The sequence below is a fragment of the Anabrus simplex genome, chromosome 2 (genome assembly GCF_040414725.1).
Source record: "Anabrus simplex isolate iqAnaSimp1 chromosome 2, ASM4041472v1, whole genome shotgun sequence".
Taxonomy (NCBI): domain Eukaryota; kingdom Metazoa; phylum Arthropoda; class Insecta; order Orthoptera; family Tettigoniidae; genus Anabrus; species Anabrus simplex.
The window spans coordinates 34,402,693-34,474,781 of record NC_090266.1 but is presented as its reverse complement, the minus strand read 5'-3'; positions in this window follow the sequence as shown (position 1 = coordinate 34,474,781).

The following is a 72,089-nucleotide window of genomic DNA, read 5'->3' as shown; positions in this document are numbered from 1 at the left end:
TGGAAGTTCTGAAATTCAGTTTAAGATTTTAAAAAAAATTGATTACCATTAGGCTACTGCTTCAGCAAAGAAATTTCTTTGTCTATAGACACCAATGACTGTCAAGCTTCTGCCATCACCCTCCACTTCTGTTCTTCTAATTCTTTCCGCAATAAAGCGGCCTTAATACCCTCGTCGCAAACACAAATTGTCCTCTGCCTACCACAGCTACCACAACGAACTCTATCACATATGACTCCACTGCTTCTTCTTCTTATCCTTCTTCCATTAAAGAAAGTTCACCAGAGGCAAGATGTCTACAGGATTATCTTTCAAGAGAGCAAGTAACCAAAGCTGAGATTATATGGTGCATGCATACTGTCATGCAACATCATGACAGTGAAGCTAGTGTACGTTTGTTCCCAGTAATGTTTCCAGACTCTGAAATCGCTTTGAAAGTTCAACTGCACAGAACGAAAGTTACATATAAAATCACTCATGGTTTGGCTCCCTATTTACATAAACAAGTCCTTGAGATGTGTAGTAAGTGCATACATTTTACCGTTGGTTTTGACAAGTCACTGGCTGGGGCCGATGACCTTCGATGTTAGGCCCCTTAAAACAACAAGCATCATCATCATTGACAAGTCACTGAATAAAGTTTCTCAGATGGGCCAAATGCATCTTGTAGTTCATTGTTTCAATCCTGATACTATTGAGGTATGCACTTCTTATTTTGATTCTGTGTTAGTCACTCTACCTTCTAGGATTTGTTAAATGGTTTTTTGCAAGCGCTGCAAGGACTCAATCTAAAAAACTCCAACAAATTTCAATGGATGGTCCAAATGTTAATAAAAAGTTCCTTCAGGATATCGATAATTTATTAAATGATGATCCAGATGCTCCTATTTTGGAGAACATTGGACCTTTTGGCTTGCATACTGTGCACAATTCATATAAAATGCCAGTAAAAGAAACCCAGTGGAATATTGCAGAGTTTCTTCGTGCTCTTCACTTCTTGTTTTGCAATGTTCCTGCAAGATATTATTCAGGTTCAAACAGATTTCCTTTCAAATATTGTGCTTTAAGATGGGTTGAAAATTCGAAAGACATTGAACGTGCTATAGATATCCTACCTAATGTTGACAAATATGTGGAAGGAAAAAACAGAGACAAGAAAATCCCAAACTGTAAAAGCTTCAAAATAGTATCAACTTAACTATCACTAAGATAGTGTATGCACTTCCTAACAATATCTGACACTAAAACAAGAATAAGTACATTATTATTAAGAATAAAAGAAATAAATTATTCTCGGCTAATGACTGGCATAGGAAAGATGTTATGGCTGATCGAGACCATGGTGCCAATTTTTGCAAGTCACATTCTTGCTACTTGCCTTTTAGGAACTATACTGAGGTATGGTACACAGACGAACTATATACTAACCAACACACGGATGAAAATAAAATTACATCTACAATGAAGACTATTAAACCTATACCGCACACGCCGAGGCAGGTAGCTTAACCACGTGGCTGCCACATGGTAATGTATTGTACACAATACAGTTGGCAGCCAGGTTTCGAGATTGCACTCAATCTATATAAATAGATATGAACGGCAGCTTGGGATTGGTTGGATCAAGACCAAATACATACAATCATAGGTATTCCACAAACCCATAAACTCCAAACCAACAAACAACTTTCATCTTACAATGTGTCCAACTCGTTGGCTAAACGGTCAGCTTACTGGCCTTCGGTTCAGAGGGTCCTGGGTTCGATTCCTGGCCGGGTTTGGATTTTAACCTTAATTGGTTAATTCCAATGACACGGGGGCTGGGTGTATGTGTTATCTTCATCCTCATTTCATCCTCATCATGACGCGCAGGTCGCCTACGGGTATCAAATAGAAAGACCTGCACTTGGCGAGCCGAACCTGTCCTGGGATATCCCAGCACTAAAAGCCATACGACATTTCATCTTACAATGTGATGTCACTTTATTTTAAATCTTGTTCTGTATTCACAAAATTACACATGATATTACAAGCTACTAGTCGTGCCCTCAAGCTTCCGAACACCTCGTATGAAAGATAGGTTAGAAACTCAACATGGCGCGGCACAAACGATGTCACGATGCATTACACATCTACATGAGGTTTACCTACATCAGCCCATTTAATATTTGTAATAATAATAATAATAATAAAATAATAATAATAATAATAATAATAATAATAATAATAATAATAATAATAATAATAATAATAATAATAATAACAACAACAATGAGCACTCAAATGAGTATTACGTATAAGTGAATTTCACACTTTCCAGCATTCAGTCAGTGTTTTCTTTTTCTGTTTTTACATTTTACGAGGAAGTGACTATCGCATACATCATTACATAGTAAACAAACACAGTCATCGGTTAGGTTGTGGAATTTTGTCTATATGTATATTTCGCTGTGGAAGCTATGTTTTTAACCGATTAGAAAACTGAGAACGCAATGTAGGCCTCGCCATTCCCCAACAACACAGAATATTCAATAGTAAGCAGATCAAAACATTGAAAATTCGATCAATCAATCGATCGATCATAGTCGCTACTGCTTGCTATAGGCTATCCATATAGCTATTGATGCTACTGGTTACTTCACATTCGAGATCACACTTGGTTTTTTAATGTTTATTCAGTTTTCTTTACAATTTATTCCTGGCATAAAAGACATGCCCAAGATTAATGTTATAAAAACTGAAAAATGTGCTTCTATTAATGGATAAATATGGTATGTCCATTTTAACTGGCAAAAGAACAAATTTCCAAATTTTTTTTTATAAATTCCCTGACATTTCCCAGTTTTCCCATTATTTATCGAATTCCCTGACATTTCCCGATTTCCCCGGTTTTCCATAAGGGTGGACACCCTGCAAGAGTTCATAATGAGGATTGATCTGTATACAATGTATGTATGTATGTATGTATGTATGTATGTATACATTACTGTCACAGATCACATAGTGAGATTCCAGCCATCCAAATACCTTAGAAAAGATCTCTAATATCAATGAAGTTGGTATATAGATAGCACTAACATACCAGACCTTTACTTGAACAAGTAATTTTAGAGGCAAACATTCAAAACCATTCATTACTAACTTAACTTTCAGGATGAATAATTTGCTTTTGACCATTGTGAAGTCACAACCTCTCTATCCCATCCCTCCCCTAGTTCCACCAATTATGTACATTCTGTACTGCTCACCATAAACCACATTATCATTACACTAGAGTTGAGAACCATACCGTAAAGAAGCCGATCATTGCAAATTTGGGCTTCAGAAATTATTTAAAACTTAGAGGAGAATTCTACCATGTCCAAAGAAGGAATTTAGATGTGGAAATTATGACTTTTGCAATGCATAAGTAATTATTAAAAGAAAATATTTGCCAACATTATGACTATTTTGCGATAGAAGTCATGTTTATGATGTCAGTTCACAGACAGTAGGTCAGCCATGATTAAACTATGACATCATAAGCCAACATCTGACATTAAAATTTGCATGAAGACACAAACAAAGCACCCAATGTATTACAGCAGAAAATAATCACATCACATGATGATATAAATTTACTATACAATGAACAATTAAAATACTGGAAATTAAATTCAAAACTACAAAACACAGGAGATTACTTGATACAGTTTCTGAGTCTGATCCATAGGGAGCAATTTACCAATAGCAATGCATGTTTGGAATGAGAAAAGAATGTGTGAACAATATGAAATTAAGCAGAAGTGAGGCAAGATCCTTCCTTTATGCTTGCCAGGGTCCCACTGACCTACGCCAAGAAGTGTTACTACTTAAACAGAAAAACGGAGACTACATTACAAGTTCACACAGTAGCAGGAGTAAGAAGTGGTATGTTCAAACAGTTCTCACAGATTAATACAGCAGGTTATTTGCACGTTCTGCCAAAGTCGTCTATTAAGGCATCACACTTGAATTTCTAATTACTCGCTAGATTAATTTCATCAAACTTTGATACGCTATTAAAAAACATTTCAAACAACACATATTCACATTTGAAAATGTACAAACCATTAATTAATTAATTAACTACACAATACCACACAATGCCTCCTCTGCGAACCATGTGACCTTGCCGCGGTGGGGACGCTTGCGTGTCCCAATGATGCAGATAGCCGAGCCGCAGGTGCAACCATATCCGATGGGTATCTCTTGAGAGACCAGACTAACAAATGGTTCATCGAAAGGGGGGTAGCAGCCTTTCGGTAGTTGCAAGGGCGGCAGTCTAGATGATTGACTGATACGGCCTTGTAATAGTACTCAACATGGCTTAGCTGTGTTGATACTGCTACACGGCTGAAAGCAACGGGAAACTACAGCCGTAACTACCTCTGGAGGACATGCAGCTCTCTCTGTATGAATGATGAAATGATGATGGCTTCCTCCCGGGTAAAATATTCCGGAGGTAAACTAGTCCCCCATTCGGATCTCTGGGTGGGGACTACACGAGAGGGGGCAATCATCAGGAAGATGGAATCTGACATTCTGCGAGTCGGAGCGTGGAATGTTAGAAGTTTGAATTGTTGTGGTAGGTTAGAGAATCTGAAAAGGGAGATGGATAGGCTAAAGTTAGATGTAGTTCGTATAAGTGAAATACGTTGGCAGGAAGAACAGGATTTTTGGTCAGGCGACTACCGAATTATCGACGCGAAATCAAACAGGGGAAATGCAGGAGTTGGTTTCCTAATGAATAAGAAAAAAAGGCAACAGGTAAGCTACTACGACCAGCATAGTGAAAGAATTATTGTCGTCAAGATAGGCACCAAACCAATGCCCACCACAATAGTGCAGGTCTATATGCCTTCTAGTTCAGCGGATGATGGGGAAATCGAAAGAATATTGAAGAGATAGAAGATTTAATACAATATGTACAAGGTGACGAGAATCTAATTGTGATGGGAGACTGGAATGCAGTGGTAGGCCAAGGAAGAGAAGGTAGTACAGTAGGAGACTTTGGATTGGGACAAAGGAATGAAAGAGGAAGTTGGCTGGTTGAATTCTGCACTGATCATAATTTAGTCCTTGCCAATACTTGGTTCAAACACCACAAACGACGGCTGTATATGTGGATGAGACCTGGAGACACTGAAGGTATCAAATAGACTTCATTATGATTAGGCAGAGATTCAGAAACCAGGTGTTGGATTGCAAAACTTTCCCAGGAGCAGACGTGGACTCTGACCACAACTTGTTGGTCATGAAATGCCATTTGAAGTTGAAGAAATTGAAGAAAGGAAAGAATGCAAAGAGATGGGATCTAGACAAGTTGAAAGAAAAGAGTGTGAGGGATTGTTTCAAGGAACATGTTGCAAAAGGACTGAATGAAAAGGCTGAAGGAAACACTATAGAGGAAGAGTGGAGAGTCATGAAAAATGAAGTCAGTAGGGCTGCTGAAGAAATGTTAGGAAAGAAGAAAAGATCAACTAAGCATCAGTGGATAACTCAGGAGATACTAGACCTGATTGATGAACAATGAAAATACAAGAATGCTAGAAATGAAGAGGGCAGAAAAGAATACAGGCAATTAAAGAATCAAGTGGATAGAAAGTGCAAGGTAGGTAAGGAAGAATGGCTGAAAGAGAAGTGCAAGGATGTCGAAGGCTGTATGGTCCTGGGAAAGGTAGATGCTGCATACAGGAAAATCAAGGAAACCTTTGGAGAAAGGAAATCTAGGGACATGAATATTAAGAGCTCAGATGGAAAGCCACTTCTAGGGAAAGAAGACAAAGCAGAAAGATGGCAGGAGCATATCCAACAGTTGTATCAAAGTAAAGATGTAGATAATTTGGTTCTGGAACATGAAGAGGCTGTTGATGCTGATGAAATGGGAGACCCAATTTTGAGGTCAGAGTTTGACAGAGCTGTGAGTGACCTAAATAGGAACAAGGCACCTGAAATTGATGATATTCCCTCTGAATTACTGACTGCCTTAGGAGAAACCAGCTTGGCAAGGTTATTTCATTTAGTGTGCAAGATGTATGAGACAGGAGAAGTCCCATCCGATTTTCGGCAGAATGTTGTTATACCTACTCCCAAGAAAGCCGGTGCTGACAGGTGTGAAAACTACCACATCTCATGCCTTCAAAATTTTAACACGTATTATTTACAGAAGAATGGAAAAACAAGTTGAAGCTGAGTTGGGAGAAGATCAATTTGGCTTCAGAAGAAATGTAGGAACGCGTGAAGCAATCCTGACTTTACGTCCGATCTTAGAGGATCGAATCAAGAAGGACAAGCCCACGTACATGGCATTCGTAGATCTAGAAAAGGCATTCGATAATGTTGTTTGGACCAAGTTATTTATGATTCTGAAGATGATAGGGATCAGATACCGAGAACAAAGAATTATCTACAATCTGTATAAAAATCAGTCTGCAGTGATAAGAATCGAGGGCTTTGAAAAAGTAGCAGCAATCCAGAAAGGAGTGAGGCAAGGCTGCAGTTTGTCCCCTCTCCTTTTCAATGTGTACATAGAAGAGGCAGTAAAGGAAATCAAAGAGAAATTTGGAAAGGGAATCACAGTCCAAGGAGAGGAAATCAAAAGCTTGAGATTTGCCGATGATGTTGTTATTTTATCTGAGACTGCAGAAGATCTCGAGAAGTTGCTGAATGGTATGGATGAAGTCTTGGGTAAGGAGTACAAGATGAAAATAAATAAGTCCAAAACACAAGTAACGGAGTGCAGTCGAACGAAGGCAGGTGATGTATGAAATATTAGATTAGGAAATGAAGTCTTAAAGGAAGTAGATGAATACTGATACTTGGATAGTAAAATAACTAACGATGGTAGAAGTAAGGAGGACATCAAATGCAGACTAGCACAAGCAAGGAAGAGCTTTCTTAAGAAAAGAAATTTGCTCACTTCAAACATTGATAACGGAATTAGAAAGATGTTTTTGAAGACTTTCGTGTGGAGCGTGGCATTGTATAGAAGGGAAACATGGACGATAACTAGCTCAGAAAGAAAGAGAATAGAAGCTTTTGAAATGTGGTGTTACAGAAGAATGCTTAAGGTGAGATGGAGAGATCGAATCACGAATGAAGAGATACTGAATTGAATTGGTGAGAGGAGATCAATTTGGCTAAATTTGACATGAAGAAGAGATAGAATGATAGGACACATCTTAAGACACCCAGGACTTGTTCAGTTGGTTTTTGAAGGAAGTGTAGGTGGTAAGAACGGTAGGGGTAGACCAAGGTATGAATATGACGAGCAGATTAGAGCAGATGTAGGATGCAATAGTTACGTAGAAATGAAAAGGTTAGCAGAGGATAGGGTGGCGTGGGGAGCTGCATCAAACCAGTCTATGGACTGATGACTCAAACAACAACAACACAACCACACAATGTGCATACACGAGCCATTAATTAAATATAAAACCTTGAATTGACAGAAGTGGTACTGTGGTTATGAGCACATGGTAACAGCAACCTGTTGAACTGCAGCTGATCACCATCCCTTTCTTCTCTGACCTACACATGCATACCAGACCTTTCATTATCCTAAATTTTACCACATAGAGATAGAGGAGATTACATCACAGACTGTGAAACGGTGGCCTGCGTCAGTAGCATGTAAGCAGAATACAACAAAATTTCTCAGTGTAAGCAGCAGCATGCTCACCTTGTTGAGAGTACTTCTCAGCTATGTGTCACAGAATTGTAGGAAAAGCTGTTTCTGGACCCCTACAGTATGTCTTGCACCACATAAATACATTTATGTCATGGAAAAGGAAAAATGGAAAAACTGTCAAAAAAGGATCAAGTATTATTATATGACACTGTTACTTACACCTTGTCGATGACAGAACCGGTTAAATCGTAGCCAATAATCTTCAACTGAATTTGTACAGGTTCCATCCTCAGGTTTAGAGTATCCATCCTGATGACAAATAGTCCTCTGGTTGTATCCCATAGAACCCAAAATATGACAAGCTGCGCATTAAATGGTGAAAACTGTTGAGCCAGGCAGTATGTACAGCCACATAAACAGAATCACTTACTTTGGTTCATAGCGACAACGTAGAGATTGATGCCACACTTCAACATGGTGTCATAGATGCCAAAAACCCGCTTCGCCAGTAAATTATGACCTCTTCCTTACTTGCTACATGTAACCATGTGCTAAAAAACTGGCACAACTATATTGGGCCCACCGAAATGGTACCCATAGATATTCTGGATTACCTTCCATCAGGTAATATCTCAAAAGAAATTGAAATACTGAACCACAGTTACCTCTGAAACACCAGACTGAACCATAGCCACTCTGACAGTAGAGCCAGTAACTCACAAGTACTTTAATATCAGAATATCGCGCACCGCAGAGTGCATTTTCTCAAAGAATGTGCCTTCAGCTAAATACTTCACCTTCTTTCAACTTTAGGCAGCGAAGGATATGGCTGAGATGAAGCAGTGAAGTTGTTCTTCTTCCCCATCGCATGCGGTAGCCTACAGTAAGGACATTTCCCAGCTGTGCTTCAGCACATCCCCAATTATTCATCACTTTGCTGTTCAAGAAAACTAAACATCATTTACACAAACCTTCATAATGAGTGTCTAATCTCATCCCAAAATTTACTGCAAGGTATGCAAACAGCTGGGATAATGTTCTACACCGCTGATTTTCATTTTGGACTGTCATAATTCTGGCAAATTTGACAGAAATCAGGTCCACCTTTCAAATCCTAACAACACTGTTCTGTGACATTAGAAAATAGATCACATAATTATTTTCTTCTTCAATATTTTAACTCAACATCTGTCAGGTCAGGGTCATCCTGCTACTGCATGTTACCTGCGACTATCTGGCCGAGGAGCCCTCTCTTTAGAAGCCAAGTAAAGCCTTTGTATAGGAAATGACACATAAATTCACCAGAAGGGAGAATATGGTCAACAGTTTGGATGGCAAAAACAGACCCATTCCTAACGGCAGAACAAACAGAAGAACATTCTCCTGTCAGCAATATGTGTACATCAGTGAACAAGTTGCACAAGGTGTCTGTACTCCTCAGGAGCAGTCTAAAGTTACACCTGGCAGTAGGTATAAAATGTCCCATCAGAAAAGGTTAAGGCATACTCAGCAAGCGATGTGCAGTTCCTTGGGTGCTGGGGGAAATGTAAAAAATGGGCAACCAGTAGCCAACATCATTAAAGCGGGCATAATCAACCTTATGATGCAGAGAGGAAAGGCAGAAGAAGTGGTGGAGAAGGAGGGTATAGAAATAATATGGTTAAGCAAAGTTAAATGGAAGGCAAATGAGGAAAGGATATACATCATACTGGAGTGACGGTCGAGAGGCAAAAAATTTCAGTGGGCCTGATAATTTCAAAACACCTGAAGGAGTATGTAGATAAGGTAGAGTATATTAGTGACAGTATAATGAAAACTATACTGAGAATAAGGAACAAAATGAAGAACTTCATACAAGTGTATGCAGCACAGACAGGGAACAAAGAGGAGGATATCGAAGAATTCCTGGAGAAACTAGAAAAGGTGATAACTGATGTGGAAGTGATTATAACAGGAGACTTAAATGCACAGGTGGGAAACAAAAAACAAGGAAAGGAAAAAGTAATTGGACCATATGGATACGCAAAAAAGGAATGAAGAAGGAGAGAAACTAGCTGAGTTTCATGAGAGGAATGGAATTATTGTGGACAACACATTGTTTTGTAAGAAAAACATCAGGAAAATTGCAAGATATTGTTGGGGTGATAGATGAATAAAATCAGTACCTAATTGACAAACTGCTGAAAATTGATGGATATAAAAGCTTTAACAGGAGAGCATTCACTGGAGATCATCGAGTTGTGATAGCAAAAAAGAAAGATGGGAAAATGGAAAAAAAAATAAAGGAGATAAGAGAGAGTAAAATAAAAGTTCGGAAATTAAAAGATAAAAAAGTACAGGAATAATTTCTGCAAAAACTGAAACAACAAATTCCAGTTACTGAAGTAAGAAATGTGGAAGGTGAATGCTTCAATTTTAAAAGGGCATTTGTTTGAGCAACAAAGAGTAACCGTGATAAAACATTGAGAAAACTGAAAAAAGGGACATCATGGTGGAATGAGACGGTAAGAGAAGCAATGAAAGAAGAGAGAAAAGTATGGCAGGAATGGAACAGAGATAAAAGGAGAAGACAACAAAATGAGGTATCTTGATAATAAAAGGAACTGTAAGAAATCGATAAGAGAAAAATAGTTGGAAAGAATTTACATAGAAGATGGAAATAAATGGTGCTGGCAGCAAGAGGATGCTGTATGGAATTATATAAAGGAACAGGACACAAAGAGTTCATAAGAAGCTGATGAAAGAGGAAGGTGGAGAGTTGATACATCCAGAAGAAATAAAGAGAAGATGGAAGGAGTACTTTGAAAAGCTCCTAAATGTGAGAAATTGTGCAGAAGAGGTGGTAATAATAAGGTGTGATGACTCAACAATAGAAAATGAAATAATAATGTTAGAGGTGGAATTAGCAGTAAATAAAATGAAAATGGGGAAGGCACCAGAGATGGATGCAATTAGTGTGGATATCCTAAAGGCTGCTGGGCGTGTTGGACAACAATGGTGTACAAATTGATAAAGTGCATCTGGAAACAGAAATATGTGTCAAAAGACTGGGGGAAAGTAAATAATACCAGTCTTTATGATGTAGGACAAAAGGCTGTATGAGAACTAAAGAGGAATGAACTCTTATCACAAGTGGCAAAAATACTGGAAAAAATATTTGCTAAGAGAATAAGAAGGTAGAAGAAGAGTTGCAAAAGGAACAGTACAGCTTTAGAAGTAGAAGATCTACAGTGGACCCAATCTTCAGCATGATGCAATTGAAGGAAAATAATTGGGAATATGGAAAGAATCTGGTCATGACATTCATAGATATAAGAAAGGTATACGATAGTGTTCCCAGAGAGAAAGTTTAGGAAACCATGGTCAAAAAGACACTGGACAAACTGTATAAATATACAACTGCATCAGCAGTGTACAGACTCCAGCTGGAATGATGGAATTGCTCAGAAAAGAAACTGGACAAAACAGGGGAGAGTATTGTCTTCACTTTTGTTTCCAAATGTTTTGACAAAATTGCAGAGGAGACAATGGCACCATATGGAATTAGGGAGATGAAGTTTTGCAGGTGATATTAAATTCTAGCGAATGAACAGCAAACAAGTACAAGAACAACTTGATGCACTGAACGAGAAAACTGAAATATATATGGCATATCAGCACAGAGGAAAGCAAGACCAATGTGGTATCAAGAGGAGAAAGACAAGGGAAAGGCATTGTGAAAATTTGTGATCAAAGCCTTGAAACTGTGGATAGTTTCAAATACCTAGGGACTGAATGAATACAGAATACAAGGCTGGAGATGGAGACTAGCAAACAGGTGCAACAGGGCCATGCATTCTACCAGAGTATAACCTTGTCTGGAGTAAGGCAGCACCAAGGTAGTGAAAAGATTTAATGTACAAAATGTATTATGCACCCTTATTCATTTATGCGGCTGAGACTTGGACAATGACAAGTAAGAAGGAGAGTAGAAATCAAGCCAACAAAATTCAATGCTTAAGAAGTATGAAAGGAAAGACCAGGAAAGACAGAGTGAGGAACAAAAATGTTAGAAAGGAAGTAAGAATAGAGAACATAAATGAGAGAATTGACAGGAATAAACTACGATAGTTCAGGCATGAAGGAGGATGGCGGAGAAAAGAAAATCAAACCAGATTATGAAGTTGGAGGGAAAGAGAGTGAAAGGGAGACCTAGAAAAAGAAAAAGATGGATCAATTCACTCAAGAGGAGTGAAAGAAGAAGAAACCTGGACTGGGATAAAGTAATGGAAGAGGGTGGGTGGAAAGAAAGAAGGTGGAAAAGTGCCGTAAATGCCCCGACCCCGCAGGAAACTGGATAAAGTGAAAGAATGAGGAGGAAGATGATTTTAACTTTAAAATTTGACTATTTTTACATCATGTTATGCACTTTTCAATAATCCATTGCATGCCACAGACATGTGCATATTTAGATGAGCCTAAGCTCATAAAGACTGCGGGTGTCATGCCTCCTTCCTTTCGCAAGGGATTGTTGGCTGGCATAGCTTGTATCACATTCTTGTAGGTGTACCATGTGTTGTCTATGCAAGGAAATTGGGTGATGAGGCATCACAGACTGTGAGAAAATGATGAAAGAGGAATAAAGGAGAAAAGAAGGTTGGATGTCATGGATACTTATGAAGTCACACATTTTTCTTATCCATGGTGGAATGTTAGATAATTAAATTTGTCGCACATGCTCAGTAGCAAAACTTTGGACATGGTTTCAGGATCATAATCTATATCTACTAGCAATTCAAAGTAGGTACTTACGAATTAATTATCAATGGCTGGCTCCTTTACCATAACTGGTATCAGTCCAGGATCCACTGGCATGGTGAGCACAGGCTCCATGGCCGCTGTTCATGTGTCTATATGATGTCATGTATGACATGTTTAGAAAGTTGAGGTCCGCAACCATTGCGGATAATTCGAAGGGACAGGTAGTGGCAGCAAAATGTATGAATTAATGACCTGGTATATTTTGCTGTTTGAGACAATGTAACATGATCCACAGGCACTAGACTGGGTTAAGACTTCACTAGCTTGTTCGTAAACGAGACATTAACGGTCCGATATTATGCAGTTTATGTGACTTGGCTAAAACTTAAGGAGTATGAGGTACATCCTGCATATACGAAAAGCGTTGGTCTGGTCTGGGTAGGTCCGGCTGGTGGCAAAACCGTTGGTCTGGGGACAATGAAAGGGGGTCTGGGGCATATACCCCCAGGTTAGGCTGTGATGTGACCAACAGGTCTCTAGCATCGCTTACAAAAACAATTGTAATTCATCGAAAACCACCGATAGTGACAGGTTAGGCTATGATCCACCAAATAGCACTGATAGTGATAGGTTATGTTGTGATCCACCGAAAACCACTGATACCCAACAGGTTTGGTTAGGTTCGGTTAGGTGCAACAGCATTGCTAATTGAGCAACTGTTGTTGAAAGCACACTTTTGGTGATCATGTCACAAATGGGAAAACAACACTATACATACGGAGTAAATTGCAGTCTAAGACAGGATATGAATTTATGAGTACTCACCATAACTGCAGGATCCATTGGCAGAGGAGCGAAGAGAAAATGGAATTGTTGTGTTTGCATAGATGTATTCCCTCTTAAAACAATAATTACCAATATGGGTGCAGCACCAAACAGGAGATTGAATTGTTTTTTTTCTCGTTGTACTTCCTCTTGAAACAAAATCACCACCATCACAGAGATGGTCACACAACTGGATTGTTTTCGTCTAGTTGTACTTCTTCTTAAAACAATTATCACCACCATCATAGAGTTGGACGTACGACTGGAATATTTTGGTCTAGTTGTACTTCCACTTAAAACAATAGTCACCACCATCACAGAGCTAGACACACGACTGGATTGTTTTTGTCTAGTAGTGCTTCCTCTTAAAACAATAATCACTACTATCACAGAGCTGGACACACAACTGGATTGTTTTTGTCTAGCTGCACTTTCTCTTAAAACAACAATCAACACCACAATGACAGTATCATATCAGTCACGAAGCAAGCACTGTTTTTCATGTTGCACAGACCCACACTGAGAGATCAGTAAATGGTAAATAAAAATATAAGCAGATACTGGGATGGGTTTAAAGCAATTCTTGAGGAATGTGAAAATACATTTGTACCTTTCAAGGTGGTAAGGAATGGTAAAGATCCACTATATTATAACAGAGAAGTAAAGAGACCAAGAAGGAGGTGCAGATTGGAAAGAAATAGAGTTAGAAATGGTTGTGGAAGTAGGGAGAAGTTGAAGGAACGTACTACGAAATTGAATCTAGCAAAGAAGTCAGCTAAGGATAACATGACGGCAAGCATAATTGGTAGTCACACAAATTTTAGTGAAAATTGGAAGGGTATGTACAGGTGCTTTAAGATAGAAACAGGTTCAAAGAAGAAGAATCCAGGGATCATTAATGAACAAGGGTAATGTGTATGTGAGAATCATCAAAAGGCAAAAGTATTCAGTCAGCAGTATGCAAGGATTGTTGGTTACAAGGATAATGTCCAGATAGAGGAGATAACTAATATTAAAATAGTATTCAAATTTACCTATGATAACATCATTTGCTACAAGATACAAAAGTTGAGCGCTAGAAAAAAGGCTGAAATTGATAAAATTTCTGGGGATATATTAAAGACAATGGGTTGGGATATAGTGCTATATCTGAAGTACTTATTTGATTATTGTTTCCATGAAGACGCTATACCAAATGAATGGAGAGTTGCTATTGTAGCTGCTGTGTATTAAGGAAAGGGTAACAGACATAAAGCTGAATATTACAGACCAGTCAGTTTGACATGCATTGAATGCAAGCTTTGGGGAAGCGTTCTTTCTGGTTATATTAGACATATTTGCAATATTAATAACTGGTTCGACAGAAGGCAGTTTGGGTTTAGGAAAGGTTATGCCACTGAAACTCAACTTGTAAGATTCCAGCAAGATATAGCAGATATCTAGGATTCAGAAGATCAAGTGGGCTGTATCGCGATTGACCTATCTAAGGCATTTGATAGGGTAGATCATGTGAGACCAATGGCAAAAATGACTGCAACTGGACTTGACAAAAGAGTGACTGAATGGGTGGTGATATTTTTAGAAAATAGACCTCAGAGAATTACAGTACGCGAAGCTTTATCTGACCCTGTAATAATTAAGAAGGGAATTCCTCAAGGCAGCATTTTTGGACCTTTGTTTTTCCTTATACATTTATAAATGACATTAGTTAAGAACTGGAATCAGAGATAAAGTAATTTTGCAGATGATGTTATTCTGTATAGAGTAATAAGTTATAAGATTGTGAACTACTGCAAAATGATCTCGATAATTTTGTGAGATGGACAGTAGGCAAAGGTATGATGATAAACGGGGTTAAAAGTCAGGTTGTAAGTTTCACAAATAGGAAAAGTCCTCCCAGTTTTAATTAATGCATTGATGGGGTGAAAGTTCCTTATGGGAATCATTGTAAGTAAATGATCAGTAAAGGGTAGATCTCTGCACATGGTTATGAGGGTGTTTAGGGGTTGTAGCTAGGATGTAAAGGAGAGGGCATATACGTCTCTGGTAAGACCCAAACTAGAGTATGGTTCCAGCATATGGGACCCTCACCAGGATTACTTGATTCAAGAAATGGAAAAAATTCAAAGAAAAGCAGCTGAATTTGTTCTGGGTAATTTTCAACAAAAAGAGTATCATTACAAAAATGTTACAAAGTTTGGGCTGCGAAGACTTGGGAGAAAGGAGACGAGCTGCTTGACTAAGTAGCATCTTCAGAGATGTCAGAGGATAGATGGCATGGAATGATATTAGCAGATGAATAAATCTGAATGTTGTCTTTGAAAGTAGGAAAGATCACAATTCAAAGAATAAGTTGGAATTCAAGGGGACAACTTGGGCAAATATTTGTTTACAGGAAGGGGTTTAGGGATTGGAATAACTTGCTAAGGAAGATGTTCAATAAATTTCCAATTTTTTTGAAATCATTTAAGAGGAAGTTAGGGAAACGAGATAGGGAATCTGCCACCTGGACGACTGTCCTAAATGCAGATCAGTAGTGACTGATTGATTGATCGATCAGGGTCATGGAAGATATATTGGAGGAAGTAATAAATGTTGACGGGCTTGTTCAGTCTCACCATTCAACGTCCCAGACTATTTCTAAAAATATGTTGTATCTGTCTTCCCCACCAATCTTGCAATGTTTGTTGAACATGTAAGTGGCGACATAGCTGGTGTACAGGCATTTTCTTCTGTTATACTTGGGAACGGATGCCTTTACATACCCAAATGTAGATTTTATAGTGTTCGTATGAGCACTGGTTAGTTTGTCAAAAAATTATGTTGAGTGGTTGACTGTCAAGTAGTCATAACCAGGTTTCTTCAGGGTGCTGTAAGATTTCCAGCAGTCTGTTATTATTGTGGTGCCAGTTTTGATCCACAGTTTTATTGTGGAGATGAGGGAATGGGCCATTCTCTCTTTAACGGTGGTGAAAAAATCACTTCCCTGAACCCCTCTCGACTCCTCTGAAAACCCACTGCCTCTCTATGAAGTATCACCCGTAATATTTTCTTCATTCGAATTTACTTTCGTCTATCTACACAATGGTACTGGGGCCGCCGATGGATTCATACGTGGCTTCAATGTAATTTGTTAGGACTTCCCGGTAGAAATTTGTCCAGTTCGTGGTGGTTTTAGAGAACCCATATTCGCCGATTATATTGGTGGAGCGGGCACTGTGCACTATTTCATAGGTGAGCTGGAGAGGATCTTCGGGATTGTTAAATTACTTTTTGAAAACCAAGAGTTTTGTTATATTATCTTGGTTGTCTTGCACGTTGATTGCCTTGGTCCTTTATTACAGGCTCATCGTATGCCATCACCAGTTTGTTTTGTGTCTTCGAAGGTCATGGTAGACTGACACTTGAGACACTTCATACTTTCCTTAACGAGTTTCGCTTTGCGTAGGGATGCCATGACCATAATCTTTGTTCGAGGCAAATTGTCGAATGAATCTCCTGTTCGGTATTCCTGGCTTGCGCATACTAGTTTCGAATAACAGGAACGCAAAATGAAAGTACATTTGCGCAGTTTCTTTTGATACTTATTGACTATGACCGCAAGTCCGGATATCTCGTAGAAATTAAACAAGTACAGTGTATAGCCCTACTGCACTCAATGACTGCAAGGAAGGTGGATAGATTGTCTCCTTTTATAGGAGGAATGTGTTGTGGTAATGAAACTCATGATTTGAGTCTGATGTACTTTTGTTCCTCTCAGAAGTTACATTGGCAACAACTGAGAGAGAGGACTGTCATCTTTCGGGGTAAATATTGATTACTTTGTGATACCATTTGTGTTACTGATAATGTACTATCTGCATTTATCTATATATATTTTACACCTCACATTATCAAGTAACTTGTTAGCCGAGTGGAGAAGCTGATGCACTATGGAGTCGAAGATCGCTGGTTCAAGACGCCTGATGGCAAGAATTTATGACAGATAAGTAAAATTAGTATAATGTGCAAATGTGTAATATAAATAAGTATAAAATGGGATATGTTGATACCAGTGAATAAAGGCAGGAGGAGAAGGATAGTAAAAGGGGAAAATTCTTCAGTAAATTTTAGTATCTTCCCACCCAAAACCCCTATTAGCCAGGAGGTCCCGTAAGTATGTCATCATAGCTGTGCCATGGATTCTGGCCTTCCCCATAACCCTCCAATGATGATTCAGTTACAATATATATTTGAAAATCACCACTAAGAAAGTTCTGATGTGGTTCCTCTAGTTTAGTTTTCAAGGGTACACTGACAATTCAGTATTATTCATAACACTAACCGTGTAAAACATCCTGGCTGTTAATTACCCCGTGTAATAACCCTACTTAATGCATCCTCTTATTCAATACATGTATATCCATCTTCAGATGGAGTAATTCAATCAGACATGTGTCAGCTCAGTTTAGAGCCATCTTCAGTGAACATATTAAAAACTACACAATTAAAGTTAACAGAATGTTATTAAAAAACACACAATGAAAAAGAATATATAAATACATGTGCAACATGATGAAGTTATTATAATCTAAGGTTGTAGCGAGATTGAGAAACTCTCGAGTCACAAAGCACAGTAGTCACACCAAAAATGAGGATAAAATCACAAAATAAAACTTGAGAAATGGTCTATCTTCATTGAGTCACATACTCAAAAAGTCTAGAGGGCAACAGAAGTATAAGAACACATTTATGAGGAAACCGGTGCCAAGTGTTGCGTGTGTAACTCGGCTAAGAACATACTTGTCGACTGTTGTTCTTTCCTATGGAAATATGTACTGAACAACAATGCTGAAGCTTATATGTCTGATTGAATTACTCCATCTAAAGATGCTTACACATGTACTGAATAAGAGGACGCAAAAATTCCTTTTCCTTTGTAAAGTGAAAACAGTCAATATGGAGTGATTTTAATATCTTGTAATAACAACCCTACTTCTTACGGAAATACAGGTGTGATTCTTCTCACCTGGGCTAGCAGCTCTGAACCCAGTACAAACTCATTCAGAACTATATCTATGAGCATAGAAGAATCAGAACAGTTCCACAACTGACATATCAATGGCTTATTGGAACACATATATGACAGCTATGAACTGTAACAACACCTTCCCCGAATTACATCAAAAATGCTTAACAAAAGACGATGAGAAGTACTGTATGTAATCGCACCACTCAATGATCAAATATATGCACATGAAAAGAACTCGCAGTCTGTGGTCTTGACCAAGAACTACTAGAATCGGTAATGGTTCTGAATTTAGTTAGAATGGTGTGAATTGAGAGCTCACAGCTTAGAACTAGTTCTGTATTTAGTCAGAACAGCATGTATGCTACTGCGCATGAGCAGGCAATTGAGAATTAACTAGGTACCACGTCGGAACATATGTAAACAAATTAACCCGCCAGGGTCCTAGGGACCCTAGACAAAAATGTATTTTTATCAGTGCCAGAATGTGTGTTATAGCACTGTGTTGTACCTACTCAGTTGAATTTCAGTCAGGGACACTACTGGGCGTGCGTCTCATCTATAATGGTGCTTAGGTCCCGATGACCTACGTGTACCTCAAGTGAAGGTTCTTTTAACACCACTTTTATTACATTCGTTTTGCTCCATCATTTTGTAGAAAAATGATTGTATTTTCTCCTAAAACAATAATCATCACCACCATCACCACAAAAACATCATAGATGCTCCAAATGAAACTAATATTGATGATGTAACTGGAAATGACAGTTACTGTCACTGGTTACCTGACTAGCTGAGCCTTGTATTGTCTTGTGATGTTTTTCTACGTGTGATGGGTGTCTTTGATGGCATGAATCTGTACCTGCCATAAGGATAAACAACAGTGATCATCACCAGAACTCTGCATATAATGTTCACTAAAGGCAATACAGTTGAATCTCTTGTAAGAAATTTGTATACCTAAGTTTAGCAGTACATTTGATTTATATCTTCGAGGAACTACTTATTTTGTGTTTAAATGAAAATTTTCTATTGTATGACAAAATATATAGGCCTAGTTGATAAATATTATTATGTGCATGTTTCTTACATTTTATGTTTACCATTCTTAATTATCTTTTCATATAACTTCTTGTAGATGATAACCAGAAGTAATGAACATATATTCTGGAGAGTAATAATAGACAATTATTAAATACACAATATTAAATCTCACCCAGTGGTCTCCTTTTATACTAAATGAAATAAAAATTGATGTGGGTCCAGTGGACCCTGATGTACTAGTTCGTGGTTAATGTTGGCAAACTGCAGTCGGCTAAGAACAGAATTGTCGACTGTTGTTCTTTCATATAGAAATACAGTACGCGAAACGTTTCTTGATACCTGAGCTCCCTAGTGTTGAATCAGAACTTGGTATCAAGAAAAGGTTTTCGAACTATATGTGCTGAACATTTCCTATCAGGTACCGAAAGACATTAAGTTCCTTGTAGGAATAAAAAATTGTACAACTAAGCAGTATTGTAGTGTACCTAGTAGTACCCTATATTAGTTACCTTATTGTCATGTGATCTTTGTGAACTATCCTACACAATATTTCTTTCCTTTCATTTTTATTTTGCACAGAATAAGTTATCTTATTTTTCCTTTTCTTTTTGTTATTCAGTAAAGAATGGCTAAGGAGTGCAAGTGTAGGAACTGTGGGTGTGGCCAGGCATTAAGGAGTATGAGGGAGGAGTTGGAGAGTTTGAGGGAGATAATTAGAATCCTCTCAGAGTACAGGAAGGAAGGTAAACCTCCCTCAAACATTCCACAGGATACAGTAGGTGTAAAAAAGAGATGGGAAGGAAAGTGGGGAATTGTAGAAGATAGCTGGTCCAATGTTTTAAGGGGAAAGGGATTGCAGGCTAAGAGCTTCATTCAGGATCAGAATTCAGGACAGGTGTCTATGAGAAATCGGTATGAGTCATTGCAGGTAAAACAACCGAGGGAAGATGAGGAAGAGGGAACTGTTGCTGAGAAGTGTGGAAGTAGGAGGAAGGGAAAAGGTAAGAAATGGAAATATGGAGTAGTGGATAGGAAACGACAGGTGGAACATGGTCATGGGTTGGAGAAAAGGGAGGAGGAAGTAGCTTCTGCAGCTGTCAGGAAAGATAGGACAGACCAGGAGAGGAGGGGATTAAATGAGGTGGTTATTGTTAAAACTCCAGTCATGGAAGATTCCATTGTTAGACATGTCGGGAAAGTGTGTGGAGGAAAGGGTACCAGGGTACAGTGTTACCCAGGAATTAGGTTAAGGCAGATGTTGATGAAAGCAGAAGAGGACGAGGAGGAAAATGAAAATGTGGTAGTGTTTCACGTTGGTACTAACAACGTAATACAAGCTGGTATAAGTACCAACATAGTTGGAGATGTGTGGGACCTGGTAAATGCAGCACAATTGCAGGTTAAGGAAGCGGAGGTTGTTATCAGTGGAGTACTGTGTAGGAAGGGTACTGCCTGGAAGATTATTCGGGATTTAAATGAGACTAGGTAGACTCCAGGTAGAACAACAGAAGGAAGATGAGGGACAGGAAACTGTTGCTGAGATGTGTGGAAGTAGGAGGAAGGGAAGAGGTAGGAAAGGGAAATGTAGAGTAGAGGATAGGAAAAGACAGGTGGAACAGGGTCATGGGAAGGAGAAAAGGGAGGGGAAGTAGCTTCTGCAGCTATTAGAAAAGATGGGGCTGACCAGGAGAGGAGGGGATCAAATGAGGTGGGTAGGGTTGAGGCTCTGGTCATGGGGATTCCATCGTTAGACACGTGGGGAAAGTGTGTGGAGGAAAGGGAAACAGGATAGAATGTTATCCAGGAATTAGGTTGAGGCAGATGTTGAGGAAAGTAGAAGAGAGGGAGGAGGGGAAGGAGAAGGTGGTAGTGTTTCACGTTGGTACCAACAACGTAAGGCAAGCTGATATAAGTACCAACATAGTTGGAGATGTGTGAGATCTGGTAAATGCAGCACGGGTGAAGTTTAAGAAAGCGGAGATAGTTATTAGTGGAATACTGTGTAGGAGGGATACTGACTGGAGGGTGATTGGGGATTTAAATGAGACTATGGAGTGGGTATGTGGAAAACTGGGAGAGAAATTCCTAGATCCTAATGGGTGGGTAGGAGATAGGGATCTGCGCTTAGATGGCCTTCACTTAAACCGCAGTGGTATGTATAAGTTAGGAAATTTGTTTGGAAGGGTAATAGGGAGGTACATTCAGGGAAATGGGGTGGCCTGGGGAGTGTAGAAGTATTGTAAAGAAAGGGATAGAATTGAGTTATTTAATAGATATATATTTACCAGATATTGTAATAGTTGAACCATGGCTGAGAAATGATATAATGGATGCAGAAATATTCTCACGGAACTGGAGTGTGTATCGTAGAGATAGGATAGGAATGGTTGGAGGGGGAGTATTCATTCTGGTGAAAGAAGAATTTGTAAGCTATGAAAAAGTTAAAGATGAGACACACGAAATTCTAGGTGCAAGGCTCATTTCTAAAGATAATAGGCAACTTGATATATTTGGAGTGTACAGACCGTGAAAAGGTAGCCCTGACATGGATTCAGAATTATTTGATAAGATAATTAGCTATGTAGGAAACGACAAGGAAAGAAATGTGATTGTAGCGGGAGATCTGAATTTACCAGATGTCAATTGGGAAGGAAATGTGAACGACAGGAAGCATGACTGACAAATGGCAAATATGTTAATATGGGAAGGACAGATGATTCAGAAAGTGATGGAAAAAACCAGAGGGAAAAATATCCTGGATGTGGTGCTGATAAAACCAGATGAGCTCTATAGAGAAACTGAAGTAATAGATGGTATTAGTGATCATGAAGCTGTTTTTGTCGTAGTTAAAAATAAATGTGATAGAAAGGAAGGTCATAAAAGTAGGACTATCGGGCAGTACCATATCGCTGATAAAGCAGGCATGAGGCAGCTTCAAGAAAGTAACTATGATTGGTGGAAAAGGTAAATAAAAATGTAAACAGACTATGGGATGGGTTTAAAGAAATTGTTGAAGAATGCGAAACCAGGTTTGTACCTTTAAGGAAGGTAAGGAATGGTAAAAACCCACCTTATTATAATAGAGAAGGAGACTAAGAAGGAGGTGCAAACTGGAAAGAAATAGAGTTAGAAATGGCTGTGGAAGTAAGGAGAAATTGAAGGAACTTACTAGAAAATTGAATCTAGCAAAGAAGGCAGCTAAGGATAACATGATGGCAAGCATAATTGGCAGTCATACAAATTTTAGTGAAAAATGGAAGGGTATGTATAGGTATTTTAAGGCAGAAACAGGTTCCAAGAAGGACATTCCAGGAATAATTAATGAACAAGGGGGGTGTGTATATGAGGATCTTCAAAAGGCAGAAGTTTTCAGTCAGCAGTCTGTTAAGATTATTGGTTACAAGGATAATGTCCAGATAGAGGAGGAGAGTAAGGCTAAAGAAGTATTAAAATTGCATATGATAACAATGACATTTACAATAAGATACAAAAATTGAAAACAAGAAAAGCGGCTGGAATTGATAAGATTTCTGGGGATATACTAAAGACAATGGGTTGGGATATAGTACCATATCTGAAGTACTTATTTGATTACTGTTTGGTAGGAGGAGCTGTACCAGATGAATGGGGAGTTGCTATAGTTTCCCCTGTGTATAAAGGAAAGGGTGATAGACATAAAGCTGAAAATTACAGGCCAGTAAGTTTGACATGTATTGTATGTAAGCTTTGGGAAGCCATTCTTTCTGATTATATTAGACATGTTTGTGAAATTAATAACTGGTTCGATAGAAGGCAGTTCGGTTTTAGGAAAGGTTATTCCACTGAAGCTCAACTTGTAGGATTCCAGCAAGATATAGCAGATATCTTGGATTCAGCAGGTCAAATGGACTGTATCGCGATTGACCTGTCTAAAGCATTTGATAGGGTGGATCATGGGAGACTACTGGCAAAAATGAGTGCAAGTGGACTAGACAAAAGAGTAACTGAATTCCTCAAGGCAGTATTATCGGACCTTTATATTTTCTTATATATATAAATGATATGAGTAAAGGAGTGGAATCAGAGGTAAGGCTATTCACGGATGATGTCTTTCTCTATAGAGTAATAAATAAGTTATAAGATTGTGAGCAACTGCAACGTGACCTCGAAAATGTTGTGAGATGGACAGCAGATATGGTATGTTAATAAATGGGGTTAAAAGTCAGGTAGTGAGTTTCACAAATAAGAAAAGTCCTCTCAGTTTTAATTACTGCATTGATGGGGTGAAAGTTCCTTTTGGGGATCATTATAAGTATCTAGGTGTTAATATAAGGAAAGATCTACATTGGGGTAATCACATAAATGCGATTGTAAATAAAGGGTACAGATCTCTGCACATGGTTATGAGGGTGTTTAAAGGTTGTAGTAAGGATGTAAAGGAGAGGGCATATAAGTATCTGGTAAGACCCCAACTAGAGTATGGTTCCAGTGTATGGGACCCTCACCAGGATTACCTGATTCAAGAACTGGAAAAAATCCAAAGAAAAGCAGCTCAATTTGTTCTGGGTGATTTCCGACAAAAGAGCAGCGTTACTAAAATGTTGTAAAGTTTGGGCTGGGAAGAAATGGGAGAAAGAAGGAGAGCTGCTCGACTAAGTGGTATGTTCCGAGCTGTTAGCGGAGAGATGGTGTGGAATGACATTAGTAGACGAATAAGTTTGAGTGGCGTTTATAAAATTAGGAAAGATTGCAATATGAAGATAAAGTTGGAATTCAAGAGGACAAACTGGGGCAAATATTCATTTATAGGAAGGGGAGTTAGGGATTGGAATAACTTTCCAAGGGAAATGTTCAATAAATCTCCAATTTCTTTGAAATCATTTAGGAAAAGGCTAGGAAAACAACAGATAGGAAATCTGCCACCAGGGTGACTGCCCTAAATGCAGATCAGTATTGAGTGATTGACTATGGAGTCAGTATGTGGGAAACTGGGAGTGAGTTTTGTAGATCGTAATAAGTAAGTAGTTGATGGGGTCTGTGCTCAGATGGCCTTCACTTAAAACACAGTGGTACATATAAGCATATATATGGAGGATATTTGTTTAGAAGGGTTATAGGGAGGTACATTCAGGGAAACGGGGTGGCCTAGGGAGCGGTGATAAAGGAACAGGGAACAGAAATCAAGTATGGATGACATAAAAATGTTAGTGCTTAACTGTAGAAGTATTGTAAAAAAGGAATAGAATTATTTTAACAGATATATATATATATATATATATATATACTCACCAGATATTGTAATACGAGTTGAATCATGGCTGAGAAATGAAATAATGGAAGCAGAAATTTTCTCACGGAAATGGAGTGTGTATCATAGAGATAGGATCGGAATGATAGGAGGGGGTATTCATTCTGGTGAAAGAAGAATTTGTAAACTATGAAAAATTTAAAGGTGACAAACATGAAATTCTAGTAGTAAGGCTTCTCTAAAAATAATAGGCAACTTGCTGTCTTTGGAGTGTAAATACTGGGAAAGTGTAGCGCAAATGCTGAGTCAGAATTATTTGATAAGATAATCAGCTATGTTGGAAACGATAAGGAAAGGAATGTGATTGTAGCGGGTGATCTCAATTTACCAAATGTCAATTGGGAAGGTAAGGTAATGCGAACGACAGGAAGCATGACCAACAAGTGGCTTCAAATTATTAGCTAGTTTGATAAAAGGCAATTTGAATTTAGAAAGGTTATTCCACTGAAGGTCAACTTGTAGGATTACAGCACGATATATCAGATATCCTGGAATAAGGAGGTCAAATGGACTGTATCGCGATTGACCTATCTAATGCATTTGATAAGGTAGATCATGGGCAACTACTATCAAAAATGAGTGCAATTGGACTTGACAAACGAGTGACTGAATGGGTGGAAAAGTTTCTAGAAAATAGAACTCAGAGAATTAGAGTAGGCAAAGCTTTATCTGTCCCTGTCATAATTAGGAGGAGAATTCCTCAAGGCAGTATTATTGGACCTTTATGTTTTCTTATATATATCGATGATGTGTGTAAAGAAGTGGAATCAGAGATAAGGCTGTATAGAGGAATAAATAAGATACAGGATTTTGAGCAACTGTAAAATGACCTCGATAATGTTGTGAGATGACAGGAGGCAATGGTATGATGATAAACGGGGTTAAAAGTCAGGTTGTGAGTTTCACAAAGAGGAAAAGTCCTCTCAGTTTTAATTACTGCGTTGATGGGGTGAAAGTTCCTTTTGGGGATCATTGTAAGTACCTAGGTCTTAATATAAGGAATGATCTTCATTGGGGTAATCACATAAATATGATTGTAAATAAAGGGTACAGATCTCTGCACATGGTCTTGAGGGTATTTAGAGGTTGTAACAAGGATGTAAAGGAGAGGGCATATAAGTCTCTGGTAAGGCCCCAACCAGAGGATGGTTCCACTGTATGGGACCCTCACCAGGATTACTTGATTCAAGAACTGGAAAAAAATCCAAAGAAAATCAGCTCGATTTGTTCTGGATGATTTCCGACAAAAGGGTAGCGTTACGAATATGTTGCACAGTTTGGGCTGGGAAGACTTGGGAAAAAGGAGACAAGCTGCTCAATTAAGTGGTATGGGATTGAAATAATAACAATAAGTTATTTTATTAATTTGGCCACCTAATCAATAAAAAAAATAATTTCTTTGTTGAATTACATTGACATGTTCATTAAAATGGTACATGTTTCACCTCACATACAGGCATCATTTGCCATGGGTTTAACCTCGAAATAAAATCAGGCACCTGATTTACATATAAATAAAATAAAACTAATTTATACAGAGACTTGAAAGAATTTTAACATATGGTAAGGGACTAGTACAATGTTGGTTTTAAAGACTATAGTACATTTGGTGAAAGTTCTTGCAATAATGACTTTGGAAGACTACTATTATAAGACTACTATACATGTAAGTGGTATGTTCCGAGCTCTCAGTGGAGAGATGGTGTGGAATGACATCAGTAGACGAATAAGTTTGAGTGGTGTCTTTATAAGTAGGAAAGATCACAATATGAAGATAATGTTGGAATTCAAGAGGACAAATTGAGGCACGTATTCATTTATAGAAAGGGGAGTTAGGGATTGGAATAACTTACCAAGGAAGATGTTCAATAAATTTCCAATTTCTTTGCAATCATTTAAGAAAAGGCTAGGAAAACAACAGATAGGGAATCTGCCACCTGGGCGACTGCCGTAAATCCATATGAGTAGTGATTGATTGATATCTAGAGGACTATCACTGATAAATGACTCGGGGTCCAACTTCATTAGCAATTTGTAGGCTGTGGACAAAGTGTAAAATGTAACAAAATACAATTACCTGATGAAGAAAATCTTAGAGAAACACCACAATTCACGGAATAAAACTGCACGAGCTACCAAGGTACGTCCGATATAAACACACCACACAAAACTAGAGAATATGAATATTAGGTAACAACAAGCCACCACTTCGAAAGTAAATCAGAAATAGTGAATAGGGCTCTTCATAAATTTATAACCGGTGCGTAGATCCTGGTCTATACAAACATACACTGGATACAATTCTCTTATTTCCAGTTCACTACCGGTACTACTAGCGATGAGCAAACGATACCCGTGTTCGAGCGGGATCGAGCCGACCCGATACGCGCCGAAGTTCGAACCTGTTCGAAGCAAGCTCGAGCAGTCACGTGACCGAACGTGCAGATAAGCAAACACCAACAGCATATGAAGTGAAACACCGTTCACGCAGGTGTGTGTATGATATTGATAACGAAGGTGCGTGCTTTCACATACTACTACATTCAGTCATTGACGTATATCTTATGGGGAATAAAGATTGCCCATAAAATTAGAAGGCTTAGATTATGATAATATGCAATGAAAAGAACAAAGCATGTGTCCGTAATATTCTCCGCGTATGAACAGGAGTATTTCCTCCTAAGGCGGTACCTGAGTGCCTTGTAACAACTGTACGTTTGACGCAACATTATGAATAAAAAACCAAACCAAACCCCATGGCGCAAAAGCCCCGCTGCTCAGTCCGAAGGTCTGCAGATTACGAGGTGTTGTGTGGTCAGTACGACAGATCCTCTCGTCTGTTATTCTTGGCTTTCTAGACCGTGCAAAATTATAAATACGGTAATATTATTCTTACAATGTCATGTTTTGGGCGGCTAAGACAGCTGTGCAGCGCCTTCTGTCCTCAATGTTGGAGGGTTTGAATCCACTCCTTGGGGGAGAATTACCATATTTGCTCGTATAGAAGAATTTGAGTAAGAAAGGATTGACATCTCATCAATCGTATACACAAATACATGTATAAACATTATGATGCAGCAATGTTAGGCCTACTGTCTGATTGCGTGAAATATATATGAAAATCAAAAGTGACTCGAGATTTCAAGCTGTATCCTTTACCTTGTCCACCCCTTGGAGGCCCGGGTTCGATTCCCGGCTCTGCCACGAAATTTGAAAAGTGCTACGAGGCCTAGAACGGGGTCCACTCAGCCTCGAGAGGTCAACTGAGTAGAGGTGGGTTCGATTCACACCTCAGCCATCCTCGAAGTGGTTTTCCGTGGTTTCCCACTTCTCCTCCAGGCAAATGCCGGGATGGTACCTAACTTCAGGCCATGGCCGGTTCCTTCCCTCTTCCTTGTCTATCCCTTCTAGTCTTCCCATCCCCCCGTAAGGCCCCTGTTCAGCATAGCAGCTGAGGCCGCCTGGGCGAGGCACTGGTCATCCTCCACAGTTGTATCCCCCGACCCAGAGTCTGGTACTCCAGGACACTGCCCTTGAGGCGGTAGAGGTGGGATCCCTCGCTGAGTCCGAGGGAAAAACCAACCCTGGAGGGTAAACAGATTAAGAAAGAAAGAATCATTTACCATAATTCAGGTCAATCGGTCCAGTAGTTTTCGAGCCCATCTGGAACAAAGAAAACAAGACATCATCTTATGGTGTTAAAAATCCGGACCCTGCTGGGTATCGAACCCGAGACCCCTATGACGAAAGGCCAACACGCTAACCATTGGGCCATGCACCCAAGCGTGAAATGTGTCAACAACTATCAGTGGCGTATACTGAGGGCTACCAAGGCTATCAGTGAAGCCCAAACCGCAAATGCGAGCGATGGAAAGCACATTATATTGTAAGCAACTGACACATTGTTCCATTTGCAAACCTTGAAAGCAATGAGAAAACACGTCGCACATATTTCTGAGAACAAGGCTTCGTCCCTTCCCATCGACTCGCGTCACGCGCCTTGCTGCTGTCTGCCTACAGGCGCGGGGACCGCCGGAGGATAGCTGTGCCGGGCTTCGCTCCGTCAGATCGCCACTGCTCCATGCGTTACTCACCTCATCCTTCTGTCTTAAATAATAACAGAATGCTGGTATTTCACTCCCGTTTACTTCTACATCCTTGTAGGAAGACACTGCAGGGCTGCTGTTATAGGAGTAATATAGTTTTCTTTTTATTGGTAGATCTGCTAAAATGAAACGCAATCTTTCAGGTTTAGTGTTCTCTTTTGTTGGTTGGAATCGAACCCCTGATCATGGGTCGGACACCACCCACTGATCTTTCGAGGAAGATAATTAACCATTGAACGCTGTAAAATTCAACATTGTTATTTAACGATTATGATGATGATGTTAATAATAATAATAATAATAATAATAATAATAATAATAATAATAATAATAATAATAATGGTGCATGGCATCTACATAGGCTTGGTGGTGACCTAATAAGGATAAAATGAATGGCGAAGACGTCATAAACACCCAGTTCCCAAGCCAGGGGAATTAACAGTATGAGGGGATTGATTCTGAAAATTGAACCGGGGCCGTCGGACCAAAGGCAAGCATTCTATCCATTTAGCCTCAAAGCTGGACTTCAATTTGCTAAACCTTAGGCTACCAACTCGATTGATCAGGTGTTGAGTATTGGCGGTGGCAGAGGCCAGGGCAGTAGCTTGTGAAGCAGCCTTGACAACACAGCGGGCAGCTCTGTTGGCTGTTGGCTGCAGCTCAAAATGCTTAAGGCTTGATGTTCCCTAAACCAACTATCGAAAAGGGGTAGCCTAAGTGTAGTGGTAGCCCACGTCTTGATACCAGCATACGCCACTGACAACTGTATATAAAATATCATTCATTTTTAGTCCTATAACCATTCAAATATGTAACTATTACGACACGTGAATGGTTTCCTTTTTCTGTCTTTATACGGCCCAAGCAACACATTTTAGTAGAGAATTGGTTTATTCGGATGGAGGCATTTGTAACGAATCATCGCACAAACACAAATTTTGACTGTGTCCAATATATAGGTATGGGTTGAAATAATATTATGTACAAAAGACACGGAAGTTACAGTAAAAAGGACGAACCGGTACTGTCCAGCATAATACTCTTCCTTCTTCTTCTGCTCCTTCTTCGTTTTTTCTCCTCATGGTTCTTCTTCTTATTCTTATTCATCAATAGTGTTAGAAAGTACTCAGCTGTGGTTTCCTGCATAGTTATCCTTATCCCTATCGCCATTTTGCAATGTTTTTCACTCACAGTAAACACACGAAAACTGTAACATTCGTCAATGTGATATATTTCTGGAATTGGACAAATTAATTGTGAATAATAGTAGGTTTATCTATATTATTATTATTATTATTATTATTATTATTATTATTGAAATTGTACTTCGTTGTATGTTAATTTCTTCGTAGGAAGCAAAATGTTAATTTATATTGTGTACCGGTATTATAATAGTTATTCCTATGTACAGCAGGATAGCATAGTACCGTCGTAATTTGTTTCAGTCTCATTTTTCATTTATTCAGTATTTTATGTATTTTTATGTTATTTATGTATTTCACTGGTTAAGTGTAAGACAGGGACACGTGTCCCTAACTTTGCCAGTTAAAATAAACCATAGGCCCTCTCTATTTATCTATACGTACTCATGTGGTGTGCTTGTTGATGGTGGATAGGGAGGATCAGTTACAACTCGTGATGTCCTATTTAATGTGCCCATCTGTGTTTCGAAAAGTACGTCATTCATTACTTTTCTGCAGAACACTGCCATTTCGTCGGGAAGGCTTTCCAGCTCTTGTGCAAGATGCTTGCCGTATGCAGAGAATTTCTCTTCGCTGGACTGCAATTTCGTAGCGACCAAATTCAGTACCTCATCAGACCGATCAAGCCTCATTCTCTTTCCGAACGACTGCCTTGATGAACATCCTCCTGACAGTGAAACTTCTGAATTTGATGCACTCACACTTGCAGTCTCATCAACGCCATTATCAACCTACGAAGAAGTAAATAGAAATATTATACTTTCTGTTCTATATATTTTTATATTTTGATGTAGTGTATACTATTGTAAAATAAAATTTGTTTAATAAGTAAAGGCATATCTTATTATTTAGTATTTGGAACGTAATTATTATTAGTCTATTATTATTATTATTATTATTATTATTATTATTATTATTATTATTATTATTATTATTATTATTATTATTATTGTTACCGGGTTTTTGTGGTAGTTATGCGTGAAAGAAGGTGCGGGGTGGTGAACAGGTCTCAAACTACTAAAGTAAAATTAATTTAAAATTTAACAAGGTTATATTTTCTTTCTTAAAACAAAGAAATAACAAGCATGGCAGGTACAAAGTAGCAAGTTCAAAGGGTAGTTACAATATTTACAGGATTTGGGCTTCGCGCCCAGACTTCACAATGCTAGGTCAATCAGCCCAATTTTACCCCAAACACAATTTTCAACAGAGGGGCAGAAAACCCCATTCATGCCTAGGAGCCCTTGCTCCAAATTACACTGAAAAGCCTCCACGAGGCATACAACACTCAATTTTCAGAAGAGCCACTCGCTCTCAAATTTAAGCCTCTCCCAGGCCACACCAAACTCCACCTTCAAGTTGTCCTCAACGGACATAAACACAGGGGTAAAATACCCAATCTACTGAGGTCTATAAAATGAAAAAAAGGTTAATTAAATGACCTCTAAGGTAACAATTTGAGAGGAGGCGAACTTGCACTCCTAATACACTTTGATTAAGACCTACTTGGCACTAGGCCGTTAATACAAGGGCTAATCCCATACTAAAGAGGTGACTTAAGAAGAGAACAATTTGTTTTACGTTAACGAAGAATAGGTTGAGAAAAATAAGTTCACCTCAAAACAATATGAGTGGGAGCTCGAGAGGGTTAGCACTCTCTATCCCAGTATGTAGCTTTAAAAGAGAATATATGAAAAGAGTAGTTACATTTAGGAAAAGGTTACATGGTGGAACTCTTAGAACCCGCCCCGAGAGTTAAACTGCTGAGCTAGCCAAGAAGGAAGTTATTAATTGGCCATTACCTTGTTGTTGACCGCTGCCGAGGAAAGAGGCGCTTCCCGCCTCCTGCTATGTACTTAATACACAGAAAGATGGAACAGAAGTGGCCCGGAGACCCTAAAATCAGCAGTTTATATACTCTCGCGGAAGGTTCTAGGCGTTAGGGGAATGAGAACACCCTCCCACGAGGATTTTATTGGTTCATCAATAAACCCCCTACACAATACTAAGAAGAAGCACATAATTGGTGGAAAATTAATTTAAGAAATTCGGGATAGGCTAGATTTAAAACAAGGGGAAAGGAGGGGTTAATATTGCCAACTTAACCAATGACTGAAAGAAATTTAGCAAAGAACAAACATTTGAAATAAAAATTTCTCCAACAAAATAGTTCTTTGACTCCGCACTAGAGTGCACTATTGTTGATCTTCAGTAGTGTCCTCTAGAAGAGAAAGTTCACACTTCTTACTTCAAGCGAAACAAAAACACATCAAAAATGACACAGTTCGAAAACTCAAAATTTTTCACGTGGTGACATCTTCTGAGAAAGTAGAGAATTAATAGCATAGATAAAGTTCAGACTTCCTCCAGCAGAGGAGTTTCAACTGGCGCAAATTTTAAATTAGCGGCGTGGAGGTGTACCGCCCGGTACAGACCACCCCCCCTAAAAGTACCTCCAGGGGTGACACATGAAATCTGTTTGAAACAAGGTCCAAGTTATGCTGTGGATATGAAGATTGATTGCAGAAGCATTTATAAGATTTTCTTAATTTGGTTTGATTCAGTTTCAAAATTTTGTTGTTGCAGGTGAAGTAAAGTCTTTATATTTGTAGAAGTTGAATTTCTGAAGATAAACTTTTAATACTTAGAGGTGAAGAAAAAATTTTGCAATTGCCGCCAAATATTGCTGTTGAATTCCCAAGTGTAGTCATTGCTTATCGTAACTGTCCATGTAGTTGATGTTGATTAAGTTGAATGGCCAGACCGGCCGTTGCAGCTTGCGTCCAAAAGGAGGCCGCTCGGACCCCTCAAGTACCCTGAGATACCGCTCGCCCGCACTATGAGGGGAGCAGAGGTGTTGAAACACGCCGCGCCCGCGGTGAACATATACAGGCTGCGGGCAAGTAGCAGGTCGTGCGCCACGCATCAGCCTTGGCCGGGAGGAGAGCTCCGGCTCGCCGTGCACCTGACGTCCTCGCTGGAGAAGAGGGGGCCCGTCCTCTGCCCCAGTTGCTGCACGGCGCCGCGCGGCTGCGGGGGGCACTGAAACATTAAAGCTAGGCGGCAGAATAGTGTTGGACCATCATCTTTTGAGGGCACAGGCTTGGTGAAGAGGTTGAGGGGTCAGCGGCGTGCAGATGTCCATGGCATTTAATATAATCAAGCCACAGTGTGTATTGGAGCAGGAGACGGGAGCGTGGTAATGGCCGAGGCAAGGACAGGATGGCAGTTTAACAAATAGGGGGAGGTTTCACACAAATGCTTACATATAAAACAAAATATTATAGAAGGGGCAGAATGCCTTAAAAGTGAAACTCAAAAAAAATATAACCTTGATATTCCTTTCAAAATAATATGAAGCAAGTTAACACAGAAATTACACCGGTTTCACCTGGGACAGGTGAACCCTAAATATCCTCTCGGTGGCTGGATTGCTTACTAACAACGTAACCGGCGTAAGGAAATCGAGAATGATACAAGGCCCATGAAATCTGGGGGCAAGTTTGCCCGCGGGAACAAAGTTCTTGACCATAACTTGGTCACCTACCTTCAAAGGGGTGGGTCTCCGTCCACGATCATACCTTTCCCTAACCTTTTCATGAGACACTTTAAGATTGGCTTTAGCCTTCTTCCAAAGATCTTTAATGTTGTCCGGATCTATTGTCTCGGGTAGAATGTCACTCAGAGACCAGAGGTTAGAGAGCGGCGTGTTGGGAACAAACTTGAACATCAACGAGGCTGGAGTAAATTTATGTGATTCATGAACCGCCGAATTCAAAGCAAAAGCTAACCAATGCAGGGACGTGTCCCACCTGGAATGATCTTCATGATGATAGGCAATAAGTGCGGACCTGAGATTACGGTTAACCCGTTCAGCCAGAGATGGTTGAGGGTAATAAGCAGAAGTAGTTACATGAGAGATGGACAGGTCAAAGCAGAATTTACGAAATAAATTAGATGTAAACGCCTTAGCATTATCAGATACAATATATTGGCACGGACCAAAAGTAGCAAAAATAGAATTTAAGCAAGTAATGGTAGACTGAGCGGTAGCCAGCTTAGTCGAAAATAACCAGGAAAATCTTGTAAAACCATCTACACATACAAAGATGAATTTGTTGGCATTTCCCTTCGACTGGGGGAAGGGTCCTACATAATCAATATACAGGCGTTCCATGGGGCGCGACGCTTGATGCGAAGACAAAAGGCCTACCTTGGTGGACATGGTGGGTTTACTGAGCAAACAAGATTTACAAGCTTTTACAAGTTCACGGATTTCACCGTCCATACCTTTCCAGATGAACATTTCACGAATCTTTTCACGAGTTTTAAATATTCCCAGATGCCCCCCCAATGGGGTCTCATGATAGTATTTGAAGATCATAGGCACAAAGACAGCTGGAACGACAACCTTCATCATCTTGTCATGCCTCGAAGGGCAACATAAAACACCATTCCTCAGAACATAAGGGACGACATGTTCCCCAGAAGAAAGGGTTTCCATTATCGGAGCCAGCGTCGGATCTTCACGTTGGTATTTCTCAATATCCCTAAAACGCATGGGAGCATCTGTTAAGATGGCATTAACACCAGATAGTATGGACTCGGGAGGTGATGAACTGTCGACCGGTTTCTGGGTCTCGACGTCGTTAGAAAACATACGGCTGAGTCCATCAGAGACAATATTTTCGGTACCTCTGATATGTCTAACATCAAACTGGAAGGCAGAAATACGGATGGCCCAGCGGGCTATACGACCAGTACGACGCGGCCTACCTAAGACCCAGCTTAAGGCTTGATTATCTGTCTCCAGGTCGAATTTAACATGTTCCAGATAGAGACGGAACTTCTCTAAGGCGAATAAGACTGCCAAACCTTCGAGCTCATAGATGGAATACTTGGCTTCTTGAGCCGACAAAGTCCTGGATGCATAGGCGATAGGTCGCCTCCCTAGTTCAGTCTCTTGAAGAAGGACTGCCGCTACTGCTGACGACGACGCGTCGGTTTGGACGATGAATTTCTTCGAGAAATCAGGCATAGCAAGTACAGGGGCATTACAAAGAGCTAATTTAAGGTCTTCGAAAGCGGCTTGTTGAGAAGGTCCCCACTCAAATTTGATGCCTTTCCTACGAAGAAGGTTTAAGGGCGCCGCTCTATTAGCGAAGTTAGGAATAAACTTCCTGAAAAAATTCACCATACCAATGAACCTGGCGATACCTTTAATGTCCTTGGGAGGTTTAAAATCACGGATGGCCTGTGTTCTAGAATGATCGACTGCTACACCATCAGGTGACACAATATGCCCTAGGAATGACATAGAGGGCTTAGCAAAGGCAACCTTGGACAACTTGACAGTTAACCCAGCCTTACGAAGGCGATCGAGGACTTCTCGCAGATGATCTAGATGTTCTTCAAAAGTCTCTGAAAATACGACGACATCATCCAAGTAGTGATATAAGTACTCAAATTTGATGTCGGAGAAGACCCTATCTAGTAGCCTAGTGAGTACAGCCGCTCCCGTGGGGAGCCCGAAAGGCACGCGGTTGTATTCGTATAAGTTCCAGTCCGTGGCAAACGCTGTAAGGTGTTTAGACTCTTCGGCAAGGGGAATTTGATTATAGGCCTGATTCAGGTCCAAGATAGTAAAGAGCTTGGCCTTACGGAACCATGAAAAACAAGAATGAAGGTCGGGAAGGGGCACAGATTGTAACACCACCTTCCGATTGAGAGCCCTATAATCAATGACAGGCCTGAAGCCTCCTTGGGGTTTCGGGATTAGAAAAATAGGTGACGAATACGCCGACTTAGAGGGCCTAATAATACCGTCCTTCAACATCTGATCGATAATTTCTTTCAGAGCCTTCATTTTAGGTGGAGATAGCCTATAAGGTGGAAAACGGACAGGAATCGAATCCGTGACCTCAATTTTGTATTCAATAAGGTCAGTAACACCAAGAGTATCAGAGAACACCTCTGGAAATGACTGACATAATTTACGAATACTATCAGCCTGCTCCTCAGGTAGATGTCTAAGGTCTAACAACATCTCATCCTGGGTAGGCGAAATAGATGAACATGACACAGAATTACACTTTAACAAGGGAATTTTACAATTGGACGCAAATTTGAATGTGCACGACTTACTCTGAAGATCGAGCACAAGACCAGTGTGAGAAATGAAGTCCGCTCCCAGTATGATGGGGCAAGACAAGTGCTTAGGCACAAACAGTTTGGTTTTCCATGTAAATTTAAAAATACGAATTTTGACCAGTAAGGAACCTAGAATTTCTAATGGGGATGAATTAGCCGAAACATATTGAACAGGAGAGGAGACATAGTCAGGTAGTTTACAAACAAATTTCAATTTAGAATACCATTCAGCCGAAATAATCGAACAGACACTGCCTGAATCTAAGAGAGCTGTTATGGGCTCGTTATTTAACTCAATCTTAAGAAAAGGAACAGGTGCGGGGGAATCCGCCGCAATTCTAAGACACTCTTTGGGGCATTCAAAAGATGAATTTGAAGACTGATCGTTCTCTGAATTTACAACCTGTTTACTAGGGGCTGAGTCTCGGGAAGATGGATTAGTCGACTCAGCCGAAGCCACTAGTCACTTTTTATTATTGGCATAGGTGGAATTTGCACCAGAAGTTGAGCAGGAGGGGGTGCTATTCGAATTTGGGCAATTCTTGGCGATATGTGAGAAAGCCCCACATTTAAAACAGCCTTGTGATGAACCAGCCCCATTACTTGTCCCACTCGACTTGATCAGTGGACACTTATTGCGCAGGTGGTCAGGCGACCCACAAGCATAGCATTTACGGGGTGTGACTGGTCGGCGAGGTGGAGGCCGAGTATTACTCAAAGAAGGCGGGGGTTCTTTCGCTACACGCAATGAATCTGCGTATCTAACTCCTTCCGCTGAGACGGCCAATGCTTTAAGTTCTGAGAAAGTTTGCGGGCACGCCGCGAAACACAAATATGACCTATAGGATGGTGAAATACCTTCCACAATAGCTTGTACAATTTGATCTTCAGGAAAATGAAGGGCAAACACCCTAGTATAAAACTTAATGTCTTGTATGAAATCAGCCAAGTTCTCATCCAATCGCTGTACACGATAATAGTACTTCTGAATCAGAGAAGACCTCGCGCGGGCGGGAATAAAATTTGCAAGCAAGTGTGCATGAAAATCTTCAATAGATGACTGTTCGGTTATGGTTCTTACTATTTTGTCAGAAAGAATACCAATTGCATAAGGATAGATGATTTGCAAAATTTGACATGGAGAAAGAGAAAACACAAGGGCATGATCCTGAAATTCAACAATAAATCTTAAAAATGAAATTACTTCACTGGTGGTATTAACCGAAAACTTAGAGGTACCTCTGAGCAACATTGCCAATGGATGAGGCAAGCTGCTAAACCCGGGTGACATAGTAGGTAAAGGTTTCAATGGCAAGGTAGTTAATTCAGAACGGATGTTACTCAACGATGCACGGCGTTCAGACTCGTTGTCCAATGGGGCAGAGATAGTTTGGGCAGCGATGGTTTTCCTATTTACTTCTCCCTTAGGAGGTTCTTCCTCACTACCTACATTCACTATGGTGGGTTGATCAGATTTGGGAGGAACTTCCCCAGTTAACAATTGAGTGACCTTGCTAGATAATTCGGACATATTTTCAAGCAGCGTACTAGCTTCCTTCTTCTGAACGTCATTCAACTTTAGAGACAACAGATCGTTAACTCTATTTGAAAAATGAAACAGCCTAGCTTGCACACGCTTAATTTGATTAGGAGAAGGATCATTTTCATCAAAAAAACTAACTACAGAAGCTAGCCCAGTAATATTCTCCGTGATCGTGGAAAGAGAGTCGTCAATTTCTTTCTCTCCCAAATTGGGGATGGAAATGGGCAAATCTAGGGACTCTCTAAGCTTGTTTGTGTCTACTGCAACCGTGCCTCCAGATTGTACATTTCTAATAGTCAATTCATAGATCAACTCCTCCTTGCGCAAATAGTTAAGATGGAGAACATCGCGAGGGCCGGGCATGGTGACAGAACAATTTTGAAAAACTCAAAAAATTCCAGCAACTGGGAAAATAGTTAGAGTTCGGAACAAAACAATGTTTAGCCGTCAAAAGGGGCTAAATTGAGACCCATTCAACCACGCTCTGCTACCACTTGTTACCGGGTTTTTGTGGTAGTTATGCGTGAAAGAAGGTGCGGGGTGGTGAACAGGTCTCAAACTACTAAAGTAAAATTAATTTAAAATTTAACAAGGTTATATTTTCTTTCTTAAAACAAAGAAATAACAAGCATGGCAGGTACAAAGTAGCAAGTCCAAAGGGTAGTTACAATATTTACAGGATTTGGGCTTCGCGCCCAGACTTCACAATGCTAGGTCAATCAGCCCAATTTTACCCCAAACACAATTTTCAACAGAGGGGCAGAAAACCCCATTCATGCCTAGGAGCCCTTGCTCCAAATTACACTGAAAAGCCTCCACGAGGCATACAACACTCAATTTTCAGAAGAGCCACTCGCTCTCAAATTTAAGCCTCTCCCAGGCCACACCAAACTCCACCTTCAAGTTGTCCTCAACGGACATAAACACAGGGGTAAAATACCCAATCTACTGAGGTCTATAAAATGAAAAAAAGGTTAATTAAATGACCTCTAAGGTAACAATTTGAGAGGAGGCGAACTTGCACTCCTAATACACTTTGATTAAGACCTACTTGGCACTAGGCCGTTAATACAAGGGCTAATCCCATACTAAAGAGGTGACTTAAGAAGAGAACAATTTGTTTTACGTTAACGAAGAATAGGTTGAGAAAAATAAGTTCACCTCAAAACAATATGAGTGGGAGCTCGAGAGGGTTAGCACTCTCTATCCCAGTATGTAGCTTTAAAAGAGAATATATGAAAAGAGTAGTTACATTTAGGAAAAGGTTACATGGTGGAACTCTTAGAACCCGCCCCGAGAGTTAAACTGCTGAGCTAGCCAAGAAGGAAGTTATTAATTGGCCATTACCTTGTTGTTGACCGCTGCCGAGGAAAGAGGCGCTTCCCGCCTCCTGCTATGTACTTAATACACAGAAAGATGGAACAGAAGTGGCCCGGAGACCCTAAAATCAGCAGTTTATATACTCTCGCGGAAGGTTCTAGGCGTTAGGGGAATGAGAACACCCTCCCACGAGGATTTTATTGGTTCATCAATAAACCCCCTACACAATACTAAGAAGAAGCACATAATTGGTGGAAAATTAATTTAAGAAATTCGGGATAGGCTAGATTTAAAACAAGGGGAAAGGAGGGGTTAATATTGCCAACTTAACCAATGACTGAAAGAAATTTAGCAAAGAACAAACATTTGAAATAAAAATTTCTCCAACAAAATAGTTCTTTGACTCCGCACTAGAGTGCACTATTGTTGATCTTCAGTAGTGTCCTCTAGAAGAGAAAGTTCACACTTCTTACTTCAAGCGAAACAAAAACACATCAAAAATGACACAGTTCGAAAACTCAAAATTTTTCACGTGGTGACATCTTCTGAGAAAGTAGAGAATTAATAGCATAGATAAAGTTCAGACTTCCTCCAGCAGAGGAGTTTCAACTGGCGCAAATTTTAAATTAGCGGCGTGGAGGTGTACCGCCCGGTACAATTATTATTATCAAAATTATCTCTCCTCACCCGGGAAGCCTGATGTACAAATGTAGTATAGGGGTGTTCATCAAATCTGTACGGAGAATCGAACTCGGGCCCCGAGGACGGCAGACAATTAGATAATTGGCTAACCGTTACACTACGGAGGTGCGTAACGTTAATTTATAATCTTCTCCAATAATAACAATAATAATAATAAGATTTTTCAGAGCTGAAAACAAGTTTTGCACACCCTCAGTGTTGAAAGGAATTTTGCAGATCCCTGTACTATTTCTGGACGTGGAATCCCACGAATCCTCCACGTAAATACCCTGGGGATGATAACATCTACAGTAAGCAATGAAGGCAAAGTGTTCGTATTTCCTTATGTCCGTTCGAACAGAGCAATAATAGGTGAATAAAAAGAAATACACTTTGACCAATATATTAGAAATAATTAAACGAGTTAAAAATGGAGAAACAAAGGCACGCATATTCAGTGTATTAGACAAATGCAGTCAGATAGCGAGTATCTCCAATTGTTACATCTCTCATCGATTAAGCACTATGTACTTGTAGCAACGTACTGAACAATTCCAGCAGGGTGACTATTTCAGAATGCACAGTTCTTGAATCAGTTAAGATCTTTTTAAATTCAGTATAAATAACATGCATTTTATTCCTTATTTAGAGACACAGTAATGTAACAGTGCTTATTCGAACCCCACTGTCGGCAGCCCTGAAAATGGTTTTCCGTGGTTTCCGATTTTCACACCAGAAAAATGCTGGGGCTGTACCTTAATTAAGGCCACGGCCGCTTCCTTTCCACTCCTAGCCCTTCCCTGTCCCATCGTCGCCATAAGACCTATCGGTGTCGGTGCGACGTAAAGCAACTAGCAAAAGAAAAAAAAAACCAGTGCTTATCAAAACTGAAATCTATCACTAAATACTAAATACCGTTAGTTTATGTATGCTTACCTCTTTTGGGGAATCCTAACTGCTCACGCTCTGTCTGGGAAGTTCTTGGTTCACTAAAAACAATAGGTCCTCATAGTACCATAAACTTGGTATATACTGTAATTGCCATCTGTACTATTTCGTGACTTCTGAGACTCCTTGACTTTCTTCAATTCTTTTCGAAAACAACTTCGAAATGAATTAATTTTTTTTTACCACTGCTTCTTTCGTAGCTTCGGGATCAATTTCCAACAACTTTGTGCGTAATTTTTCATAAGCAACTTTTTTTTTTATCCGTGTACTCTTTACTTTTGATTTTCCACAAGCACGGATTACAACGGTATAGCTGTATGAATTCCACTAGAAACGCTCGAGGCATGATTCTTAAATCCGACATTATGTCCTACGAGCGAACTGCACTGTAGGAGCAATTGGTTAAAACTGACGCTAAGTCTGAAGATCCCACATACGCTCCAAATTGCTCGCCGACTTACCTGTACACGCACAGAAAAATCAGGCGCTGCCAGATTCACTTCGAGCCAAGCCTAAGACGGTACAGGGATGAAAATTCTACCACACACGGTCCGTCTTACCTGTCATCTTAGAACTGTGCGGGTAAGACGGACGCTATGACGGACCGTCTATGGGGCCCTTTAGTGACAGCAAGGCGCTAGGTTGCGGCGCGCACAAAAGCTCGAGCAAAGCTCGAACTCTGACGTCATCTGTTCGAACAGCTCGAGCCGGGCTCATGCACATCACTAGGTACTAGCTACTGCATTTGGTACTAGTATACTTCCAGAGAACTCTATAATAATTCATCTGTTATAAGTGACATCAACCATGTCCATCTAAACATCGCCGACTTGATGCGTCGCTCTAGCTAGCTCCTTATCGGCCTTGACAGTCATGTCCACGCACTGTAATAGGAGTAGTTTCATAGCTCGACACGTGGCGCCGGCGACCTAAGTTTTTGCGGGAGGAATACATACTCATCTATGGAAAAGATATTGACTTTGATTGCCGATTTATCGTAATTTAGAGGTATGGGGAAATTTACATAAGTTAATACTGTTAAAATGATGAATCCTAAAAGTTACTTTCGTTTATATATGCTAAAATAATGTCGTCAAATGAAACTGCGGAGAAATGGAGTAGTACAACTGACGTTCCTTAACTGTGAGGAATAATAATAATCCGTTTGATTATCTTGGCATTTAGATACATAGCAGAACTTACCACAATACTTTTGTCTTCTGATGTTAATCTTGAGATTAAGAGTCATTGTTCAATTCTTCAAGTGCTGCTGTCAGGAAGGGGCCTGGACAAAACATAAAAGTCTTACTTTTTTCTATATTCGGTGTAGGCCCTACGGATAACATAAATATTTTTACTCAAAGATGTTTAAATTTTAATTTCAATAGGCCTATATATAGTTTCAGATTACATTTCATTCGTAACTTGCACTAGAATTGTAAATACCAGGCGAGTTGCTGTGCGGTTAGGGGTGCTCAGCTGTGAGCTTGCATCCGGGAGATAGTGGGTTCGAACCCCACTGACGGCAGCCCAGAAGATGGTTTTCTGTGTTTTCCCATTTTCACAACAGGCTGTACCTTAATTAAGGCCACGGCCGATTCCTTTCCACTCCTAGCCCTTTCCTATTCCACCGTCGCCATAGGACCTATCTGTGTCGGTGCGACGTAAAACAAAAAAAAGGACTCTTAAATAAAAAGTCAATGAGAGAAAAGTATTTTGTGTAAATACATTGTAAACTGTTCATTGTACAAGTAACACTTTATACGTTGGTCTTACCGTCACAACAGTAATGGTTCCTACTTGTCAGTGTTTAAATGTTAAAGTTCAGATTATCTTAAATAAAAAATGTGTTGTGCTGCTGTCATGTGGAAAATGTGATTCCGCCTTAAGGATTATTTAATGAAAGAAAATTTAGGGGTAAATATACACGATAAGCGTGATTAGCTGCACTCCCTGGAGGCCCGGGTTCGATTCCCGGCTCTGACACAAAATTTGAAAAGTGATAAAGGGCTGGAACGGGTAGTCTGGGAGGAGCAGTGGGAAACTATGGAAAACCACTTCGAGGATGGCTGGGGTGGGAATCGATCCCCCGTATACTAAGTTGACCTCCTGAGGCAAGTGCGGGGATGGTACCTAACTTAAGGCCACGGCCGCTTCCTTCCCCCTTCTTTGCTATCACTTCAAATCTCCCCATCCCCAACACAAGGCCCCTGTTCAGCATAGCAATTGTGGTCGACTGGGCGAGTTACTGGTCATTCTTCCCAGTTGTATCCCCGGTCCGAAATCTCACGCTCCACGACACAGCCCTTGAGGTGGTAGAGATGGGGTCCCTCGCTGAGTCCGAGGGAAAAACCAACCCTGGAGGGGTAAAATGATTAAGAAAGGAAGAAAGAAAGAAATAAGATAAATACCCGAAATAGAAACGGAAAACTAAGATGAAAGTGCTAACTGCTTTGAGCCACTTCGTAGTGTTGTCCCAGTCTACAGAGAATTCATGAAATGATAGTGTCCTTTTGCTCTTTTTTTTTTCCTATTCGAAGTACAAAAAGTCACACAGCAATACATATTCGAATATTTCCAAACACAGTTAAAGAAAGGCGAATCATTACACAATTAAAAATAAGAATTAGCGCATAAATTAAAATTCTAGTTTAGGACGAAGTTACGGCGAGAAATCACATTGAACCACTCATTATATTTTTTCTATTCTGCGGAAAATGTACGTTCGAAAAGCAAAAAGGCACACAATAATATCACGTATTCCAAGATTTGTAAACACAATTTTAAAAATCAAATCACCCCACTGCACAATAAAAAATGAACTGATTAGCCCATAACTATCAGCAAATACAGTAGAGACAAATCACGACAGTTACGGATTTAGCCTTGTTAAAATGGAAGACAATTCGACGGTGGCGCTCCTAGTGACTTGACCTGAAAAGTCGCGTTAAATTCAAATATCAATTGAAATGCATATACGAAAATGGATAAATAAATTACGTCTAGAAAGAAAGTATTATTGAGATATTAACTTGGAATTTGCTAAACCAATTCTGTATAAATGAATGAAGAATTATTTAAAAGGTTATTATTTAAAGACTGAAATTAGACATATAAACCAGATGTGAAATGGACTGCTGTGAAATGGGTTGATATTTCATTTATGCATTACTTTTTTTGCTTTAGCATTTCTGCCTGAACTTTTACGGTTAGATTTGTCTTTTTTCTCATTTAAAAACATTGTATCATCACATTAAGACACATGTCAACAAAAATATCGGCACATTCCTTACACACATGATGCAATGAATTAACGTTTAAAGGCTGAACAATTTTCCTCTTAACATGAAGCCTACTAACAGAAAGAAAATCTATAAAATCCCGGCTTTAATCTGAGAAGAGGGATGAAAGAAAGAAAAGTACGAAAATGTTGTCGATAGAGATGCTTTGAGGAATACTTACGTACAATTAGAGTAAAAATGTAACATATCCTTGGCTATATAGTCGAGGATTTTTAAAGTCACTGGCCTGGAAATGATCTGAACAGATCTTATAATTCTTATACAAGCGTAACGTCCCTTCTTTCTTGTACACCTTATCCAAATCACTTCTGTGACATTTCAAAACCCACAGACCACACCTACAAGAACACATCGGTATTGAATGTTAACTGCTGCACTATACAATAAAATATGCGTATTTTATTTTTAGCCAGTTAAAATATGGGTCGAGCAGGTCAGAAGGTTATGAAGTACTATACAAAATCTCTTTGTCACTGGAAGAATGTATATGCAAACACAATATTACTTACATTTTCTTCTCACGAGGGTAGCGAAAGAAAGACCGCGCGTTCTTCTCTACTTGATAGTTACTGCAGCCAAACACAGCACATACCTTTCCCCTCATGTTGTGAGGAGATATCAAGGAATGACACACGCTACTATTTAATTATGTCAACTCACGGAAAACGCATAAATAACACCAAAAACTTTACACACAAATACACGTGCTCTTATGACAGAATCAGTAGTTCTCAGGTCTACCCGCTAGAGAGAGAGCTCTAATAGCTGTCCCTCGATATCTCGCTGAGTGTCGTGCATTGTCTCTACTGTATTTGCTATCAGCTCTCAATATGGAGCCAACAAACACCTCGTTGCGACCACATTGCCAACATTTACGACATTAAAACAATAAAAATAAAACTGGAAATGCGGCAATTTGAGGTACACAGCTTCCTTACATGTAATGAAAATCATTGCGAATCCGTATTGAAAGTAATCATATGATAAAAGTAAGAAATTTTATTTCTCTTCCACCAATTCAATACAGCTCATGAGTGAACGGTCTCATTTGATGTCGTGTGCAGAGATCACACCGCTGTAAATGAGGCAGACAGGATGTCATCTCGAAAGAGGTCGGTACTGCGGGACCATCCCGAATATGTCGAAAATGTTTCGAATAAAGTGGTGTGTAATGTAAGCAAGGATGAGTTAAGTTACAATAAAACTAAAAGCACGACGTTAAAGCACTTGAAGAAGAAACATCCCGATACAGCACCGATGTCTGATAAACAGGGAGAATGTAGGGGTGAAAGTTGTCATCATAGTGGTGACTATCCAGGTACTGTATAGTGTACGGTACACGCTCCTTGTGGTGCGTATCGTGTGAAACTATTTACGTGCTAAATATTTTATTGTAATAACTGTTTATGTTTGGGGTTACTGTAGTCACGTCCTAGTTCGTGAACCATGGGCAACGGTTGAGTGGCCTAGAAAGTGGTCCTGAGAGACGGGATACCAGTTGCTATGGAATGAGAGTGAGCATCTCGGACATATTCTGAGTCGTGGCCTTCCTTGTGCTCAGGCGGCTAGGACTATACAATCCACCGGTGGTCCATAACCCGTTAGAGGAGAGATCGTCACTTGGACTATGTGCAAGTAGGGTAGCATCCTGCTTCATGAATCTACCGAGCTCAGAACATTTTAAGCAAGCCTCGGACCTATGGGAGTAACGGAGTCCCACTCCCAATTGACGGGCGAGGGATTCCTTGGAAACAACTTGGCGAACGAAATGGAATTCGATGGGGAGCTATCAATATTAATGGGGCTTATGGAAGAAAGAAGGTAGAACTGGCTGAGTCAGCAAAGAGGATGCATCTGGATGTGCTAGGAGTAAGTGATATTCGGGTAAGGGGAGATAACGAGGAAGAGATAGGAGATTATAAAGTGTACTTGACGGGTGTTAGAAAGGGAAGGGCAGAGTCTGGGGTAGGGCTCTTTATCAGGAATACCATTACACGCAACATAGTATCTGTTAGGCACGTAAATGAGCGAATGATGTGGGTAGATTTGTCAGTGGGAGGAATTAGGACAAGAATTGTGTCCGTGTATTCACCATGTGAGAGTGCAGATGAGGATGAAGTTGACAAGTTGTATGAAGCATTGAGTGACATCGAGGTCAGGGTCAACAGCAAGGATGGAATAGTGCTAATGGGCGATTTCAATGCGAGAGTTGGGAATAGAACTGAAGGATACGAAAGGGTGATTGGTAAATGTGGGGAAGATATGGAAGCTAATGTGAATGGGAAGCGATTGCTGGACTTCTGTGCTAGTATGGGTTTAGCTGTTACGAATACATTCTTCAAGCATCAGGCTATTCACCACTACACATGGGAGACTAGGGGTAACAGATCCATAATAGACTATATCTTAACAGACTTTGAATTCAGGAAATCTGTTAGGAATGTACGAGTTTTTCGCGGATTTTTCGATGATACAGACCACTATGTGATCTGTAGTGAACTAAGTATCTCTAGGCTTAGGGTAGAGAAAGTGAAATCTGTCTGCAAACGAATAAGGGTAGAAAATCTCCAGGACGAGGAAATTAGACAGAAGTACATGGATATGATTAGTGAGAAGTTTCGAACAGTAGACAGTAAGCAGGTTCAGGGTATAGAAAGTGAATGTGTGGCATACAGGGATGCTGTAGTAGAAACAGCAAGGGAATGCCTAGGAACGACTGTGTGTAAAGATGGGAAAAGGCGAACATCTTGGTGGAATGATGAAGTGAGAGCACCCTGTAAACGTAAAAAGGAGGCTTATCAGATATGGCTCCGAACAAGGGCCGAGGCAGACAGGGATTTGTACGTAGATGAAAGAAACATAGCGAAACAAATAGTTGTTGAATCCAAAAAGAAGTCATGGGAAGACTTTGGTAATAACCTGGAAAGGCTAGGTCAAGCAGCAGGGAAACCTTTCTGGACAGTAATAAAGAATCTTAGGAAGGAGGGAAAATGGAAATGAACAGTGTTTTGTGTAATTCAGGTGAACTCATAATAGATCGAAGGGAATCACTGGAGAGGTGGAGGGAATATTTTGAACATCTTCTCAATGTGAAAGGAAATCATCCTGGTGGTGTTGCAAACAGCCAAGCTCAAGGGGAGGAGGAAAATGATGTTGGTGAAATTATGCTTGAGGAAGTAGAAAGGATGGTAAATAAACTCCATTGTCATAAAGCAGCAGGAATAGAGTAAATTAGACCTGAAATGGTGAAATATAGTGGAAAGGCAGGGACGAAATGGCTTCATAGCGTAGTACAATTAGCGTGGAGTGTTGGTAAGGTACCTTCAGATTGGACAAAAGCAGCAATTGCACCTATCTATAAGCAAGGGAACAGGAAGGATTGCAACAACTATCGAGGTATTTCATTGATTAGTATACCAGGCAAAGTATTCACTGGCATCTTGGAAGGGAGGGTGCGATCAGTCGTTGAGAGGAAGTTGGATGAAAACCAGTGTGGTTTCAGACCACAGAGAGGCTGTCAGGATCAGATTTTCAGTATGTGCCAGGTAATTGAAAAATGCTACGAGAGGAATAGGCAGTTGTGTTTGTGTTTCGTTGATCTAGAGAAAGCATATGACAGGGTACCGAGGGAAAAGATGTTCACTATACTGGGGGACTATGGAATTAAAGGTAGATTATTAAAATCAATCAAAGTCATTTATGTTGACAATTGGGCTGCAGTGAGAATTGATGGTAGAATGAGTTCTTGGTTCAGGGTACTTACAGGGCTTAGACAAGGCTGTAATCTTTCACCTTTGCTGTTCGTAGTTTACATGGATCATCTGCTGAAAGGTATAAAATTGCAGGGAGGGATTCAGTTAGGTGGAAATGTAGTAAGCAGTTTGGCCTATGCTGACGACTTGGTCTTAATGGCAGATTGTGTCGAAAGCCTGGAGTCTAATATCTTTGAACTTGAAAATAGGTGCTATGAGTATGGTATGAAAATTAGCCTCTCGAAGACTAAATTGATGGCAGTAGGTAAGAAATTCAACAGAATTGAATGTCGGATTGGTGATACAAAGCTAGAACAGGTTGATAATTTCAAGTATTTAGGTTGTGTGTTCTCCCAGGATGGTAATAGAGTAAGTGAGATTGAATCAAGGTGTGGTAAAGCTAATGCAGTGAGCTCGCAGTTGCGATCAGCAGTATTCTGTAAGAAGGAAGTCAGCTCCCAGACGAAACTATCTTTACATCGGTCTGTTTTAAGACCAACTTTACTTTACGGGAGCGAAAGCTGGGTGGGCTCAGGATATCTTATTCATAAGTTAGAAGTAACAGACATTAAAGTAGCAAGAATGATTGCTGGTACAAACAGGTGGGAATAATGGCAGGAGGGTACTCGGAATGAGGAGATGGAGGCTAATTTAGGAATGAACTCGATGGATGAAGCTGTACGCATAAACCGGCTCTGTGGTGGGGTCATGTGAGGCGAATGGAGGAGGATAGGTTACCTAGGAGAATAATGGACTCTGCTATGGAGGGTAAGAGAAGTAGAGGGAGACCAAGACGACGATCGTTAGACTCGGTTTCTAACGATTTAAAGATAAGAGGTATAGAACTAAATGATGCCACAACACTAGTTGCAAATTGAGGATTTTGGCGACGTTTAGTAAATTCTCAGAGGCTTGCAGACTGAACGCTGAAAGGCATAACAATCTATAATGATAATGTATGTATGTATGTATGTATGTATGTAACTAATATACATGTCTCAGATGATCACGTACGAAGGGAAAGTATTGATGATGTTTTATTGAAGATGACCACTGACGATTTCTGGCCCTTGACAATAGTCGAGGGTCTGGGGTTCGAAGAAAAGTACGTACGATGGATCCGAGATATACTCTTCTATTCAGAAACGGATTGCAGCAATTCGTTACAGACAAATATCAGTCAGAAGTCCGTGCAATAAAAGCGAAGGTAGCACAAGCGGATTATATCAGTCTGACTACCGATATGTAGACATCCTTGTCAACAGAGGCGTATGTGGCAGTCACATGTCATTTTGTCAACAAAGATTTTCACATGGAAACAGTCACTTTACAGACCGCTAGATATCCTAAAACACAAACAAGTGCACATATTGCTGCGGAACTTATTGGGGCATACATGGCAAAGCAATGTGTCTTGCAGCAGATAATGCTGCTAATGTCAAAGCAGCAGTTGATATTTTAAGTCCAAAGGTGACATTAGCCCATGCTTTGCCCACACTATGAATCTTATTGTCTAGTGATGCCTGGGGATTTTATTGGATATACGAGAAAGAATGTAGTCAGATAGTCGGGTATTTTAAATCGTCTTGCACTGGAAAAGAAAAGTTGGTATCCATGCAGAAGTCACTAGGCAAACCTGCTCATAAATTACAGCAAGAAGTGGAGACGAGATGGAGCAGCACGTATGCAATCTTGTCGCGTTTGGCAGATTATAAGAAAATGCGAAGCTGCTACGCTAGCAACAATACCTTCTGCACCTGAGCCCCTTACAGTATCACAGCAGACTACAGTTTAACACATACTGCCCATACTGCATCCCTTTGATTTGATGACGACGGAAATGTCATCGGAACGCCCAGTCTCCATCTCAGAGATAAATGGTTTCAGCAGACAAATAGAGGAAACAGTGGGAAGACGCATACAAGGGGGCAAGATGCCGTAGCAAACTAGGTGTTAATGGAAGTTCATCAACGTTGAAAGTGTCCTATCGATTGCACTGGCTACAATTCGCAATTAGAGATTTAAGACTTTGCCTTTTCTGAGTAGTACACGACGCCATCAAGCAGCGATTATACTGATTAACGAAACGTGCAGAGTATGGTCTACGACCCCATCCACTTCAGTGCAGGCCTTTACACAATCGAACACAACTGGACACGACACCTCCTTTTAGGGATCATTTGATATCCGTGTACGAAACCCTACGTCACAACGTCAGAGCAGATGTTACGTTCGAGGTACAACGATACATGAAAGATCCTTACGAACTCCGCTCGATAAATCCACTGGATTATTGGAGACATAATGCGGCAAAATTCCCAACAATCTGTAAACTTGGGAAGAAATATTTATTTTCACAAGCAACGTCCGTTCCTCTTGAATGACTTTTTCCCCAAGTCTGGAACACTTGTGACTCACAAGCGAAACCGTTTGAATAGGGATTTTATTTCTCAATACAAACTGGAAAGACACGTAGTGCACACCGCCGGTACACATGTACCGGTGTCCGCACGTTCCCTAGTTTACGTTACGATAAGATTTCGTTGGTGTAGGCCCATACATTCATGTAAGTATGGCATAATGTACATTTTCGGCTGCATATCTTGTTCTTCAGTAGTACAACGTATGCCCTAGTTCAATGTCCACAACGTTCAATTGATTGAAAAAATGCTCTGGGCATTTGGTGAGCTATCCAAAAGAGTAACATAACTATATTATTTTTACCTCCCGTATTTTGTCCTACTGTGTAATATCGTACTTATGTGTATGTATGCTTCGGTTTCAAAGTGTGACCGTATACACAATTCTTTAAAGTGATGTTCATTAGCGCATCGATACATTATTCTGTACATTATATCACTGTGCTTTGTTGGGAAACGGAAACAAGTCATTGGCCTACCGAAATATTATGCATCGCGTTGTTTCCATACATGGCTCGCAGATAAAGCTGACAGCGTACTCAGCCTCGATTCCTGAATCGCGTACGGTACCTCGAGTTTAACGGTCCCCGACTCGAATCTTCGCGAGTCCATTCGCAGCCTATCACTAATTAGCGCTAACAATAACAAACATCTCCGATGACTGGCAAACTCGGCAAATATAACGCAGGGGCAAATGACTTAAATGTATCTTATAAGGAAAGATAACATGCGTGCCACTGTGCACTTGCACGGATTATTATTACTGTTTATATTTGATCTTGTTTGTAAACATTATATTGCATATTATGATGTCATGCAATGAATGTGGCGAAGCTTTGGCCTTGCTTTATGAGAGAGACTGTCAGCGTGAATTGCGCATAGTGAGCGCTTTACATCGATGTTCGAGTATTGTGGTGCCTTATTGTGCGCTTAAATTTTAGTGCGTTGTTCTTTTAGCGCTTGATTGAACCTGATTTAATATGTCAGAAACACATGTTAAGTGTTATGTACGACATTTTAAAAAATAATGGTTGAACAAAGAACAATTAAAGTTTGGATGTTAGGGGTGTCCGGGGAACCTAGTAGTGAGCGGTGCAAATATTGCCAATGTGATCTGAATGTGCGCTTGTCGGATTTTCTTTTTCAGGAAAAAGTATGAAACATTTAAAAGCATCGGACCCTTTTCAACTTCACGATAGTCAAAATTTCAATTTCAGCATGTCAAACACACGTACGGACGCGTAGCTGCAGAAGCTGCTCTTACACTCTTTGTAGTGCAATTAGATACGTTCTATTTTTTTTTACTAGGGGTTTTACGTCGCACCGACACAGATAAGTGTTATGGCGACGATGGGATAGGAATGGCCTAGGAGTTGGAAGGAAGCGGCCGTGACCTTAATTAAGGTACAGTCCCAGCATTTGCCTGGTGTGAAAATGGGAAACCACGGAAAACCATCTTCAGGGCTGCCGATAGTGGGATTGGAACCTACTATCTCCCGGATGCAAGCTCACAGCCGCGTGCCTCTACGCGCACGGCCAACTCGCCCGGTAGATACGTTCTGACCAGTAAGCTTTTCGCAGTAGGAACGAACACTTTCTGCTTTGCGTAGCAGAGAAGCTCCAGAGGCGACTGCCGGATAATGTCAAGATTTTGCAAAAAGTGTCTTTAATTGCACCAGAACAGTGTTTGAGGGTTGTTAAAGAAAATATATTCGTGCTGGCTCAAGAATTTTTATTACCTGAAACTTAACAGAATTAATGAAACACGAGTAGATTTTCAGTGGTCAAAATTAACTACCGTTCAATGGAAAACTGTTGGTAATTCAATAGAACGTTGTCAAGAGGTCGCATCATATGAAGATCCATTTCAGGAGCTCTAAGATTCTGCAAAGAAGCATTTGGTCTTATTATGGTCAAATGTTGAGATTGAAAGAGCATTTAGTATGGTAAACAATGCGAAAACCTTCCTCAGGAATACACTTAAAACCCATGTGCGAAACTCAAATCTCACAGTGCGGGCCGGACTTAAGTGCGAAAAAGTGCTGCCTTGATTATGTCCTAGAAGAAAATGTTCTGAAGCAAATTGGCTGCGCTCCGAGGAGTAGAACAATTCAGCACCTCAACTGAAGAAGAGGCAGACGACGATGTGGATGAATTATTACTTTAATCAACATAGGTGAGTAATATGTATGTTATTTTTACGTTAAAAATGTATTAGTTACACTTTTTCTATTGTGACCGAATTTATCGGATTTTTTAATGTACGTGCGACGCGTAAACAAAGTAACGAGTGTCATATTTAAAATAAGTTTTCATTTTGCAAGAAAATAGGGAGTACTCTAATCTTTGACAGATTTTGGCAGATTTCTTGGGTGTTGGTCTGACGGAGAAAATAATAATAAGCTTATATGTTTGCAACACTGAGCAGGAAGCTCTTTACGTTAACGAGCGTTGGTCTACAATCTCGGCAGACTCCATACGTCTCTCTAGCTAGCTCCAGACCTAGGGGATTGAGGAGACCTGTATACATTCACAGAGACTTGAGGACGGAACGCTGACTGTCATAATAAAACTCTGTAATAAAAATCTCTGTGTGTTTTTATTATAACACATCTGAGTAAAGAATTGATACGTCTCTATCCTGCTAACTGATTTGTATGAAATGACTTTTAGTCACAGTTTCTGCTATATTGGTGAGAATTTTCTTTGCAATAGTGTTGGCAACTCTCTCCTGTGCGCATATGTCACAAATTTGGCGCTGTATATGTGAGCAGGGGCAATATCAGAACATATGATATCCAACGCATTTTTTCCTTTTCTAAAAAAGAAAATGGAAAAATATATAACTCTGTTACAAATGTAGGTTTGAGATAACGTAGACTTCCCGAGTCTTGATTTGAACAGCTAATTGAAGGGGAACCGTTTTGTTTCTGGGAAATGCAATCAGAACATTCCATAAAATTGACTGTTTTTTGTACCCTCCACACTACGAATAGAAGAAAGACCTGCTGTCTGCATGCTTGGCAATGGCAATTAGTCAGTCAATAAAACACCTTTGATCTGCATTTAGTATAATCACCCAATAATACTCTGAAATCGTGCTGGCAGCCATAGTGATTGCTGTGCTATTAGTAATTTGAGAAGTGGAAAGCAAACCTGGGCCATTGAATTGGGAAGATATAGAAAAGATTAAGGAGGTGATAACACAGGTTAGCCAAACAGACACATCGAGGGAGTTCATAATGGCACAGAACAAGGATATTCAGGATATGAAAGATAGGCTAAGGTGTGACATGGCAGGTATAAAAGAATCTCTGGATAAATACCAGGAAGAAATGAAAATCGCAAAGGAACACCGATTGGTGTTGGAGCAGCGTACACGGGAGCTAGAGATGCAGGTCCGGAGATCAGTGTTTGCCCACCGTAGCAGATGCCTGGTTATACATGGGATTAAGGAGAACAGAAGCGAGGACAAACTGGCATTACTAGATTCTGTGTTGGAAGTGTTCACGCGAGGAGTGAAAGTGAATTGCACGGAATCCTATGTGGACGAGTTGCAGAGAATAGGAAGGACCCAAGGGAACAGGCCGATTAAAGTACAATTGGTATCCGGGATGAAAACCTACCAAATCCTTCGGAATGCCAGGTATTTAAAAGCGATGGAAGTTTGGATCCAGAGAACTCTGGAATTGAAGAATGGAAGGAGAATGCAGTTCTTCGATTTCACATGGGGAGAGCAAGATGGGAGGGCATTACAGCGTTCATAAGGGGCAAGAGGCTACTCATCATAGGTGATGGTTGGAGAAATAATTACACGTCATCCCAGATGGAAGCCTTGACGCGAGAAGGAAGTGCGGCACCAGCACAACACGGAAGAAGGAATGATGACGTGCAGGAAACAGGGGCGGAGCTCGTGCCGAAAAGGTTGCTGACACCTACTGAGGGTGAGGGCGTTGCCACCAGTGCGGAGGGACGACCTGTGAGTAAATGCTTAAACCCTGATGCTGAATCGGGAATTGATCGTGTACTACACCGGTAGCTGTAAAAAGCAGCAGCAAGGTAGAATATCATAAGAAAAAGAAGCAAGGACAGAACTTGAAAGACATATGGGCTAAGAAGGGGGTTCTCGCAGATGGAATAATCTCTTGAAGTGTGGCAGTACCGTTACCTTCCATCCTATTTCAATTAAAACCGGACGACTTGGCCGTGAGGTCAGGGGCACGCGGCTGTGAGCTTGCATCCGGGAGATAGTGGGTTCGGAAGGTAATAACGGGAAGAAAAGATGCTAGGGAAAATTTACAGTTCTCTTCATGGAAGTATAGTCCATATTGATTAAACAATAAACACACGTAGCAAAAGAGGAAGTGTCTCTGATAACAGGAAAGCGACATAACTAGCACTGAGAATTGGTTTTGTTAATATAGAAGGCATATTAAGTAAACTGGGGAATGATGGAATGCCTGAGCTTGTGGGAAATGTTGAGATATTTGCGTTTTTAGAAACATGGATGCCCGTAGGGAAGATTTTATCATGGAAGGGGGATGTTACGAGAAGTGTAATGAAAAGAAAACAAAGGACACGAGGGAGAACTCCGGGAGGAATATCACTTCCGATACAGGAAGAGTTTATTAAACAGATAGAAGAATTACCTAACGATATGGAAGATGTAGTTTGGATCAAACTCAAACTGGAAGAGAGTAAACAGTGAGATATATGCATAGGCTTTACATACAACCATCCTATGGAGTCACCATAAACGAATATACATTTTTTTGAGGATTTAATAGAGGAGATCAACTTAATGAGAAGTAACTTTGAAGAAGCAGGAATCATTATGTTGGGCGATTGGACCACATGAATTGGGGAGTCAATTCCATCATATAGTAAAGAAGGAATAGAGCCAATTATAGGCAGCAGAAATAGCAGGGATAAAGTACGTAATATATATGGGTTAAACTCCTAGAATTATGTGCCGCAGAAAATCTATTTATTCTAAATGGATGGTGGCGGGGAGATGAAATATCACAACGCAGGGAGGTAGCGTAATTGATTTGGTTGTGTGTACAGGGGATACTTTAGAGATGTAAAGGAAATAGAAATCTTAGAATGGGCCGAAACTCATCATTCCCCGACATCTGTTACCCTAGAACTGTATGGGAAAGAGCAGGAGGAACGTAACATTGTAAGGATAAAGAGAACAATAGTATAATTAATAAATATAAGTGGTGCGAGATTACCCCAAACAGAACAGAGACATATTTAAGAGGAGAAGAATTTCAGATAATTAAGAGTGGAATAGAGGTAGCATTATTGAGTAGTAATGTGGACCTAGCCGTAGAACTAGTGGAGAAGCCCTTTAAAACTATAGCTCACGTGAAAAGAAAGCAGAATAATAATAAAGATAAGGGGGACATGTCATGAGAATGGACAATCAGAGGCTCACCTCCAGAATCTTTCACACCATCTCTAGAGGGAAAGCGACTAATGCCAAGTGGGCAAGACTCGTCAGAAAAGACCTTCAAGAATTGGACATTGCTCCCAGTGAAATTTATGACAGGAATAGGTACAGAACGTTGATCAGAACATCAAACTCTCTCCAGTCACTAACAGAAAAAACAGTACGTCCGGGAGGAGGTGTGAAATGGACTCAGGAGCGAAAAGACATTCACAGTGCAAGAATGAAGGAGTACTGGTCAAAGAAGAAAGCTGCTAGAGATAAGAACCACGTGGTCCATAGCAGGCCCAAACGGAACTAAAAAAAGATAAGGGGGAAGGATGATATAATGATGTGTGTAAAACTAAGAAATTGGAGGTGATTAGAGCCCTAAAGGCATATAGAAAAGAGGGGGAGCCTGAGGTTTGGGCAGGCTATTGTAAACTAAGAAAGGAATATAAAGTGTTGTTAGTAGAACAAAAGAGGGTATGGCAGCAGGAGCAGTCAAAATTAATAAACATACACTGTAAGAATAATCAAAGTGATAAAATATGGAAGATAATTAACAAAATAAGCAGAGTTGATAGAGGATACGCTAATGTTAAAATTGCTAAAGGAGTTTGGATTGATTATTTTAAGAAATTGATAGGAGGGCAGGATACTTGGATAAACAATAGAACATGTATGGATATCTCGAGGGGTTTAGAGATATGTATCCCCTACATAGATGAAGAAATATCAGAATATGAGGTTATAGAAATGATCAGAAAGTCCAAATGTAGGAATGTAGTGGTATAACTAATGCATTTTGGAATGAAGCACTTAAAAGCCAACAAATGCTGGAAGTATTAGTTAAATTGCTCAGTACGATATTTGATTCTTCGGAGTTTCCTAAGGCATGGCAGACAGGTATAATATGTTCAATCTACAAGAAGAGAGGGGAGAGAAGTAATCCATGTAACTATAGATGTATAACACTATTGGAATACCTAAGTAAATTATATACAGGAATTCTGGAAAATAGACTGATGAAATGAGCGGAAGAATTTTCCATCCTCTCGAGATATCAAAATGGTTTCAGAAAAGGCAGAAGAACTGTAGATAACATCATGATTGTAAAAACAAAAATAGATAAGTATATAAAACCGAAATCAGCAAGACTATATATAACGGCTATAGATTTTGAAAAGGCCTTTGACACAGTCAGCAGGGGCGCATTGGTCGCGAAATTACGCCTATTAGGGATATCTAGTAAGATGGTACAAGCAATGGAGGCAGTCTACCGAGGGGTGCAATCCAGTATTAGGGTAGGTGATGGGGTAGAATGTGGTCAAATATAATCTAAATTGGGTTTAAAACTAGGATGCAAGCTATCTCCTATTTTATTTTTGTTATTTATAAACGATATATTAAACGGACATGGAGGTGATAAGTGGTTGAGCCCAGTTCTAGTAAATCAAGAAATACTGGGCCTAATTTTCGCTGACGATGTCCTGCTGATGAAGTTAACGGCCGGAGGCATGCAAAATGATATTAATGCTGTGACAGAGTTTGCTAAAAAGTGATCATTAAAAATTAACATATCCAAGACGAAAGTTCTGATTTGCGAAAAGGGCTGTAAGTGAGTGAAGAACGAGCAATGGACGATAGATGGATGTCGTGTGGAGGTCACAAATAGATTAGAGTACCTGGGAATATATATAGCAAATAACGGGAAGTGGGTCCACCAAATAAACAAGTAAATGGTAGGGTCTTGCTGCATTATCAGTAATTAGAATTCTTGAAAATAAATTCCCAAATATAGATTACAAGATTCAGGGAAATGTCCTGCAAACCGTAGTTAAAAATTAAATGTTATATGGAGCTGAGCTATGGGGTGTACAGAAAGAGTGTGAGATGCTGAACCAGGTTATAAGTAAGTTTTGTAAAATTGTAATGGGGTTACCAAATTGTACAGCAAACTGTGGAATAAGATTAATATGTGAAGAAAATATCCAAGTAGTTATTCTTAAGAGAATTTTGAAATATTTGTTGAGACTGAAAGGAAGAGAGGGTGGCGAGCTTCTGCAGATCGCATGTCAACATCAGAGAGAAAATATCCAGGGAGAGTATTAGCTAACTAAAGTTAAAAGTATATTAGACAGGTTGGGATACGGAAATTATTGGGAGAAGTACCTCGAGAGGTTGGAGAGATCGACGAGTAAACTAATCATTAGACGACTCAGAGATATTCAAAGACAATGGTTGGTATCCGAATGCAGAAGCAAAGCGACCATCTCAGAGTTCAATAGGATAAGACAGGATATGAACTTAAATGTTGTGAATGTAAATAGAAGAGAAATCCGAGGTTTGATATGGTGGATGGTGGGAATTTATAAAAGTAAGGGATGGATTATGGGGAAGGACACAACAAGGTGCCTTCTCTGTAGTGAAAACAGAGAAGAACTACACATGTTGAAATCATGTAAGGAAACCTTAGCGGTGAGAAGGAAATGTTTGAATAGCAAGGAGCAATATATGATAAGTGAAGATGAGAATGGCTATGGGATTATTAGGATGATAACCAAAGAGAGGTTTAAGCCTGGTAATCTCAGTAAATTATTAATTGTAATTAGAAATTATATAAAAGAGAGTTGAAAGAGCCTACAATGCGGGTAGGGCAGATTACGAATGGATGGTTGTGTTTTTTTTTTTGCTAGGGGCTTTACGTCGCACCGACACAGATAGGTCTTATGGCGACGATGGGATAGGAAAGGCCTAAGAGTTGGAAGGAAGCGGCCGTGGCCTTAATTAAGGTACAGCCCCAGCATTTGCCTGGTGTGAAAATGGGAAACCACGGAAAACCATTTTCAGGGCTGCCGATAGTGGGATTCGAACCTACTATCTCCCGGATGCAAGCTCACAGCCGCGCGCCTCTACGCGCATGACCAACTCGCCCGGTGGATGGTTGTGTTATGAACCGGTAAGAATCTGTCAATAGTTGTATATAGTATAAGGAATATTAGTATTAGTATCACTGTAAGGTCGCTATTGTTAGTAAGCCACTACGTATTTAACTGTTAAATTATATGTAATGAGACAGGGCCCAATAGATATAATGTTTCTTCCTCAGCTGCTGGCGATCCGTAGCTGTATGTTGATAACATTAATTCACTGATAATTATTCATTCACCCATTTATTATTCATTCAGTCATTCATTTAATTCAGAAATAAGGGCTCTCTCTCCACAGTTACTGGTTATCCGTTACTGGGAGTGATGAGTCTGCTTAGTTATCATACAGCTATTAGATCAGGTGGGAAAATGGTTTTCCGCGGTTTCCCATTTTCACACCAGGAAAATGCTGGGGCTGTACCTTAATTAAGGCCACGGCTGCTTCCTTCCAACTCCTAGGCCTTTCCTATCCCATCGTCACCATAAGACTTATCCGTGTCGGTGCGACGTAAAGCCCCTAGCAAAAAAAGATCAGGTGGGGTCTTCCGTTTGGGCCTCAAGAGAAAGGGCCGGACATGTTATCCCTGGGAAGGTGGCTCCTTTTCCCACCAGGGGTGGATCAGACCGGACAGTAGCTATGCGTAAACCCATCCATGCATTTATTCAGCGAATCAAATTTTCTCTCCTCAGTTGGTGGTTATGTGTGACTGGGAGAGAAGTCTCCATTCATTCATGCATGCATGACAATTCAATTCAGTCATGGAATCATTCATTATCAACTCATTCATGCATTAATGTAGCCATATGTATAGTGTCTGTGAATATGGAGGAGAACTCTGTACAGACGTATGACAAATAAATAAATAAATAAATAAATAAATAAATAAATAAATAAATAAATAATGTCAGCCGAAGGTGAGGAGCGTCCCCAAGGTGAACAGTGAGAAGGACAGGGAGAGGTGAAAGCTATCATGTAGGAGGACTTAATCCGAGCCTTGGCTCTAAATACGGAACCAATGCAGGCCTCTTTTGCTTCGCTAGAGCGTAAAATTGATACTAATAAACAGGAACTTACGGAACAAATACAGGCCGCTAGTGTTTCGCTAGAAAATAAAGTCGATATGGAACAGGCCGCGTGTGACATTAATAAAGTGAAACTCACGGAACAAATAGCTGCAGTTCATGCCGCCAGTATTTCACTGGGACAGGAATTAAAGGACCAAATGACCCAAGTCCAGGAAGCGTGGCATTTTGCTAAGGACGAATTGAAAGGGCATATCGATTCATGTGTCATGAGCGTCAATGAAAAGGTTGAGCGGTTTAGGGATGAGGCGTTAATAGAACGTAACGAAATTAAGGAGAAACTAACGGCCACTATACAGGAGATTGCAGCTCAGAGGTTGGTCGACCGCGAGGACATGAAGGCACACATCGAAGAGGTGAGGGGCGAATGTCGTAAGGAAAACGACATCGTTCGAAGCCACATGGAAAGCAAAGGCGCTCAGACGGCGAGTACTCTGGATAGGCACGAAAAGGGGATCGACGAGTTACGGGGAGAAACTGTGCGTACCCTCGTACTGGTAGCCGGTTTAAGAAACGAAATCGAAGATATAAGGACGAATTCGGAAGACCGTAGCCAGAAAATCACACAGTGTGAAGAGGCAAATTTAGCATTGTTCTGGAAAACTGAAGGGTTGACAAAGCAAAGCCAGGTGATCGCCGATACGGAGATCAGGATAGTGGAACAATTCAAGACACATACAGTTCAGAATTTAGTGACTCAGCCGGATTCAGACAGTCACACCGAAAAGCTTGAAGAAATTAGAAATGATCTGGAACAGGTCAAGGCCTGCTTAGAGCAGCCGGGGTCAGTTGAGGACTTCCATCTCCAATACTGAGAGCTCGATACCCTAGACAATCAGGGAATTCACAAGAAGGAAGGCATGTCACAAGCTGATACGACCGGACTCAAGTTTGAAGTAGGAGACGGATCGTGATCCTTGTCAAATGCCATTCCAAAATCTGTGGTCCACGTCATTAAAATGTCAGACGACAAAGCACCTACGTGCAACGCCCGAGGACACATAACCCTGATAGGATTCATCCACCGGGTCACTAATTATATTAGTGAAAATAAGATTCCAGCGGAGCGACAATTACGAACTGTAGAGAAATTCTTGGACGGAACACCTGCAGTGTGGTTCAGGGCCTTCTTATACACATTTGAGGATTTCATGGGATTCCGACAGGCGTTCTTGTAGAAATTCTGGGGTATCGAGGAACAGCATGATCTTAGGTTGGAGTTGTACTCCAGACGTTATTCAACATCATCCCCAACAAAATATTCAGAATATATCGTGGCCCAATTCAACAATATGCGCGAACTAGGCATTCTGGTCAGTGAGACAGAGCTCATTAGCGCTACTGGGAAGCAATTGCCATTTGAGGTCCAGCGGATGATTACTGCATCGAATATTCGGACGGCAGTACAGGCGGAACCTCTATTGCGCCAGTTATATCAAACCACACATCACCCTAACCAAAGGCAACCTAGGCACAGAGAGCAAAATATCAATAACGTAGAAAGGGAGACGGAAACCAGAACTACATATACCAGGAGTCAGGAAACGAGTACCGATCCAGAGCCCAGGAGGTTGTACGACCAAGGATGGAGACCTCGACTATGGAATAACCGAGGAGGATTTGCTGTAGAGGACCGGCCAACCAATCTTCATAAATTCCGAGGCGAAAGGAGATGCCGTGGATATCGGAGAGGAAGGAGCGAAACTCAGCCTTACCACGGAAGGAATCAGAATAACCGAAGGCCTTACACGGACGAATCCCGTAGAGTTATGGAGGATCGTCACCAAGAAACCCAGTAGTACCTCGCTGAATTAAACAAGAGGAGATGGAAGGAGGCCATTCAGAATTGAAGCAGTGAAGAGGAAGTTGCAGGCGCAGAAAGCTTGCCACTACAACAGGCAAGGAATGATGGTGGAAATTTGAATCCGAATGCACCTACGTTCAATTCAGAACGAGCGCTTGGGGCTAAAAATGCCAATTTTTAACCGATAACTGGATCATCGCGGAAGTCGATGGATCGTGAATTCCGATGAATTGATCAAGGACCCAGAACCTCGGATTTATAAAGAACTGAAGCGCTTACCGGTGATTTACACTGGGATCAATCACTTAAGAATACGCTAACTCATTGACACTGAAGCGAACGTACCAGTACTTTTCCCAAATCTTGATAAACGAACTACAATCAAAATTAAATCTTCCCATTATTCCGGTTTCTAACCTAAAAATTCGTGGGATTATCCCTGATAAATCCGTGGTGTGCTAAAATCAGGCCTTGTAGGATATTGAATTCGGCCGATCTACTTTCGCAAATTCCTTCATTATCATGAACAAAATAAATTATAACCTGATCATAGGGGCAGACTTCATGACTGAATACCATGCTGTAATCGACATGGGAGATAACTCCATTAGATTTATGCACGCGGAAGGTGTTGAGGATACCCTTATGAATCCACAGGTGGAAAGGGAATAACTCTGGAACAATGAGGTTTTTAAGGAAAACCATGTGAGCCCCATAAAGAAAATGGAAGTTGATGTGATGCCTGATGATCACGAATTATTTGCGGCAGATTTGCAAGAAGAAGATGGAAGTTGTCAAAGGGCCATGTCAGCTAAGGTTAACGAAGCAATTATTGATCCAAATGAGAAGAAAATCCTAGGCGAGATCTTAGAGAAGCATCGGTATACGTTCGGCACAAAACTGGGAAAAAATTCAAAATTTTACCTATGAATTAAATGAACATGACTGGTCTCCATACAAGAAAAAAGTTTATCCAATTGCTGAGAGACTTAATCCGCAAGTTAGAGAAGCCATTAGAGATATGGAAGAGAGTAGTTTAAATTCAAAACCACCGACGCCATTTTAACCCACCGGTACTGGTCAAGAAACCTGACGGTTCCTTGCGTATTTGTTTAGACGCACGGGTCATAAATGAAAGATTGGTTCCGAAGTATGAACAAGCTGCGGCAATCAAAGATATCCTGAAGAAATTCAGAAGGATGCAATTGTTTCAACTTTCGATTTAACATCATCCTTTCACCATATATTGTTGGAGGAAAAATCCAAATTGTTAACTGGGTTCTTATTTGACCAGCAGGCTTACGTCCTTAATCGGCTTCCGTTCCGGATTAAAAATTCAGGATCAGTACTTATCCGAGCTCTCGACCGGAATCTGAGTCCTAAAGTCAAAGAAGCAACTATGAGATATGTGGACGACATCGTGATAGCCACAAAGACGCTTTCAGAACACCTGGAAAACAACGACGAGGTCCTCACGGATTTAGAAAAGCTTAAATTTAAGGACAACCTACTGAAATCGCATTTATGTCAGAAAGAGGTCTTGATTTTTGGTCACCTCGTAGATGGATATGGTGTGCGGCAAAGCCCATTGAAAATTGAGGCAATTAGGATGTTTCCAAAGCCTACGAATATCAAATATCTTCGACAATTTCTCTGGATATGTCAGTTCTCTGCAGACCATTGCCCATATTATACTACAGTCGTCGCACCGCTACAAGATGTCAATAGAAAAAATAATCGCTGGAAATGAGACCAGTCATGTGAAGAAGCCTTTGATAAAATGAAACAGCCATTATTACATAATGTGAAACTAGTATACCCTGATTTCAACATCAAGTTCATTATTCAGTCGGACGCCTCCTCCATAAGCATAGGAGCTGTGCTACTTGAAGAAGCATGAAGTGAAGTATACCATCACTGAATTAGAGATGTTATCTATCGTCAGTGCTTTGCAATATTGGAAGAATATTGTGTAGGGTTTCCAGATTATTATCCGCACCGTTCACAAAGCGCTGACTTTTATAATGAATACTAACAAGGCAAGCGAAAAGGTCAGCCGTTGGGCGTTATTGGTGCAACAGTTCGAATTGACAGTTGAACACTGCCCCGGGAAGCTCAATATTTTGGCAGACACATTGAGCCGAAATCCGAACCCGGAGGAGGTCCTAATCCACCAGATCAAACTGATAGAGGAAGACCAAGAAATCTTACGAAATCTCAGGGAGATAGAGCCAATGCAAAAGAGAGATGGTTTCGATAACATAATGATCGATTTCTTCACCAAGAAATTGCCACCAGACAGTACAGAGTTTGCGAGGGCGAACAAGTTGTCAGCAAATCACCACTACCTAAACGGGATGCTACACAAGTTTGTGGATGAGGATCACACGAAACTTCGGATCGTTGTATCATCAGAGATGCAAGTGCCTTTAGTAAACCATGCACAGCGGGTCATTGGACATGGAGGCATAGGGAAAGTCTTGGCTACTCTTCTCGAGACTTTCATGTGGACCAAAATGAACCAGACGGTTTGAGATGTACTACGAACTTGTGACATCTGGCAAAAAAGAAACCGAATCCGTATCTACTCAAGCAATCTCCAGGCCCTTTGCTACCCACAGAGCCACGGGAAACCTTCGCATTGGATCTATATGGGCCCTCACTAAAAGCCCGCAGGGGAAACCAGTTCATTCTCGTCAGTTTAGAAGTCTTTCCAAAATGTGTAGCATTTTATCCACTACAAAAGGCAAATTCTAAAACCGTGTTAAGGGGAATAACGTCACACATAATTCCGCGAATGGGAAGTCCAAATTCATCCTCACCGATCATGGCAGTCAGTTCACACCCGTTGCGTTTGTTAATCAGTTGCAACAGCTAGACATTAAACATGTGCTAAGTCCGATCCGCCATACCGAATCAAACCTTTCAGAAAGGATTATGAAAGAGATGGCAAAGTTCTGCCAAATTTATTGTTCAGAAGCACACTGGCGATGGATTGACGTGGTGCGTATCATCGCTGAGTGCATCAACACGAACCACGAGGCAACGGGTCAGATTCCTGAAGTAGTCCATTTGAATAGATATCCGACCAGACCATGGCATAACGCTGTAGCATGTCCAATGGATCCACGAGATTCAAATTAAATTTGTGTCTGAAAGACGCGGGAATAGCTGGAAGCACAAGCTGAGCGCAGATTATGAAGACTCAGGAAAAAGCGATTCCACCGTCCATTGAGTGTTGGCGAGCTGATTCTAGTTAAGAAACCTACCATTTCTAATCCGAAACGCAAGGTGTATCACAAGTTTTGCAAAGTTATTCGTGGGGCCTTTCAAGATCATACATACTTAGGATAAATTTCATATAAGTTCCAGAGCTTGGATTTGGAGCACGGAATACTTGTATAACGCCACAAGCTTGAAGTTGTACCATACGCCGGAAGATCAGAGGGACGCTGAGAACGAATGAAACGAGGCTGAGGAAGTCCAAGAAGAAGGTGAGGGCGAAGAAGAGGATGACGAAGAAGAAGAATGACGGGAAGAAGTCCAAAGGCAAATAGAAGCAAGACCATGCTGGAATGTGTAGAGCCTGACAGCGAAGTCCAAGATTTTGTCAGCATGATCCACCTGATTGAGCGAGAGAATGAAGAATTGAGAGTCAATAACGAGTGTCTGCGGGACGAGATCAGTCACCGTCAGAAAGGAAAGGAGGCCGTAATCAAATCATGAAGAAAGATTGATGTGGATATAGCAAAAATCTCATGATCATCACACGATTTTTTTACTGGGCAACAGGTAAATGTATCCGGGTAGGATGGACCATAGGTATCATTATTTGGTATTTAAAATCAATTCAGGGATATGAGAACATTGAAACACACACTGTAAGTCAGTTGGGTGGACGGAAAGATTTCAACATTTCAGTTTGCTTGCGACAAGCTGGAGCCAGGAGATTTAGGCCTGTCTAATGTATGATGTATTTCCATGTCGAATGTTGTGAATTACACGAGCTAGATGTGCACAGATAGCCGATCCATTAGTTACGAAATTAGAAAGGAAGAAACTCAAAACAAAGGGCTGCTGGCTACAGGGAAGTGACGGAGCGTTTATTCCTGAACGAGGCTGCTAGCCATACTTCACCAATACTGAGAATGTTGCAATAAATTTTCCCGTGCCTCCAGGCATATTATTGTCAAGTTGCTGAGGATATTTAAACTACCCGCTGCAGTTTTAGCCAATGACAAAATTTCTGAAAGGCCTACAAGTGCTCCAACATGACAGAGTACAAATTGAACTCCAGTTATCTTCTCAGTTAATGATAATTAAAATATTCCAACCGAATTGAACAGATGGGAATCTTTAGATATCATCCCCATGTTAATTGATTGTAGGTTTAATATATAATTCCAGGAAAAGACCCCCACTGGATCGCTATTGGTCAGAAATACCACGCATACATGGACGCCGACATAGCGCGCGAAATGAGGAGGACATACATCCAGTAATATCTTTGTGATCTACGAGCAATATGGGATAAGATTACGACACGTGAATATTTATCGCCAGTTTATTAGGTGGGATAAGTAAAGACAACCAAATCAAGTTCCCAGTGCCGATTTATGAATACCTATCCCCCTCTCTCTGGAATGACCGCGTATGACCCACGCCGGAAGGCACATCATCTATAAATACGATGGACTGGAATCTCACGGGGACGCTTTGACACTTTGACACTTCAAGTCATTACCTCGAAACGCATTCTAAGTCAGTCAGTTAGAGCCGCCCGTACATTGAGAATGGTTCCACGCTGAAAGTACGTGAGTCATTATGGAAGTGGAGACGGACAGTGAGGTTGTTCGTAGTACCGAGTGTTAATGTCAGTTTAAGTGTATGATGAATTTTATACACTTATAAAAGTCAGTGATTGAAAATAAATTATCAACAGAAAGCCGATAGTACTTTATGAAGGCATTGTGCGGAGCCTGAATTAACAAGTTTCAAGATAGACGGTAAAACAATTATCCGGAGCAGGAAACTGTAGGAGCGTGGCGAACACTAGGCGGCCTAGGAATATTTCGGGAAGTGCCGGTTGACAATTGCGAACGCGCCAGGTCGAATAAAACGACACATTGTCGTAAGTGTCAAGGCTTATGGTGCGGGCCTAAGCGAAGAAAATAATTGTGAAAGTGTAATGGGTTTTAGGCACCTATAAGTGGTTTGTTGTATACATTTTGGTAGCTTCATAATTAAGTTGTTAATAATGTGTAATAGCCCAGGAGTGTTTTTTATTAATATTATAACGTTCAACAAGATGAACGAGTAGACGGATATGGGGCCACGGGGCCTCTCAATCGCCATGAGACAATGGAATTCTACAGAGGAATAAGTACACAAATTTTATATATTTGGGGATGTGATCGTGGTGAGATGGGGACAAGTGTAAATTAATCATGGTTACTTAACGTAACGCATGGTTCACTTCACGAATCCGTGATGTTGTTATAGACGGATGAACTAATTTACATTAACGTAATTATGGGTTAGACTAATTAATTGATTATTTGTTCGTTGTATATAATGTAAATATGGGTTGTATCTATCAACTAATGCATGCTGTTTTTAAATACATTGATTTAATTAATTTAAAGTATCAGGTTTTTCTTTATGCTAACCCATTTTTTAGATTTATCAATCATTGCGGTGATTATTTCTACCGTAGTTCTGCATGTTTGTTTCCAGACATCCAGATATATGAAAGTGTCAGGGTGTGTAATTATGTGTTTACGTACAGAAGGTCATGAGAAATAATATTAAAAATGCTCCATGAGTTTGCAAGTTAAAGTTGAATAAAAATAATAATGCTTTTAGCGTTTGCAAGTTGAAGTTAAATAATAATAATAATAATGCTTTGTGAGTTCACTAATTAAAGTAATACACATGGAGATAACATGTGGCGTAAAAGACTTTAATTCGCGCAGTAAATTTGATTTGAACATTAATTGTTGACTTAATGTTTTGGACACCATAATAATCATACATATTGTTTTAGAAGCGATAGAGGCACTTGTATATGATGGTCATGCTATGTCGAAGGCCCAGTGTGGTTTAAGCCCATTTTGGAAATTTGAATTCGTGTGGGACAAAAATCTGGCATGAGATCGAATTGAGTCGTACTGATGTTCATGAAGAAACAGATGAATCCCGCGGGCTACGTAGATACAATATGTCGATTTTGGTGTTATGAGGGGCAGAAGAAACCACGCACCGAGCATAATTAGTGAATTAAATATTTTGAAGAGTTCCGGTGGAATAAATGGACTTCAAATGAAAAGGATGGAATAATTTAGCACTCGCAACGACTGGGTGGAGATTCTCAGCAGCGAGGTGTCACGGGATTTAAGATTTGTCCTGGGAGGACATGGTGTTCCCATAAATTGACGACAGTACGAAATGAAGGTTGCGGTTTCGAATATCACTATTGTGTCCCGACCGATGTGAAATCGGATCTTCGTGGTTCATATTGGGATTTAACATATGTGACTATATTCTAAAGATTGGAAATAAAAATATAAAAATTTCAAATTAATAATTATAATCCAAGTGAATCATGTCTTAATTGATTGATTAGTGCCAAACTAGACAGAAATTGTAAAAGATTACGGATTAATAATAGCGAAACAATTGCTAAAAATTTATAATATTAATAATAATAATAATAATAATAATAATAATAGTAATAATAAGTTATTACAAAACTGATCATTAATTTGTGCAGATTAATTACGAGGAAACACGACTCTTCGCTTGAAACGTCGGCGAAGGTTAGCATATAATCATCCCGGATGATAAATGTTAATAATAAAATAAATGATGGTAATTAAATTAAATGATAATAATCAGATAAATAACGATAATTGTGTAATAATCATAAGGAAATATAATAGAGACAGTCGTCGTGTATTGGATTAGTCAGATCAATCATTGGTACTCCACATGGAAGGTAATTGGCAGTATGTGCGATTTAACCCATGGACGGCACATGTCATAATTATGCGAGCATAACTAATAACCTTCCCGTACGTTATTGTCGTATTGATAAATGTAAATATTGAGTTAAGCTTTGAGTTGACGAGTGACGAGCTATGTCTGGCATGTTCGTAAATCTGGTTATGTAGGCTAGGGTTCGTTCGTCAAATTAGTTCCCGTTTTAGATACGATGACATTTCCACGGTGGGAATCCGGCCTACCTGAATGTAAATACCCGAAAGTGACTCACATCCCACGGAACGTGGAGATGATGGTAAATCAAGTTTCCTCTCATGCCCACGTCTCCAAAATAAGATATCCAGCGGTGAAATGTCCACTCATACGGACGTGAATTCGATCCCTAGTGATCAGCGGGACAAATTCATCAAATGTTATTCACACTACCAGAGTAGTGAGGTGAAACCAAATTTATGTATTCTTTTTCAGAATTGAATTCCTAAAGTGTAATAATTGTCATCACTTGCAGTTTGCGAATCAAGTTAATAAATTGCTTCTTATTCCAAATTCAATAGGCAACATTTTTCATATCTTTTTATTGTAGTTAGTCTAGTATGCCCATGGAATTTAAGTTGTCACTCCCCAGTCCTATTGTGGAGTCCTTTGTTTTGTGTCTATGAATGAGCTTTCCCCTACCTTTATTTTCATGCGCCGTTCATCCCTGTGTTTATTTGTGCGCCTATATTATTTTTTGTATCGACTAAATTTTGACATCTATTAAGAACTTGACAACCCTGAGATAAATGCCAGTTCGGAACTCAGAAGGTGAACGGGTGCATGGATTTGTTTAACCATTTAGGCGTAAGTATCTTCTCAGGAAATAAGGCATTGTGAATTGATCTACTGATTGTTATGGATTCATTATCATTTTATCATCGTCATTCGTTTTAGGTTTTACTGCACATTACCACAAGAGCACTTCCTTGAATTGTAGGTTTTGTAAACTTGACAATCACAGCACTGCAGAAAGTTCAAACAAGCAAGCATTTATTATCGCCGCAAAATTGTGAGGGATGATGACCGTAGTTATCTATGTTTTTCTACATCTCATATTTCTAAACAATGTAAACGACACAAGTGCCCCAGTATAATTGACAACACAATTTATTGTTTTGTAAAGAACAATTTCCAATAATGATAAAAATGTTAGAATTTCTGCAATTGTTTCACCCACTGGAATATATTGCTAAGCATATCTGGTATAACAGTGAAAAACGGTTTCCGAGAGATGGTACTACTTAAAGCTTTATTGGGACTGGGGGGAGTCAATAATAATAATAATAATAATAATAATAATAATAATAATAATAATAATAATAATAATAATAATCGTATGGCCTCAGCTACCGTGTGCAGACATTTCAATTTGACGCCATCTGGCTGTCTGCTCGTCAATTTCGAAGTTCCGTTTTACTCTAGGCCTTCTAGATAGCAGACCAAGTAAACCGAAACTCTCTTGGGCGTCTATGGCTGAGATTTAGTGAATTTTGTCGGGTGAACACCAAATGTGCCACCAGAGATCTTTTACATGCCGACATCGTACGATATGGAGTGTCGAATGGACTTTTCTCCGCCTTTCAAAAATCCGACTACCTCTGCTGGGTTCGAACCCGCTATCTTGGGATCCGGAGGCCGACACTCTACCACTGATCCACAGAGGCAGTTGGGGGAGTCATTTATCCTTAATGTATTGTAGTCTTGTCACTAAGCTTGGCATTTGAACTAAGACTTGTCGGCTACCTATATTTGGTTGTGGCAATACTGACGTATGCCAGGAAGATCCACGTGCAACCTTGTTTCGTTCTCTATAATATACATTGAAGTTGATCTGTGCAGTTGTGAATACAACCACAAGCCAAATTCCTGCACAGAAAATTGATTGTTCCAATTGGTATATTGCTCATGTCGTCATTTTATGTGTTTGTAAATTTAATGAGCCTTCTACTATTGAGATCTTGCTAGAAGATGATGTCTCCTGTGAAATTGTGTCTTCTAATATATTGCATAAGAAAGGTTATCCCATCTTGTTAGATGACCGAACTCGGTTGGGTATTATCAGGCACCATCCCTGATTTTTGAATTAATTTAATGCCAAGGTTCAGCGTGCCATCATTGTAAAACTTTATCTTCTTTAAACAAAATAGGAAAGGTTTTGGAAGCTTGAAGGTCCGCATCAATCGTTTCTTACTCTTGAAGTTAAGGCTTGTGAAGAACATTTTTTGAATAATGATCAAATGGATGATATTGGTAGGTTTGTTGGCAAATTTCCTATTAGTACTGAATTGTCACATGTAGGTGAATCTAAGCATAATGCTGTTAAAATGCTCAAACACAATGAAAATATCTTTGCTAGATATGCAGACTTGAGACAGCAGTATGTAATTTTCTTGCATGAAATCAGTAAAATTGGACGCACAGAAATTGCATTCCTCGAGACTTCTATCGCAAGCTTTTACATACCCCATCACTGTGTGCTCAAGGATTTCAGCACGGCTACCAAGCAAGGAGTTTAGTTTGACGAAAGTTGTGAATCTTGAAATTGGTTAGCATTGAATTCTTTGTTAATGGTCGACACTGAAATTCAGCCTGACTTCCTGTCTATTGTTTTAAGGTTCAGAACTTATCTTGTTGCTCTTTCTGCTGATAGTCGTAAGATGTACAGAAGTGTAAAGGGGTCTTCAGAAAATTGTGTGGCATGAATCCTCTGATGAAGTGATCAAGGACAACCACCCTACTACTGCTACGAGTTCTGCCCGCTATCTTGCTACGAGTTTTCTAGTTCAACTTACTGACGAACACGGAGAATCTCACTCCATTCCATCCCCTTCTCTTAACGTTTACGCTAAGGAGCTTCAATCACAACTTTCTTCCGTGCTTTATATGTGTACACATGTGTATCTCGGAATATGGACGTTACATTGTCGAGAAGTCCTTGCCAATGTCTCTGTAGATCGTAGAAAAATCCTGTCAACCTGTAACATCAATAAGAATGAAGCTATTAAAACATTAGGTATTGTTTGGCATTATAAATGCGATGAGTTTCAGTTACAAATGAACTTCAAGAAAGCATGTAAGGAAATCACTAAGAGAAGCATTCTCACAATCATTGCTAGCATATTAAACTCTCTTGAATTGTTTGGATGCGTCGTGGGTAATAGCAAACTTATCATACAGCCGCTTTGGCAGATGAAAAGCATTTGGGATTATCTGATAGACCCTTTCTCTGAAATTATTGAGATTTGGAGTGCTATGTATTATTACATTGTAATATCAAAAGAAACAATCTTGGTACATATATAGCGTTGTATTTGATTTTCTTATCATAATCAGAAAATGTAATAATTGTTGTGTTTTTGTTTTCCAGACTTGATAATGTCGCCTTATTGACTGGAAGTTTAGTGTGTACATGTAGTGAGCATCCACATTCCTAGGATCAGTGTGGTGAGAAGTTCTCTCTGAAGTCCTCCCTTGAACAATACATGCTTACAAATAGTGACAAGCGCCAAGATTCTTGTGATCAATGCGGTAAAAAAATTTCTAACCAGGAAAAATCTTCAACGACACCTGCCTTCTCATTTTGGTGTTCGTCGATATTCTTGTAATCAATGCGGTGGTAAGTATTCAACCGAGTTTAATCTTCGTCATCTTTCATACATACCCGTGAGCGTTCACATTCATGTGATCAATGTGAAAGGAAGTTATCTCAGATGTCGCACCTTAAGATATATATGTTCACACACTGGATGCGTCCACATTCTTGTGCTGAGTGTGGTAGGGTGTATATAGCGAAGTCTTATTTTCGACAACATCTGTCC